The sequence below is a fragment of the Eptesicus fuscus genome, chromosome 7 (genome assembly GCF_027574615.1).
Source record: "Eptesicus fuscus isolate TK198812 chromosome 7, DD_ASM_mEF_20220401, whole genome shotgun sequence".
NCBI lineage: Eukaryota > Metazoa > Chordata > Mammalia > Chiroptera > Vespertilionidae > Eptesicus > Eptesicus fuscus.
Window position 1 is genome coordinate 57,362,226 of NC_072479.1, and position 65,380 is coordinate 57,427,605.

At 51.1% G+C, this 65,380-nt stretch overlaps 4 protein-coding genes across 5 annotated transcripts; 2 read left to right on the plus strand and 2 right to left on the minus strand.

Annotated features, from left to right (window-relative positions):
- Nucleotides 1-3,052: 3,052 nt before the first annotated feature.
- Nucleotides 3,053-9,514, plus strand: LOC129146997 (keratin, type II cuticular Hb5). Of its 2 annotated transcripts, none has more exons than XM_054718450.1 (9): nucleotides 3,053-3,475; nucleotides 5,214-5,422; nucleotides 5,991-6,051; nucleotides 6,197-6,292; nucleotides 7,005-7,169; nucleotides 7,434-7,559; nucleotides 7,939-8,159; nucleotides 8,894-8,929; nucleotides 9,328-9,514. In XM_054718450.1, the coding sequence occupies exons 1-9, from the start codon at nucleotides 3,053-3,055 to the stop codon at nucleotides 9,512-9,514; spliced, it is 1,524 nt and encodes a 507-aa protein (XP_054574425.1). The 2 variants fall into 2 exon arrangements, with proteins under 2 accessions (XP_054574425.1, XP_008138928.2); XM_008140706.3 differs by having other exon boundaries at nucleotides 8,894-8,925; nucleotides 9,321-9,514.
- Nucleotides 9,515-15,820: 6,306 nt separating this feature from the next.
- LOC103285548 (keratin, type II cuticular Hb5-like) lies at nucleotides 15,821-28,657 on the minus strand. Its single transcript, XM_028144424.2, has 9 exons — nucleotides 28,235-28,657; nucleotides 24,413-24,621; nucleotides 22,932-22,992; nucleotides 21,843-21,938; nucleotides 21,031-21,195; nucleotides 20,666-20,791; nucleotides 17,889-18,109; nucleotides 16,684-16,715; nucleotides 15,821-15,972 (listed from the first exon to the last, which is right to left on the minus strand). Exons 1-9 carry the CDS (start codon nucleotides 28,655-28,657, stop codon nucleotides 15,821-15,823), a joined length of 1,485 nt encoding a protein of 494 aa, XP_028000225.2.
- Nucleotides 28,658-37,543: 8,886 nt separating this feature from the next.
- LOC103285312 (keratin, type II microfibrillar, component 7C) lies at nucleotides 37,544-44,282 on the plus strand. Its single transcript, XM_008140705.3, has 9 exons — nucleotides 37,544-37,927; nucleotides 39,715-39,923; nucleotides 40,969-41,029; nucleotides 41,159-41,254; nucleotides 41,878-42,042; nucleotides 42,308-42,433; nucleotides 42,711-42,931; nucleotides 43,599-43,630; nucleotides 44,095-44,282. Exons 1-9 carry the CDS (start codon nucleotides 37,544-37,546, stop codon nucleotides 44,280-44,282), a joined length of 1,482 nt encoding a protein of 493 aa, XP_008138927.1.
- Nucleotides 44,283-49,283: 5,001 nt separating this feature from the next.
- LOC114231286 (keratin, type II cuticular Hb6) lies at nucleotides 49,284-56,827 on the minus strand. Its single transcript, XM_054719057.1, has 9 exons — nucleotides 56,459-56,827; nucleotides 55,101-55,309; nucleotides 54,084-54,144; nucleotides 53,244-53,339; nucleotides 52,886-53,050; nucleotides 52,506-52,631; nucleotides 52,030-52,250; nucleotides 49,566-49,597; nucleotides 49,284-49,438 (listed from the first exon to the last, which is right to left on the minus strand). The coding sequence occupies exons 1-9, from the start codon at nucleotides 56,825-56,827 to the stop codon at nucleotides 49,284-49,286; spliced, it is 1,434 nt and encodes a 477-aa protein (XP_054575032.1).
- Between the last annotated feature and the right edge of the window lie 8,553 nt (nucleotides 56,828-65,380).

A 65,380-nucleotide genomic window follows, 5' to 3' on the forward strand; every position in this document is an offset into this window, starting at 1 on the left:
GGCAGAGAGAGGCATGGAGCTATGGGTTTTATATACTTCCCTTGGGTAGAACCATGTGGCAAAGGCCTATCTGCCATGGGTCCAGGGCAGCGGTGTCAGACTGGTCTGACCTGTGAGTTTCTCACTTGCCCTGAATGACCTGGTAACAGCCCAGCCCCTCCAATCCAAAGTGCCTTCCAGACAGCCATCCTGGGAAGCCCTACCCCCGGCCTGGCCTCAGCTGCCATTTGCAGTGACACGAACTTTACCTAGTGCCCATGAGCGCATCCCTGTGCCGGACTGGGCTGCCCTCACCCCAGACCTACCCAGGTGCCCATTGTTCTGGATAGTTCTGCTGGTCCTGGATGGGCAAACTTATTTCTGAAAGCAGTGGGGCTTCCCTGGGTCTCCTGGGTCCCCTAGCTCCCCTTTCCCGTCCTCAGTGCCCACGTCCAATTCAGGGTGGAGGTTTGGGAGGGATGTCTGTGTGTGTATGTGCGGGGGCATAGGGGAGCAGCTGATACATGAGCCACCCTTTAGGAAAAAACCTTTACTCCCTTCCGCCCCCAGGAAGCAGCAGAAATGGGTCTGCTTCCGTCCTCTTCAATAAGCTGAAGGAAGCAGAGGCTCACAGGTGGGAGAAGAGGGTGAGGTTTTATGGGCTCTTGAGGCTGCTGAGTAGAGGGCTCACCCCTCCTCTCCCTCCCACACTCAGCCACCACCCTCCTCCCCACTTTCAAAGGGCCGAATCCCTCTTGGCCCACACATCAGCTCCAGGTCCACACAACTGTCAGTCCGTGAGCTCACTGTCCAAGGCACCAAAATACACCCTTGGACCCAGGCCAGCTCAGCCCCCGCTGAGGGGTGGAGGTTGGGAAACCATCCCCTGTGCTCCTCAATATAGCTTCCTGTCTCCGCCCCCAGACTCCACCCCAAATTTTTATACTAATGAAATCAGGTTAAAGAAAACATGAAAGGCAGCCTTGGAACCGTAAAGAAGTCATAAACACACAGAGGAGGTGAAGGCTGTGGGTGGGGCAAGGAACAGGCCCAGTCTCTGCTGAGGGAGGGGTGTAGGGGGTTGTGAGGGGGGCCTTCTGATAGGAAGCAAGAGTCCCTTTCATTTATGCAGAATGTTCTGGTCCCCAAAGCACATTCGTGTGTTATTATCTACTTAATCCTCCCAACAACCCTGGGAGGTAAGGATGAATTCCACATTACGACCAAAACAAATAGAAGCTCAGAGAGGTTAAGAATTTCCTCAAAGCCACACAACTAGAAAGAGTCCAAATTTCAACCAGGTTTTCCAACTTCGATTCCGTCACCCAGGTGGCTAAGTCCAAGCAGCTTTCCCAAGGGTGACTCTGCTTTGAAAATCACCTGGGGCCATCATGAGGCTGCCTGCTCCCGCACCCACTGCCCAAGGCCCTTCTCTTCTACTCGGAAGAACAGGTGTGGAATGTGGAGACAGAAACCAATCAGCCTGGTCCTCAGCGAAGACCTGCGCCGGGCCCAGCCATAGAGACGAGGGCAGACCCGGTACTGGACATCGTGCATTTGAGGGAAGATTCGGGGAAAGGTGGCAGAGTGGCAGTGTCTGGTTCTGGGAGCTGTCGCCCTCAAAGGAATTTCATCAGCTCTCACATCAGCTCCTAGCACCTCGGATGTCTAGCTAACCTCCCTAGGAGCAGGGACCACATCCCCCAGGTCTGTGCTCACTAAACTTGAAAAGAATAGCAACCGTGTTTCCAATAAGGGTCCCCAACACACACAGGGAGTCAGGGAAGTTAGAAGGAGCCAGGATCCCAGAGCTCCCAGGAGCCAGAAGCAGTCCTTACACAAGAAGAGCCACCTTCCCACCCAGCAGTCTCTAAACGTTCCTCTAGGGGTGACAGTTCTGGGACTGCCCAGCAGGATGAGTACCTCCTCTGGCTGGTGGTCTTGGGAGAGACTCAAAGGACCTGTTTCTTCTTAAATAGTCAAGGGAAGGGGCCCAGAGCACGTTCACAGCAGCCAGGCTATCCCAGGTTAGGGTTCTCCATCCCTAGCCAAGCAGGAGAAAGTGGCTAAAGGGGAGGCTCCCCATTACCCACAAGTGGCTGTTACTGAGGCCACTGAAAGTTACGTGGTTTGCAGGTTTGCTGGGTGAGAAATGAAGGCTTTGAAGCAGCGTCTTCTGGACTGGAATCCAGAAGGATCTAAGAGGCTGTGCTCCCCGTCCTGCAGGGAGCATGGTCAGAATGGCCCCTCTGTCCTGACCCACCTCCCAGGCAATGCTGCCGGGTGGGTCTGGGTTCGCCTAACCCCGTGGTCGGCAAACTGCGGCTCACGAGCCACATGCGGCTCTTTGGCCCCTTGAGTGTGGCTCTTCCACAAAATACCACGGCCTGGGCGAGTCTATTTTGAAGAAGTGGCGTTAGAAGAAGTTTAAGTTTAAAAAATTTGGCTCTCAAAAGTAATTTCAATCGTTGTACTGTTGATATTCGGCTCTGTTGATGAATGAGTTTGCCAACCACTGGTCTAACCTATCACCCCCTGAAACTCAATGATTTATTTGACTGGGGACACTTCGTGGAGCCAGGAGGAAAGAGGTGATAACATCTCGTGGTCTCACCCAATCTGGGCCCCTAGCACTTCCCCCTGAGACAGGGCCCCTGCCTCTCCCCCAAACCAGCCACGGAGACTGTTGTGGAGTTCTTATCCGTCTCCAGGTGTGGGTTGAGGCCATCTCACAGGGAGAGTATGAGAAAATTAATTACTTAATGTATGTGAACGAGCTTTGAAGATGAAAAGTGCAAACGCACAGTGTTCCTAATAACATCTTCAATACTTTTACGCAGTCCCAGAGTCGCCGCTGAGCTCACCTTTAAGACGAGTCTTTGGGGAGTTGCTGGCAAACTCCCCAAGCCAATAAACAACATAAAATGCCTTTTCACTACTTTTATGCCGCCAACCCTCGCTCTCCCCTCCAATAAAAGGGCCAGGAAGGACCAGAGAGGCCAGAGGAACCTGAGCAGCGCACCCACAGCCCTGGAAGAGGCCCGCTGGCTCAGGCTCTGCTCAGACCCACACGATGTCCTGCCGCTCCTACCGGATCAACTCGGGATGTGGGGTCACCAGGACCTTCAGCTCCTGCTCGGCTGTGGCCCCCAAAACCGGCAGCCGCTGCTGCATCACCGCCGCCCCTTATAGGGGGGTGTCCTGCTACCGGGGGCTGACCGGGGGCTTCGGGAGCCGCAGCCTCTCTCACCTGGGTGCCTGTGGGCCCCGCATGGCGGTGGGCGGCTTCCGCTCCGGCTCCTGCGGACGCAGCTTCGGATACCGCTCAGGCGGCGTGTGCGGGCCCAGCCCGCCCTGCATCACCACCGTGTCCGTCAATGAGAGCCTCCTCACGCCCCTCAACCTGGAGATCGACCCCGATGCGCAATGCGTGAAGCATGAGGAGAAGGAGCAGATCAAGTGTCTCAACAATAGGTTCGCTGCCTTCATCGACAAGGTCAGTGAGGCCCAGGAGGGTCCAGAGGAGGCTCCAGCCCTGCCCTCCCTTGGGAAGGTCCTGGTCTGTTGGGGATGCGGCTTGGCAGCCAGGTGTGAGGCAGCAGAGGGAGAGAAAGGCCACCGTTGTAGGCAGGAGGATTGATTTTCACTGTTTAATTCCAGCAAAGTGTATGGAGGGCCCAGAGTGGTCCAGAAATCAAGTCTGCGGTCTAAAGTGCTTGTGTGCTTCCGGAGATAACAGGAATATCAGAGCTGCCCCTGAAAAACTGGACTGGGCGCTGGGTGCTGAAAGAATGGGCGCGAATGGGGAGAACAAAAGGCCTGTGGCTCATGGCCCAGGCAGCACAGGAAGCGGCTGGGGCATGGCTGGGAGCCCCGTGCCTCCCCGATCCTTGCTCTGCCCCTCTGCAGTTTGAGACCTCAGACAAATGGTGGTTGTGGGGATTTATGGGTTCATGCATGAAAAATGTGGGCACATAGTAAGCGTTAGCTGTTATCATTATTTTCCAAGGATAGTAGTGAGCAAGGAGGTGCGACAGCTATCCAAGCAGGCTCAGCAGCCCCTTTCATGGATGCCAGGCTGGGACTGTGGAAGGGAAGGCAGCAGGCTGGTGAGAGGAGGCCCACTGGCACCGTGAGATAAATGCCACCCATAAAGGCCACCTCTGCACCTCCCTTCATACTGGCTCCTCCGGTGTCCATGATGCCTCACTCTGGTGGCGTACATAAAACCAGGCTCTGAGGTCTGGGATCCGGGGCTCTGGGGGTGACAGGGTGGCCTTCTGTTATCACTTTCTTGGTAGTGATCGAAATTAATCCTCAAACTGACCCAATGGGGTACATTATTATCTCTATTTTTTCAATAACAAATTGAAGCTGAGAGAGTTTAGATGAGTTATTTAGATACACTGTGGTGGGCAGGTGAAGTGGACTCAAAGGACAGCAGATCCTGGCTCCATCAATGTGTAGCAATAAGCTAGTGATTTCACACCAAGTACGGTTTCCCCATCTGTATGTGGATGGAAATAACATCTCCCCACCCAAAGGACTGTAAGGATTGAATGAAATAGATGGAGAAAGAATATAGATATAGATATAGATATAGATATAGATATAGATATAGATATAGATATAGATATAGATATAGATATAGATATAGATATAGATATAGATATATATGTAGATATAGATATGTAATATAGTTGATATAGATATAGATGTTATGGATATAGATGGATATGTGTGTGAGTGTGTGTGTATCCTAGCATAGTCCCTGGTACCACATAGTAAATATTCAATAAGTGTTTCATAAATGAATAAATGAATTATAATAATTGTTAATTATAGTGATTTCAGTAATAGTTAAGCTAGTGAAGCACTTACTATGTGCCAGGGATTAACTGGTTCAGTTTTCACTACTTTAAGGAAAGTACTATCATCATCTCTGTTTTAGAAATGAGAAAACCAAGCACCAAGAGGTTAGACAACTTTCCCACTTAGAGTGGCAGACCTGGGGCTTGAACCAGACTTTTGGTGTCTAGCCTGAGCGCTTTCCCTCACACCCACTCAGCCTGCCTGCGGGGGGAGCCAGGGCCCTTGAGTTGCAGACACTCAACCCCATGGCTCAGCACTTGGCTGGACCTGGCTGTTCAGGGAACATCCGGGCAGAGGGAGCTCTGTGGACCATGCACCTCCTAGACTCCCTACCGAGTCTCTTCCCACACCCCGAATGGCAGGTGCGCTTCCTGGAGCAGCAGAACAAGCTGCTGGAGACCAAGTGGCAGTTCTACCAGAACCAGCGCTGCTGCGAGAGCAACCTGGAGCCGCTGTTCAATGGCTACATCGAGACGCTGAGGCGGGAGGCCGAGTGTGTGGAGGCCGACAGCGGGAGGCTGGCCTCCGAGCTCAACCACGTGCAGGAGGTGCTGGAGGGCTACAAGAAGAAGTGAGTGCAGCACAACCAGGGGGGACATAGGGGGAAGGGGAAGGCTCCGCCCACAACCTTCTAGAAGCAGCTTCTCTAAGATTCCTGCCATCAACAGGAGCTACCTGGATCCCCAGGCAATGTCCAGGGGAGACCTAGGTTTCTTCGGATTCTTTGGCTTCACCTCCACTGCTGGGAGGTCCTGTGGGTCTCAGAGCTGGTTTCAGAGGAGTGAGGAAAGGAATCCCAGTGGGTTCTGCAGCTATCTTTGTTTCTGCCCCTCCCAGCTCACCTGTATGACGTGGGCTCTGTGCTCGCCCTGCCCAGGGCACTAACTCTCTCTGGATCTAGACTTGGGGTGTAGAGCGCGATTCCCTAATCTCATCCCACAAGCAGACCTGGGGTGGAACAAGCTAGGCTGGCACAAGCGCTAGCTCATGAATAACACACAAAAGAGACCATGAGATGAACAAGATAGCATTTGCAGGGAGTTCATCCCTTTTGACCCCCGGAAGAGCTTGCCTGGGAACTGGGCTGGTATCTTAAGCGCCAGCCCCTCAGCTCTGGCCCCTCTGTCCCCCACACTCAGGTATGAAGAGGAGGTGGCTCTGAGAGCCACGGCAGAGAACGAGTTCGTGGTTCTAAAAAAGGTGAGGGGACTGGTCACAGGGCAGGCAGGGAGGGGCACCCAGCTGTGAAACCTCCACCGGGGTGCGCGGTCACCACACTGAACACAGGGGCACCTTCCTTCACTGGGCCTCCCACACACACCCTTCCTCCTCTCTCCACCACCAGGACGTGGATTGCGCATACCTGCGGAAATCAGACCTGGAGGCTAACGTGGAGGCCCTGGTGGAGGAGTCCAGCTTCCTGAAGCGCCTCTATGACGAGGTGAGGGGGCCCCTGCCAACCAGCCAGGGCAGTGGAGGGGAGATGTGGAGACCGGGGGGAGAGGGGCGAAGCTGTGTTGTGTGCATGTGTTTGCATGTGTATGTGTGATGTAAGCATGAAAAGAGCATGTACACACAGCAAAAAGGACATGGTGTGTAGCTGTCACAGACACCTGTATGTATGTGGAGTTGAGAGTCTGGCATACGTGTATGAGGACTGTGGATTGTGTGGGGTCGGGCCTCACTATGTCTGAGCACTTCTGCGTGTTGTAGTGTGTATTGTGTGCCTGTGTGTGGTCTGTGCACATGTCAGTCTACACATGGATATGAAAGTACATATGTGAGGGTGAGGATCAGGGTGGGTTTCTAGTTAGACAGGCATCTTAATTAATGGGAAAATCACTAGTCCTGGCATTGAAACCCCAGTTCCCCTGGCGGGTGACTTTGAGTTAGGCCTTTTTCATATGCTGGGCCTCAGTTTTCCCATTTGTTAAATCAGAGGCTGTCCCCAGCTGACCTCTAGGGCCCCTTCCAGCTTTGTTGCTTTATGATGTGACTGTGTGTGAATGAAAGCAGGTGGGAACATGGGGAGCAGCAGTCATGTAGCATTTATGACCAATGTCCCCTCCGGAGAGTGGGCACTGCCCCCAGGGGTGGAGCACATGGCCCAGACCAGGCATCAGAATCAAATGCATTGGCTGTTGATCCCCCAGGAGCTCCAGGTTCTCCACGCCCACATCTCAGACACCTCGGTCATCGTCAAGATGGACAACAGCCGGGACCTGAACATGGACTGCGTCGTGGCTGAGATCAAGGCCCAGTACGATGACGTCGCCAGCCGCAGCCGGGCCGAGGCCGAGTCCTGGTACCGCAGCAAGGTGAGTGGCACAGGACACCTACCACCTAGACATGGCAGTGGGAGGGATGTGAGGCGTATATTAGAAAAGGCTGCTTTTATCTAGGATTTCTGATCCTAGGGATGGTAACAGAGGCCAGGCAGCTCTCAGGTTGAGGGGGCAGGGCAGGGCTGCCATGAGTGATTGCACAGGCTGAGCACTGTACAGCCTGCACTAACATCCATGGTGTCCTGAATGGGGGGATGTCTCATCCTGAGCCTCAGGAGCATCTCTGCTTCCCCCCAGTGCGAGGAGATGAAGGCCACCGTGATCCGACACGGGGAGACCCTGCGCCGCACCAAGGAGGAGATCAACGAGCTGAACCGCATGGTCCAGAGGCTGACCGCCGAGATTGAGAACGCCAAGTGCCAGGTAAGGGTGTGGGGAGCACTCAGATACCGAGCACAGGCAGACGGCAGCACCAAGCCCTTTGCCCTCTGCCCCCAAGCAGGCCTCACAGTGTGCACGTGACCCAGAGAGTGGGCAGGGGCTCTACCACATCACACACTTGAGCTGGGATGAGCTGTATTACTGATGACCCTCTTCTTGGCCACCCTGTGACCACCACCAAAGAGAGATGGTGAAAAGCTTACCCATCTCCTTCATGTGTACATCCCATTAACTACCTGGTCTTAGGGAGTTAACCTGCCTTTTCTCTGGGATCTTCCACTCCCTGCCCTAATCTATCAGCTTGGGCGAACTAAGCTGTGCCTTCTCTCTCATCCTTGTCTTCACTTCTCCTTCCCCATAGCGGGCCAAGCTGGAGGCTGCCGTGGCCGAGGCAGAGCAACAGGGCGAAGCGGCCATCAGCGATGCCCGCTGCAAGTTAGCTGAGCTGGAGGCCGCCCTGCAGAAGGCCAAGCAGGACATGGCCTGCCTGCTCAAGGAGTACCAGGAGGTGATGAACTCCAAGCTGGGCCTGGACATCGAGATCGCCACCTACAGGCGCCTGCTGGAGGGCGAGGAGCACAGGTGGGGCTAAGAAAGACCTTGTGGAGTACAGGAGTTCCTGGGGCATTAAATTTCCTTAAGCCCAAGTGTGAGCTACATCTCCACCCACCACTAGTACAGGTCAAGCTTCAATAACAATTATCAAATGCCTATTACGTGCTCAGCGTGTGCTAAGTGCTCACAATCTGATGAGGTAGGAATCGTTTTTCCCATCCAAAGATAAGGAGTAAGATTCAGTGTTTGGTAACTTTCTCTGGCCACACAGTTAATAAGTGCAGTGGTCAGGACCTGCACCCAAGTCATGTGCCTCTGAAGTCCATGGTCTTTGAGCAGCTTCCTACAAGAGGCTGCAGGCAGGCTTGCTCATTTTAAGGACAATGCATTCTATACGTATGCACACATACATGCGCGTGATAGCTCTTCATTGACCACAAAGCCCTTTCACACACACTGGTGCATGTGATTTGACTGCTTTCTGTGAGCCCAATCATACTACCCAGTGCGGGTCTGGTCTCCCAAATTGGAAGCAATGGTAGAGTTCATAATCTCACCTACCTCTGCTGAAAATCAGAAGACCTTGTCTCTGTGGTCAGAAAACAGTTAAAGAAAGTGAGCCTTTAATGCAGACTTTGGGGAGCCCTTCCCACTTCTGGGGGTAGGATCTGTACTCAGGACGGCCCTCTCTGTGCCCAAGCAACCATCATCTCAATGAATCCAGCTCAGTGTCCAAAGTTAACTGTTTTCTTTCTCTACAGGCTGTGCGAAGGTGTGGGCGCCGTGAATGTTTGTAAGTATCTGCTGGAAATCCCCTAGAAAATGGCTTTGTTGATGGGCAAGGTTGAACCCTACAGCCTAGCCCCCTGAACCTGGAAAGTTCCTTTCATCCTCCCCTGGAGTCTCACTGGGGACACGAAGAGTTGAGCGCCCTCCCTGGTGGAGAAGTGAACTGCAGGCCATGGAAATGGGGCTAAGCAGCTTCGCCCCTCTGGGTCCCCAGGGTCCCCTGGTCCTTCTTGCCCCAGTCCCCTAGAAGGGCTGAGAGGCTGAGGGGAGCTGGGCATGCGTTATTAACCACTTTGAGGAGGAGAAAGCGCCTGCCATGTGGAAGCCAATTGGCATCCGTCAAGGGGTTGGTGAGATCATGGCAGGCCCCTCACCCCAAGGTGTCCCCTCTTCCCACAGGCGTCAGCAGCTCCCGCGGCGGTGTCACCTGTGGGGGCCTCACATGTAGCACCACCCCGGGGCGCCAGATTGTCTCCGGCCCCATGGCCACGGGGGGCAGCATCACGGTGATGGCGCCTGACTCCTGCGCCCCCTGCCAGCCGCGCCCCTCCAGCTTCAGTTGCGGGAGCAGCCGGTCTGTCCGCTTTGCATAGAGTCTGGGGCCACCTGCGTCCGTATGTGCACAGATGGTGTGTGAATGGAAATGTGGGCTTGCTTCTGGAATTTTCCACATGTTCCTATAGAGGGACAGACCCTGGGGCCGCTCCGCCACCTTCTCTTTTTAGGGAGTTGTTTCCTGTCTCCCATTGGCTTCCGTTAGAGAGTCATTCCCAGCCTTTCACTGAAGCCCAATTTAACTCAGAAATACCCGTGGCCAATTTGCACTGTTCACCAAGCTTTCTGGGACATTACCAGTCACTCGGGTGGCTGGACATCATGGGAACTTGGCCTTCCCCTGGAACAAGAAACGAGCCTAACCATCCTCAGGTCTCCAACAACATGAGAATCAGAGAGGAAGTTCCCCTACCGCCCTCCCGCCCCCCCACTCCCCCACTCCCCCACCCCCAACACACCCTGCAGCTCCCTCTACTGGTTGGGAAGATTTCTGCAGGGAGCACCTGCCCCATGGTCATTTTTGTGTGTTATGCTAGTCTCTCCGACTGACTGCCTTCCTCTGAGTTAACCTGTTCCAGCCAGACTCCTCACGTGACCTCCCATTGAGAGGCCCATTAAGGGGAGGGAAATCCTTTAGACTTTGGACAGGTATTGCTATTGAATGCACTTTATACATTTCAAAGAAAACTCCACAGTTGCTCCAGATCTCCCTCTGCCCGTGCAGGAGGGGTCTGTCCAACACGCAGCAGGTGGGATGTAGAAGGTTAGGCCACTTCCTGGGTCTCTGGCTTGTTACGACTGTCTGTGGGTGGCTTGCCTTCTGGGTTATCTCAATCGGTGTTTCAATAAATGCTGCTGCGATGCAAGGATATGTGATCTTATGAACACAGTGTGCGCCCCCTCCAGCATTCTGAATCTTAACTCCCTCTTGCCCCATCTCCCGCTGGCCAAGCCTTTCCAGCCCCACCCCCACCCATGCAGTGTTTCCCCAATTCCCCAATGATTCTGCCTGTTCCTGTCCACTCCATAGCCTGATTCCAACTCAGTACTCCTCGGTCCACTCAGGCCTGGACCACAGCTCCAGCTCCCCCCATGACCTCTTCCTTCTTGACCATACCCCACATACCTGCAGCAGCCAGAGTCCCATCCCAAACTCATCACTCTCACCCCCTCCCGCCTGGTTCAAACAAGTTCCCAGCCTATGTGTGGGCTCCTTATGCCAAGCACAGGCTCTCTCCATCTCCTCTTTTTCCACCTGCTCCTCAGCCCACCCAGTGCTGATCTTCCTAGATGAGGGCTCCACCTAATGGAGAGAGGTCTACCCTCTGAGGCCACCAAGGACTGTCCCACATGGACACATAGGCCATCCCACACACACACACCCTCCCATTTGCCTTTGCTCATTGCTCTCTGTACTTTCCCTCCCCACCCTCCCTTTCATATCACACATCCCCCTCCCCCTAAACCACAGTGTCCAAAACCCTGAGGATCTCTGGTTTTTGTCTTTGTGGCTTGGGTCCAGGGATGTCATTGGGTGTGCCTGGAGTCTGAATCAAGCTGGAAGTTCCTTGAGGGCAGGAAGTGTCTCCTCCTGGCTCTGACACCCAACTAGTCCTAAGATGTGGTTCGGGCCATGTCAGGCCTGAGGTGGTTGGATAAACGCAGGCAGCTGGTAGAGCAGGAGTTGTAGACATCAACCCTCTTGGACTCACCTCCATTTATCCATAGGAGGTGAGTCCAATACACTATTCCACACAGATGTTCACCTGCCAGCCCCCCTCTGCTGCCCCATCCCCCAGCCTTTCCCTGGGAGAAGTTAAGTCATTCTTATGAATCCTCACTTCAGGCCCAAAGGGTTGCAACTTCACGGGAGGCAGTGGCCTCTTCCGAGTGCTCAGCTGACACCTGTTCCCCTCCTTTCTCCCACCTGTCTGGGCCTTAAGGTTATGGTCATAGTCACAAGAGGCCAACGTTCCATTTGTGGCACCTCATTCATCCACAGGAAAGGGTAAATCTCAGGGGCTGAGAAGTCCGGAGATCAAAATTTGAGCATTAACTCTGCCATGTCTGAGGGACACCTTTGGCAAGAAGTGGCCTCCATGCTCTGGCCGTCAGCCTGCAGACCTGGGGATCCTTTCCAGCCCTGCCACCTTCTGTGGTCCTGGGGTGCTGGAGTAAGTCTGTGCTTGGGAAAAACACCTTGATGTTACCATGGGTCTGGGCCAAGCATAACTAAAATGCCAAATACACACCCCCAAATATGGCACCATGTTTTAAAAAGCTGAACAGCCAGGAACCTAGAGATATTAATAAGCTTTTAATAAGTTCCCATGCTTGGTGTTTAAAGACCAGTCCACCGATCAGTCAGCCAGAGGCACCGTGGTTTTGAAGATGGAAGTTCTCCCGCAGCCCTCCTTGCAGCCAACAGCAAAATGCCGAGCAAACTCCTCTGGTTCAAGGATTCCGGGGCTCCCACAGCCTCTCCTGATAAAAGAACTATTCCCAATGGAAAGCAAAAGGTGCAATTCAAGGGTAACTACAAACTAAAGTTTTATTAGAAGAAAACAAATTTAAAGGAGAGGCCGAGTGGTCTGGAATCAAGAGTTTAGGGAAGTCAGAAGAGCAGGTGGCCCAAATGATAAAGTTGGCCCATGTGGGTGATTCCAGCACTCTTTCCTGGGCTCCCCTTTCCTGTGAAACTCCACAGACCAAGCTAAGACCTCCATCAGAGAAAATCAGACCTTCTGTCTGTTTTCTACTCTATTTCAACTATTCAGTTTCCCCCCAAAAGTACACAGGGTCCTCAAAGGATGAAGAAGTATGCAGTACAGTCCTTTCATGTTTTTTGTTTGTTTGTTTTTATTTTTTTAAAATATATTTTATTGATTTTTTTTTTTTTTTTTTACAGAGAGGAAGAGAGAGGGATAGAGAGTTAGAAACATCGATGAGAAAGAAACATCGATCAGCTGCCTCTTGCACACCCCCTACTGGGGATGTGCCCGCAACCAAGGTACATGCCCTTGACTGGAATTGAACCTGGGACCCTTGAGTTCAAAGGCCAATGCTCTATCCACTGAGCCAAACCGGTTTCGGCTGCAGTACAGTCCTTTCAAAAACTTGGGGAGGCTTGGGCTTTGGAGTCTTCTTTTCCCTCTGAGGCAACCAGCACTCCTAGCCAAGTCTCAAGTCACCTCCACTTTGGACCATTGTCACCAACACCCACTCCCAACTGGCTCTGGCTCCCAGCCCCAGTGCCTCCAACTGCTGGAGGCTAAAACCAACAGTAGTTAGCATATTCATGCCAAAAGACCCATGGGAAGGCCAATGGACTTTGATATTCAGCAGGGCTGAAAATCAGCATAATATTGCCCTGCTGTGGGCTCAGTGGCTGAAGGCAATTCCCTAACCTGATAATCCTTTTACTTTTTACCAAACTTTACCTTTGATATGCCTGTATGCATTGCTAAGGGAAAATGTGTATTCAAGTAAATAAAAAGCAGATGGCCAGAAGTCAGTGAGCTTCTCCTCTAGAGAGAGATTTCCACTTGGCCCCCATGCCTTCTAAATTCATATTTCTTGTCTAGTGTTTTCATTTGTGCGCAGCCCCTTCTTCAGATCCTGAACCCTAGCAGTGCTGGATGTGGCATCCAACTGTCCCCTGCTTCAATCTTTGGGATCTCAGGAAGCACGGATTGGTGTCATTACTCACCGGAGCCAAGCATAGTGACAAACTCGAATTAACCACATGATCAAGGAAATCGCTCTGCAATGCACATGGACACAGGAAATAACCAGCTGGAAATTCCCCGTGTCATACCGAGGCCACTCTCAGGAATGCGGACATTAAGAGGAGACAGAATTGAGTGTTCTATTCACTGAAAATTAGAGCAATGAAAACACCGGCACCAAGTTCTGCCTCTTTGTGTTGGAGGACCTGCAGTGGGAGAGGGTTAGTCCACAACTGCCTCACACCACTTTCCTGCCCCCTGGAAATCCCCGCCCATTTCTGCTTTGTTCTAAAACAAAGGGAACCCCCCCCCCAACATGCCCGCCCTTGTTCCCTTGGTGCTATTGCACAATGGTGGTGAGAGGTGAGTAGCCAGAGGATGGAGAGAGGTGGAGGCAGCACTCAGAGGATGAGCTTTCGCATTAAAAACTGGAGAAAACACCAGAGGCACACGTATGTATATATACACATCCTGCACCGGCACCATCAAAAGAAAAGGCAACCCCTCCCCTATGCTTCCCCACAATTCCTCCATGGGTCAGCAGGTGCCTGGTGGGATGCCTTTCCCTCTTCACAGAAGACCTGAAAGCCCTTTGAACCTGGTTTTACCTCTTGGTGGGATCCAGACCATGATGTGCCCAGACCCTCAGAGTCCAGGAAGCAGAGACTAGGGGACCACTATCCTAAGAGAAATCTTGGTCCTCCCAAGTCCAAGAGGACCAATGTGCTCCCTGGGAACCAATTCTGGAGACATCAGAAGAACTGCATTGCCAGGGAGAACAACTCAAAGGTTTTTCCATGTTTTGAGATCAAATATATATTCTTATGGCAAAATATCTTCTACACATTCAGGTCTTTTTTTTAATCTTGTTTTTTAATCCCAAATCAAATAAGCTGGGAGAAGTAGAATTTTTCCTATAAAACAAGTGAAATAAACTTGCCCATCAGAAACCCCTCTCTCCACCTCATCACATCTGGGGGGACACCCTTGCATCAGAGGGGACTCTAAACAGACTTTTCCAGGTGGTACCTCTTGGGGACTGTCAGTTCAGGAATGGGTCAGAGACCGAGTTTCCCCAATCAATGCCCCCATTCAGGCCATTGGGGGAAATGCCCTCCGACCAGAGGTCTGAGTTTTAATTCTGGATTCCCTTAATATAGGAGGCCTGTATTAAGTATCCCATAATAAGATCTGTCCAAGATTCTTGGAGAGCAGAGGCTATGGGGAGATGTTTCTACAAATGCTTCCTTTATGTCATTTTCCATCTTTTATCTCTTCAATGTCAGATTAGTGAGGCAGGATCCGTTAGAACCTCCTGCCCAGGAGCATTCTGACGTGCCAAGAGGTTAGCCTGGAGGAAAAATTAGGGTAAGACAATGGAAAGTCTTGGGGAATTTTGGCATTCTCTAGACCTCTGCTTGCATCCTGGCCTACCTGTGTGACCTTAGTAAAGTTACTTAACTTCTCTGGGCCTTAATTTTCTTATCTGTAAAATGAAAATAATAATACGGCTGCTGTGACAACGATTGAATTACATACATGAGGTATTTAGCAGCTGCTGTGAACAAGCTCCCATCTCTCCCCTTTTCTACCTTTGTCTCCACCACACCCAGCCTGGTGTCCTAGACTGGCCGGCAGAAGAGAAATGCAGAGATGAACCTGACCCTTGAGAATCTGGAGGAAAGTCACCTCCACAGTCAGAGTGACCTGACCTCTATTCCCTCGGCCCACATGAACCAGCAGTTCCCAACTTTGGTTCTTACAGGAGTCACCTGGGAACATGTTTAATTCAGAGTTCTGGGCTCATCTCTGCCTCCCCCCTCCTCCTCAGAACCTGATATAGGTTGTGGTCTGAGGACCACATTTGAAGAAACACGAAAACAATCTGGAATGTGGGGAGGGGAGGAGAGTAAGAAGAAAGATATTAACGTGGTTACTAGGAGAAAGCCTTTAGCCTTCCACATTTAATCACACACATTAAAAGACAGAAGGAACCATAACATGAATCACCCAAATACAATAAAATCCAAACCACCAACAATAAAAATCTCAGCCAATTAGCCTCAGCCCGTCTTTCCATCCTGACATATGAAGAGTTGGAGGACGCTCTAGGAACGTACAATCTCTCAGATCAAGTGAGGGCCTCCCGGAGCCCCAGTTGCTCTCCCCCATGGGCCCCTCAACACTGAGGAGATATGCACAGTCCCTTATCAAGGGCAAAGCCCAGAGGCTGCCCACACACTGCCATCCCTCTACCTGGCTCCCTTCCCAGAGGGCCTGGCACATGGTCAGTACTTGGGAAATGTCTGCTAACCTGAAGTTAGTTGTGGGGAAAGTGACTAAGCAGTTTATATCAAAAAGCCTATAGGTCCCTTCCTGGACCACCAGGGAGGAAGGAATCAATGGAAGTGGCCATAATGCCAAACCCAGGATTTGCACTCAAAGTAAATCTCAACTCTGATAGGAAGGAAACTGGAGAGTTAGTCTGGGTTCCCAGTAAGGGGAAATTACCAAACTGACATTTGGGCCAGAGAGAAAAAAAGATTTCCCCCTCCTGCTCCCCACCCTTGCCCCTATCAGACCTAGTCCATCCAGAGTCCTAGCCCCCACCCCCGACTATGCAAACCGCACAGATCTGGCGCTGGAACATGCCCCTGCTACAGAGCTGGGGCAGAGGGCACTGCTGCTGAGGGCCACGCCCCCCAGGCCTTGAGGGAGGTTGGAACTGAGGTCTCCGCAGACCACACCGCCCTGAGAACGGCTCACACCTGTGAATGGAGATACCAGGTTAGAATTCTCTTATCCCAGACATGGTGTGACCCCAAATTTTTTTGGAACCAACAATTAACTCTCTTCACACTCCAAGGGACCAACAATAGGAATCTTTTAAATCCACTGCCATTTGCTTCTTGAAGGAACTTGGTTAGCAAATTGGACACCTAACTACTTGAACCAGACTAATGTTGAGATGTGTTTATTCAATTTTTGAGCAAAATCTGATAGATTCCAGTGGAAGAATCATCTAGAAATATGGTTGTTGGGAAGATGAGGAGAACAGACAGACACCTAGACTAGGTTCTGTGTACACACTGGATTATTCAACAGAAAGATTTGAGAATTGCCTGCAGGGGCTCCAAATGATCAGAATAGACATCTAGTGTTTCTTCTTATTAAAACATTGTACCACTTGAAGAGTATTCTGTGTTTAATTGAAAGACTTAGGCTATTTTTGTAGAACCAAATGGGGCGGCGGGGAGGACTTGCCACATTCATTAGCCTAGGCTCCATGGATGTTCCAGATGGACCCATGTAGGGTTCAAATATTTTGGACCATCAATTTGTCCAGATCCCAGAGACCTCAGCTACTACCACCTTTCCCTGTGCCCCACAGACAGAGGTTCAGTCACTATTTAGATGCAACCTAATATTAAGACTATTGACACCCAAAAGAACCATGCCCACACACAACCCCAACTTACAGATGTTGACTGAGCTCATGCCTTCACACAGCCTGCAGGGGAGAGGAGAGAGTGGGCATTAGAACTAAGCTCCCTGCCCTTGCAGCAGACCTATTATCCATCCTGAAACAGGGGAGAGGAGAGGAGAGGAGAGGAGGGACTGGGGGCATGCTGCCCACCCACTGCAGACAGCACCGGTGTTGGCACTGCTCCCTGGGATCCCTAAAGGACAGGTCTACTAAAAGGCCAATGGCCTCAATGTGCAAAGTAGAATACACTAAACCACCTTTTAAAATCTTGTGTGTTGGGGACATCACATTATTCATAACATGACTGAGTTATTAACACCTAATACATTAATGATTATTATCATAATGAACGTGTCACTCTGCTAATGCCAAGTGCTTCACAGAATGCTGGTGAATGGGTTGTGTTAACGGTGCAAAGGAGGAGATAGCTCTAGTGGCTTCACCCAAAGTCCCGAGGAAATAAACAGAAAAGTTTAGCTGCTGGGGTCAAGCACGGTGCAAATCCAGCAGCGTGGCCAGCTGCCTTGGGTGCCACTCATGTCAGATTTCTAACACTAACCATGTTAATAAGGAGCCTCTCTGTGGGTGCAGCCCTGCCTGGCTACCCTGATAGAGATACTCTCATTCTAATAACCAGCACTACTTGTGCTTACTATGTTCCATTAACTCACTTAATCCATGCTAACAGCCTTCAGTGGTGGTTCTTATGATTACCTGTTTTACAGATGAGGCATGGGGATTCATAGCTAGTAAGTGTTAGAGCTGGGGTTTGAGCCCAGGAGATCTGGCTCACAGCCTGTGATCTTAACCTTGTATACTCTACTCCCCAGTGCAGCCTGTTCCCCCCTCCAGTGGACCCAGCTAGGAGGCAGTAATGATGTGACCACCTCAAGGCTAGAGGCCTATGCACCATCCCAGATGTAAAGCCACATTGCTCCCTCCCATGCAGACTTCACCTGCCCCCAATTCTTGGTTCAAAGTCAGCACAGCCTGGTACCATTTTAGCTTAACCACTAAGTAGCTGTGGTCTTGGACCAGCCCTTTCCCCTCTTTGGGCCTCAGCTTCTCTATCTTAAAAATGGGGAAGTGTCTGGACCCCATGATCTCTAGAGTATTTCCCTGTTTGAGCGGCCTGGAGGATTGTAGTCCAGCACTCTCCCAGCCTGAGATGTGAAGTGACCCCGAGTCTCTCCTTACCGGCTCTCCTCGCCCTCCAGCAGTTTGCGGTAAGTGGCAATCTCCACGTCCAGGCCCAGCTTGGAGTTCATCACCTCCTGGTACTCCTTAAGCAGGCAGGCCATGTCCTGCTTGGCCTTCTGCAGGGCGGCCTCCAGCTCGGCCAGCTTGCAGCGGGCATCACTGATGGCCGCCTCACCCTGCTGCTCCGATTGGGTCACAGCGGCCTCCAGCTTTCGACGCTGGGGGAAGGAGAGGAGGGAAGGAGTTTGAGAAGGGTGCAGGCTATGGGGACCCTGGTGGGTCTCCCACACCTTGGTCATCCTATTTCACCTCCATTCAAAATGGACAAATTTTTAATTAACCAGGAAGGGAAATAATAGCCATTTGGAGCTTTCTTCCTTTATTTTTGTGCCACTTTACTGTAAAACTCAAATCCATGAAGAGCCATTAGAGGGAGGAAATGTTAGCACTGAAATAGGACTGATAATTAGTGATATTATCTTATATTTGTTTATTGTCATTAGTTTACAAGGCACTTTCACAGTTGTTATCTTATTTGACCTTTAGTTTACTCTGTCAGCTTGTCAGAGTAGGCCTTACTATTCCATTATGCAGAAACTCATTATAAGACTCAGAGAGGCTGTGACTTGCCCTAAGCTACCCAATTAGTTAGTGCCAACCCCAGGTTTTCAGAGACCACTGTGCGGGTCTCCTTATTTAAGATCAGCATGCTGAACGAAGTTCCCATTTACAATGCCCAGCACACCTAACTACAGCTTCTCCCTCGACCCCACCTAAAAAAGCAGAAGGAACTCATCACTCCAAAAAAAAAAAAAAAATCAACCTAATAACCCGGTTGTAAAAATGGGTTAAGGACCCAAATAGTCATTTCTCCAAAGAAAACACAAATGGCCATCAGGTATATAAAAAAAAAAAAAAAAAAAAACAAACAAAAAAAATCCCAGTTATCATCATAGAAGTGCAAATCAAAACTATAATGAGGATCACCTCACACCTGTCAGGATGGCTATTATTAAAAAAATAAGGCAAGTGTTAGTGAGGATGTGGAGAAATTGCAACCCCTTGCACATCATTAGTGGGAATGCAAAATGTTGCAGTTGCTATAAAAATAGTATGGAGGCTCCTCAAGAAATTAAAAATAGAACTACCCTATGATCCAGCAATTCCACTTCTGGGTATCTACCCAAAAGAATTAAAATCAGGATCTCGAAGAGATATTAGCACTCCCGTGTTCATCACAGCACTATTCACAATAGCCAAGATGAAAAGACAACCCACATGTCCATGGGGAGATGAATGGATAAAGAATTTTAAGGTACGTACATAAAATGGATACCGTTCAGCCTTTATAAAAAAGGAAATCCTGGAATATGCAGCAAGATGGATGAAACTTGAGGACATTGTGCTAAGTGTAACAAGCCAGACACAGGAAGACAAACACTGCGTGGTTCCACTTACTAGTATATGAAGTATCTAAAATAGTCAAATTCAGAATCAAAGAGTGAATGGTGGTTGCCAGGGGCTGAGGAGGGGTGGGGGAATGAGGAGTTACTAATGCTAGGACATAAAATTTCAGTTAAGCAGGATGAATAAGCTCTGGAGATCCGCTGTACAACATCCTACCTTAGTCAACAACAGTATGTTGTACACTTACACATTTGTTAAAAAGGGTCAATCTCATGCTGTGTTAGTACCACAATAAAATAAATATTTTAAAAGCACATCAGAATGCAAGTAATCTTCTCTAATTTCACTTCTGAAAAGTAAACCATTCCCATATTTTATTACCTCAGCTATTAAGAGTAACAAATTACTTGTGATACATCTTACACAGAGGATGAGAACAGCCTACAGAAGGGTGAGGACTGGAACTGAGCCAGGTATGGCCACGTCGTCATACTGAGCCAGGAACTCAGCATTATGATAGAGGTGGTAGCACAAGCCCGTGGGCAAAGAATAGATTACATGATATAGTTTCTTGCTACAGTGTATGTAGATGATTTTAATTAAAAACCTACTTCCTGTATATGCAAAAAATAAAGTCCAGATGGATTAAAGGCCTAAATGTGAGGGGTAAAACTATACAACTAGTAGAGGACAAAATGTAAGAGGATACATCTATGACCTCAAACTTTCATAAGTATAACCCATTAAGGTAAGAGGTGATGGATTTGGTCACATCCAAGTTAAAGATTTTTCTTCAGTAAAGGACACCAGAACAAAGCAAACAGACAAGTGACAGATTGAGAGAAGATTAATTGCAGCATGTGTAACTGATTAAGGGCTACAATCTAGAGAGAATGGGCAAAAGAATAATGCAAATCACCAAAAAGACAGAAGTTTCCATAGAGAAATGGGTAGATGATATGAATAGGCAATTCTTAGCAGGAGAAATACAAATGATTAGTAAGTGTATGAGGAGACATTCAATGTCACTAGTTAATCAGAGAAGTGAACATTTAAATTCCAATTAGCAGGGATTGAGGGCTGGATCCCCAGTGGGAGGTATGCAGGAGGCAGCTGATTAATGATTCTCTCCCATCATTGATGTTTCTATCTCTCTCCCTCTCCCTTCCTCTCTGAAGTCAATAAAAATATTTTTTTAAATAGATAGAACAATCCTCTTCCTGCAATGTTTTGTGCACTGTGAGTCCTTCAGATGCAGGTGGTTAAAATACAAGCCTCTCCAAAGATAGCAGGAGCCCCTCAAGGTAGAAGGAAAGCAGAAAGCAGACCAGAAATGGCAGGTGTGCTGAGTTCTCAGTGTCCCCCACCTGCTGCTTGGCATTCTCCACCTCTGCTGTCAGCCTCTGGATCATGCGGTTCAGGTCGTTGAGCTCATCCTTGGTTCTGCGGAGGTTCTCTCCCTGCTGGGTCACTGTGGCCTTCATCTCCTCACACTGCGGGTCAGGAGACAAACACGTGGAAACTACCAATCACCAGGTGGCTAGAGGGTGTGCTGGGAGGTCACTGACCCCACCCAGCCCAGATTAGCTAGCCTAGTCTTCTGCAACAGCCCCACCTCCTTCCCAAGCTCTGAACCTGGAACCGCAGCTACAGCCCCTCTGAGTGCCTGGGTGCATTTCCCAGGGAAGCTCCAGGGTCATGGTTTGTAGGGCAGTCCAGTCCTCCAGTTTACCTTGCTTTGGTACCAGGACTCGGCCTCGGCCCGGCTGCGGCTGGCCACGTCGTCATACTGAGCCTTGATCTCGGCCACAACTGAGTCCATGTTGAGTTCCCGACTGTTGTTCATCTTGACCACCACTGAAGTGTCAGAGATTTGTGACTGAAGTACATAGATTTCCTGTAGGAGACAATAGACAGGGCCCTCGGCTCCAAATCCCCTTTCCATTCCTGTCTCTGCAGGTAATCAAAAGCACAGTCCCAACTTGGAAATTTTAGAAATAAATTAGAAAACTTCTGACAAGTCAGAAAAATTTTAAATATAGTTTTAAGAGGAAAAGGCTGGAGTCTGGACCATAGCCTCAAGGCAATGAGTAAGGTGGAATTCCATTAATGCTGGGATCAATAGAGGCAGATTTCTAAGGTCAGGAATAAACTGAATTACTATGTCTGAAGCCTAAGCTCTCCAGATCAGTGGTAGCTTTATGTATAAATCCAGCCAACCGGATAATGGCCAGATTTAGAGTCCTAAGTTTCTATAATAATAATTATTATATCTATAGAGCTCTATTATCAAATCTCTACTTCATGTTGTGCTGTGTGGGCAGGCAATGAATTATATAGTCTTTCTAATCATTTTAAAGGAAGGCCATCACCCATTGTCATTTTGAAAGGAGGTCTCAGTCACAAAAGGAAAGGATGTTGAGATCCTAGATGAGTAAGGAATGGACAACTTTCCCTAGAACCAAGGAACCAGGACAGGCCACACCCCAGGGAAACCCTCCTGTCTCTTCTCTCAATTGCTCTTCCGGAGATGGGGAGACTCACCTCTTCATAGAGAGCCTTCAGGAAGTGCATCTCCTCCTTCAGCGCCTCCACATTGGCCTCCAGGTCCGCCTTGCGCAGATAGGCGCTGTCTATGTCCTGGTGGAGAAGACAGGAGAGAGTGGGCATGAGTCATTCAGTGCCCTTGGACACTGCACTCTACAGTGGGCCCTGACACCACCTCCTGGCCCACCCCCTGCCCCTGCTCATCCAGCCTGCAATTACAAGTCACTTTCAGGGCCCCACTAGTGGGAGCAGTGCCTTTGTTATCTGCCACTGCCTTTACCTCCCTTCACATAAACATCAGTGAGACCATAAGGGATAGGAAGTGAAGAGAAGTCTGACCCCTACAGACTTTTCATTTCCTCCAGAATTGGGGGTTTTGATTAAGCAAATAGCCTAAGATCAAAACCCCAAACCACAGGCTACTGCCACTGAGCCAAACTGGCCCTGGAGCATGACCCTAAGGTGGCCACAGAGCCATGGGTGCACCTCCCCAGTAGGTCCTCCTTGGCACCTAGGTCAGGCAACACCCAACCCCCAAGTAGTTGACCTTCCTGCCTGAAACCAAGGTCACGCCTCCATGGCAGATTTTTACCAGCCTTCTCTCTATTCTGTGATTACTCACAGATAAGGTGGCTGGTGAGCACGTTATTTGTGAAACTACGTAAGTGTACACTTCAACTCACCAACTTAAAGTCAAAGGGAAATCATTGGCAGTTTTTCTTCTGTTATGTCATCATCTGCCATTGCCACAGCTCACAAAATCCCTAGCAAGCTGAAAACCCACTGGGAGGCAATGTCTACATGAGAGTGAAATGGATTTAAAAGTGACCATTTCAGCTAATCAGGGAGTTTACAAAAAGTCAGACAGCAGTATGATGAGGTTTTCTTTTTAAGAAGCCTGGTCAATACAGTCTGGGTTCCTGCATGGGGGCCAAGAAACTCCCAAAGCCAGACCAGCCTCCATTGGCCAGGGGACTTGAGTGCCCCGCCACCCCAATGGGATTGACATGACCTTGGCAAGATGCCCGGTCTCATAGATTCACCATCCAAGAGTTAGCTGCTCGCCGTGTGGAAATAGTCACTCACCTTCTTCAGCACCACAAACTCATTCTCAGCCGTGGCCCTGAGGACCACCTCTTCTTCATACCTGAGGGGAGAGAGCACAGCTGAGGGCTGTGGCCGGCTAGTGAACCCTAGGTTTTCAAGGCTCCCTGTTCTGCCCTTGACTTTCTGTGTGCCTTGGGAGAAGAGGCTAGCCTCTCTGGACTTCCATTTCCCAACCACAAAGAACCCACCAAAGGACACTGAACATGGAGTCCAAGTCCCTAGTTTCTGGCCCAAGCTTGGAAGTGAGGTCCCTGCAAAACCTCAGGCAAGCCATTTACTCTGCCTGCAACTTGGGTTCATTTGCCTGGTGGGCAGTAAGGCACTCAGTAAGTTTGTGGGATAAATGAATGACAGTTGCTCCCAGGAGCCCTACAACCCTAAAATTATACAAAACATAAAGCTCCATGAAGCCATTCCCATGACATTCTTTTCCCCCTCCCCCAACATCCAAGGACTTGAAATACTGGAAGCAACCTGCTCTGCCCAGACTGCTGGGGCATTTCCACAGTCCTCCTCCACCAGCCTGTGGTTCTTTCTTGCCCGTGAGGACTTATCCCTGGAGCAGCCCTGCCCCAGCCAACAAGGGAGACCAGAGTTCCCAGAGCACGATTTTCACAACTTTGTAATTACGGCAATTAAGGCTGCTATAAACTCTGAGCTCTGTGATTACTGGCCCACACACTCCTAGAGTAGGAGACAGACTTTGGCACCTGCAAACAGAATTGTGTCTGCATTTGCATCCCCCCAAGGGAAGTGAAGACCCATTGCTGGGTCCATCTGTTGGTAAAACCTGACCTTCCAAGGCCAGAATTCCAATTAGAATTACCAGAGCTGATTATGTCAAAATCACCTTTCAGCGTGTTCGTGTCTACCAGATGAAGTGGGGCAAGGTAAGTGATCCAGCAAGTAAAACTAGATAATGGCCAAACTAAACAAGTCAGGTTAAAATAAAAGATGTACCTGGACCTTTGAATTGTAGAGCCTTGCATAACAAAAGCCTAATGATTTATCTGCAGCCTAAATAAAAGAAGTATCCAATTTCATCAGATATCTTTAATGGCATAGGCCTGATCATTTTCAAGAATTCTCTTCCAGGATCTTTCCTTTCCACCCATCCTGGTGCGGACTGCTGCTCCCATGTTCTGCTTTCCAGCCCTACTAACCATGGTCCTCCTGCTTCATTTGCTCTCTCTCCATCTCTAGGTCAGTCTGTGCCCTGGGCATGTGCCCCATCCCTCCCAGCTGGGAGCACCCCTTCTCTCCAGATTGTTGCTAGGTCCCCAAGATAAGCTGCAGGAGCTGGGAGCCCAGACAAGACGGAGCAGACTGATAATGCAAACCACCTGATTGGTAGCCTGAAAGGACCCTGAACTTCAATCATGTCTGCCTCCAAGACCTACCCAAGACCCAGCCAAGACCTACCCCACTCCTATAACCACCCCTGGCCCTGTCATGCTTACCTCTTCTTGTAGCCCTCCAGCACCTCCTGCACGTGGTTGAGCTCTGAGGCCAGCCTCCCGCTGTCGGCCTGCACACACTCAGCCTCCCGCCTCAGCGTCTCCATGTAGCCACTGAACAGCGGCTCCAGGTTGCTCTCGCAGCACTTGCGGTTCTGGTAGAACTGCCACTTGGTCTCCAGCAGCTTGTTCTGCTGCTCCAGGAAGCGCACCTGTCGCCAAGGATGAAGAAAAGAGACTCAGTGGGAAGTCTCGGGAGGTTTCTGGTCCCCCAGAACTCTCTCTGCCCTTTGGGATGGCCCCTGGCCTGTAGCAGCAACTGTGACCTTCCCCCAAAGACCAAATCATTTACAAAGTCCGAAAGAACAGTTCACCATTGTTCCCCAAATAACTTCCCCTCCCCCACCTCCCAGAAAGAGCTCACAATTTATTTGTGATTTGTTTATTCTGCACAGAATAAAATAACACCTGATCCTGAAAAAATACCACAAACCACATGTAGTAGGTAAAAAATGGCCCCTCAAAGATGGCCACGCCCTAATCCTAGAACCTGTAAATATGTTGCATTACATGGTGAGAGGGGTCCTGCAGATGCAATTAAGGTTACGAACCGAAGATCAGGAGATTATCCTAAATTATCCAGGTGGCTCCCACAGTAGTTGCCTTTCAAAGTGGAAGAGGAAGGCAGAAGGATGAGAGAGATGCCCAGAAGAAGGTGGTAGAAGAGAGAGTTCAAACAGGAAAAGTGAGAAGCACGCAACCACTATCGCCAGCTTTAAAGATGGAGAAAGGGCTATGAGTCTAGGAATACGGACAGCCCCTAGAGACTGAGAACACCTGCCTGTCAATCAGCCAGCAAGGGAACAGGGACCTCAGTCTGATCACCACACGGAACTCAGTTCTGCCAGAAACCTGGATGTCCCTGGAAAAGGGCCTCCAGAAAGAAATGCAGCCCTCCTGACGGCTTGGCCTCATGAGATAAATGTATGTTGTATTAAGATGCTAAGTTTGTGGGCATTTTTATGGCAGTGATTTTTATTTTTTTAATACTTTATTGTTTAAAGTATTACATATAGTATTACACATGTCTCCTTTTTCCCCCATTGACCTCTCCCCGGCCACCCCCACTCCCCAGCACGTGCCTTTACCCCCCTAGTGTCTGTGTCCACTGGTTATGCTAATATGCATGCATACAAGTCCTTTGGTTGATCGCTTACCTCCCCCACCCCTTCCCCTGTCTTCCCTCTGAGGTTTGATAGTCTGTTTGATGCTTTTCTGTCTCTGGATCTATTTTTGTTCATCAGTTTATGTTGTTCATTATATTTCACAAATGAGTGATATCATGAGATATTTATCTTTCTCTGACTGGCTTATTTTCTTAGCATAATGTTCTCCAGTTCCATCCATGCTGTTGCAAATGGTAAGAATTCCTTCTTTTTTATAGCAGCATAGTATTCCATTGTGTAGATGTACCACTGTTTTTTAATCCACTCATCTGCTGATGGGCACTTAGGCTGTTTCCAAATCTTAGCTATGGTAAATTGTGCCACTATGAACATAGGGGTGCATATGTCCTTTCTAATTGGTGTTTCTGATTTATTGGGATACATTCCTAGAAGTTGGGATCACTGGATCAAATGGGAGTTCCATTTTTAGTTTATTGCGGAAACTCCATACTGTTCTCCACAGTGACTGCACCAGACTGCATTCCCACCAGCAGTGCACGAGGGTTCCTTTTTCTTATGGCAGTGATGTTTAAATGCACTCACCATGACCCTCCCTCACTCTGACTCTGGAGTGCAGGAGCCAGGAGGGGGAACCCTGGACCAGAAGTTAGGAGATCTCTCGCTGCCTAACTTGGCCGCCAACCGAGCCACCGTGCCTCCTTCTCTCTGAGCCTCAAGGTAAACTGAGGCAATGAGAACACATCAGCAATTTACACGGGCAGCCCTCAGGCCCTATCTGGCCCACAGGCATGTGTTATTTGGCTGCACGCTGTTTTACAAAAATCTGATTAGCTGCCAACATTTAATAATTGAGTGACTTCAGGCAAGTATCTGGATTTCCCTGACCTTGACAAACCGGATGCTTGGGCAATGCTGGGCCTGTGTTTGGAGTGAGAGGCAGCAGCTGCCCCTGTAGGTGGCACGCCTCTCAGCTTGGCTTCATTCACCAGGCACCATGCAGCTGCCAGCCCTAAACTAGGTTCTCCTCTCAAGTCCTAAACTTCTGGGAGAACAAGCTGGTGTGAAGCAACTCTCAATGGCCCATTTTTGTGGGAAAAGGAACCCAAACCCTGACTATCCAAAACGCATCTGCCTTGGGTCTCCACGTGCAGGCCCAGGTCATGAGGGCAGCTCTCTGGCCTGCCTGCTCTACAGGCTTAAACCCACCACAGCGATGAACTTCGCACACCAGGAATTCATCCTGGAGGAAGAACACTGGAAGGAGGTAAGTGGCTGTCAGCAACCCCAGGGGAGGGATTGACCCTTCCCAGAGCGGTATACCTGGGTGACGCCCAAAAGGCCACATGCAAAGATCCCTTTCAAGTCTGCGTGTTCAGGGTCCTGTTCAGGGTCCTCGCTGTGCTTCTGAGCAAATTAGGAAAGGGTGCCCCTCCAGGCAGATGCAGCCCCTCCCAGGGCACACAGCCTGGTGAACAGAGCAAGGGCTGGATTTCAGCCTCCCCCTCCCCCATCTTGGTGGATGTCCCTATGCAGTGAACAACCTGCATGGTCCCAGGGTGAGCTTCTGCTTGCTGAGGGGAGGGAAGAGTGGTTTGGACAGCCAAGAGCGTGCTGAGAATGGATGCATAGCACCTTCCCTTGCAGATACGCCCATTTCTGATGGTGTTTGTCAGAGAGCAAAGCTCCCACCCACAGCAGCCGATGTGCACCTTCTAGTGTAGGGTGTGCACACCACTCCACCCTGGAAGGTGAGCCTTTCCCCCCTGGGACTCCAGGGGCTGTTCTCCCCCAAAGATCAGATTTCAGGCTCCCAGAAGGGGCGTCACTGGGTCAAAGGAACCCGGAGCTGTGTATCCAGCCACAAGGAGAGCTCTGAAACTGCAACGTCGGAAAAGTGCAATTCAGCAGCCCCTCCTGGACCGCCCTGAAGTTTCTCAACTCACCGTCTCTCATCGATGGAAGTGCTGGGACGGGGAGGGCACCTAGGGCAGAAGTCCCAGGAACTCCCAGCCTTCGGAACATGTCCCTGCAGGAAAGGAGCTTCCGGCCCCTTTCTGTCCTGGCCCCCTCTCCCTGCTGGGGATGGGTCAGACATTAGCCTAAGCAGAGGTGCCCACCCCATCCACCCCTCACTGTGTGATGGCCGAGATCCAGAGGATGGGGCCCCAGACACACATTCACTCTTGCTGAGCAGGGTAAGTAGCAGCAATACACCTTCCTGTTCTGGCCAGTGGTTTTGCATCCATTGTTGCAATTTTGACTCTGAAGACAACATTTGAAAACTGAGATCCTGATTCAGCCACATTCTCGAGGCTACGTGCTCATCAGTAGCAGGGGTGGGACCCGAAGAATTTGAGCCCAGCCAGTCATTGGGTTCCAAGTCTCTTGCCCCTTCCTAAGCCATTGCCCAGGGCAGTGGTCGGCAAACTCATTAGTCAACAGAGCCAAATATCAACAGTACAACGATTTAAATTTCTTTTGAGATTTAAACTTCTTCTAACGCCACTTCTTCAAAATAGACTCGCCCCAGGCCATGGTATTTTGTGGAAGAGCCACACTCAAGGGGCCAAAGAGCTGCATGTGGCTCTCGAGCCGCAGTTTGCCGACCACTGGCCCAGGAGACAACCCACAGACCCACCTTGTCGATGAAGGCAGCGAACTTGTTGTTGAGACACTTGATCTGCTCCTTCTCCTCATGCTTCACGCACTGCGCGTTGGGGTCGATCTCCAGGTTGAGGGGCGTGAGGAGGCTCTCGTTGACTGTTACGGTGGTGATACAGGGTGGGCTGGGCCCGCAAAGGCCCCCTGCTCTGTAGCCGAAGTTTCCCCCACTGCGTAGGGGGCGTGCACAACTCACTGCGATCCGCGGGGACCCCACTGCACACAGACTCCGGCTGCCAAAGCCCCCGAGGCGCCTGTAGCCGGGGCCCCCAGGACTGCCCCCTCGGTAGGCCATGGCACTGGCACAGCTATGAGCCCCCGGCTTGGGCATGATAGCAGAGCAGGAGCTAAAATTCCTGACCCCGTAGCCAGAGCTGATGCGGTAGGACCGGCTCGCCATGCCTCTGCTCTGTGGGCAGTGCCAGAGGGACTGAAGGACACCAGATCTCACCCCAGAGACCTGTTAGTGCTCCTGCCTTTTATAGGGCAGACGACAGGCCTCCCGACAGCATGAAAGGCAGGAGAAAGTTATTAATTCCATTTATGAGCGTGGGAATCACCCCCAGGGGCAAGTTGAGAAGGAAAGCTGAAACTTGCCACCTTTAATTCAGGAGACCCTGAACCCCAATAAGCCTGTCCCTGGCCTGCTCCACCCCACAGGCCTAGACATATCTTTTCAGCACTAATTCCCCTCCAGCCCTGTGAGTAGGCCTCAGGTCATTATCCCACAGAGGCAAGTGGAGGCCTGGGCCAGCACATTCCTGAGACTTGAAGGGTCCCATGTCCCACCAAGGTCCCACCAAGGTCCCACGCAGATCCCACGTCCCTTCTAAGGCTGCAAGGACGCCTGGCTCATCCTCCCAGGGTGAGCACATACGGAGTGAGCCTCTTCAAGCCTCTTCCTGTTATTGCTCTGAACCGCATTCCATCTTATAGTAGAGTTATTGCCATTGGTACTGCCCCTTCAATTCAGAAATCAAGTCTTATCTGCGCTTATATCCAACATAGCAACCAGCATATATCAGGTCCTCGGGAAGCATTGCTTGAATTGAATAGACTAGACACAAGAGGGAGTGGCCAATAGCTGGAGAGGTTCTCCATCTAGTCTACAAATATTGGCCAGGTGCAGGAGCAGCCCGGAGGAGGTGCCTTCATTCACGGCAAGTGCTAAAGTCCCAGCAGGACAAGAACAAGGCACTAATTTAGATGCTGAGGAAAATCAAGCTGGGTGGGCAGAGTTTGCCCTTGAAAAAGCTGGGTCTCAGGGGGAGACCAGACGGGAGCAGGAAAGATCCATGGCAAGAAGGAAAGGTGACTGACCAGGCAGAGGCGTGCTCTTGGTTTCTGAGGCCACTCATGGCAGTGGAGGGTCAGGAAGGAGGGAGACCTAGGCAGGTCCTAGAGGATGGGAAGAGTTGGCAGAGAGGCCCGGGGCAGGGGTGCCAACCAGAGAAATCACCCAGCTCTTGGAATCCCTTGCAAAGCCCAGGTCCTCCACTGGGGCTGCTCACCCCCCGGCCTCCCACCTTCATCTTACAGGTGCCTCCTTGTCACACACAGGAAGAGCGGGTGGAAATGCAGCCCAATGGGGAGAGCACCTGCTTTGTGAAAGCTACAGTTATGCCAGAGGCCCAGCTCCCCAGGCCCTTGAGTGAAGCACTCGCTGCAGAGAACCTCTGTGCACCAAGACAAGAACAAGAAAGAATCTTCCAGAATGCCCCTCTACAGGAAACGGGCTGGGGGAGTAGAGGGGGAGGATCTCAGCTTGAATCTCCTGATGTGCTCTGCTTCCGGAGGGAAGTTGGCAGTTCCTGGCCAGACTCCTCAGCTAGAAAACCACCGAGGCTGGAGCGTGGGAGGCCCTGTCAACAGACATCACAGCTGCCAGTGAACCCTGTTCGGACCCTGCCGAGGCCGCCCTGCCCAGCATGCCTTTTTGGCAGCAAGCCTTTCCCAAGCACCTGAATGTATCTGGCAAGGGTATTATGGCCACACAAGCTGGTGCTCTGTGGCTTAGGGAAGCATGGTGGCCACTGAATACCCATTCTCCTTCCTCGTTCTCTGTCTTTAAGGGGCTCACAGCCTACTGGTCAAGATGGAGAAATCAAACATCTACAGCAGCGATTTTCAACCGGTGAGTCGCAAGAATTTTAAAACATGCAACACCTGACTAGTCAGGGGCAGGGACATCTTTTCCCTTAAATTGTCAAATTAAAGAAATGACAACAGCCAACACAACAATAGCTGTCTGGTGTGAATGCCTTGTCTTGAACTATAAATATAAAGGTCATGTAATAGAGTTGCATCTTCTTAGTCACATCACATAAAGAGGTTGTGTCTGATGGGTTAATTCTTGGTACCAGAAATCCTTATATACAAGTATAGGCATCTGATTTTTTTTAAAAAGTCACTTTGGAGCAAAAAGGGTAGGTAATCACTATTGTGACCTTTTTTGTAAAACCAATCAAAGTTATACCTATTTTTGTCAGATCAGGGGGAAAAAATATGTACTTTTTGGTGTGCCACAGACTTTTAGTAATTCATTTATGTGTGCCATGAGATGAAAAGGGTTGAAATCGCTGATCTGCAGTGTGGTAATAGACACATACCCAACTCTGTTGAAAGGAAACAGGCCCTGAGCCCAGTCTTGAGTTCCCAGACCCAGGGGATAGAGTGCATAAAGGTGTGGAGACATGAGCAAGAGTGCCCTTCTCGGGTCGGAGCAGCGAGCAGAGCATGGCAGGAGCACAGGGTACTTCCTGAAAAGTGAGGACAAGTGAGGTTGGAAGCATAGGCAGGGCCAAGACAGGAGCACTGTGTGCCCCTTCCAGGAGTATGGCCTTTGTCCCATCAGCAGTACAGGATTTTCCTCTGATGGTTACATACAGAGGCGGGTGGGTTGGGGTGGATGGATGGATGGGTGGGTGGAAGGAAAGTGACTGGATGTATGACCAAATCAACTAAGTAGTGGAGTGAAGAACAGATTGTGGGAACATAATAAAAGGCAGAAAATCCAGTTAGCAAGCTATCACATGAAATGAAATGTGAAATGACATGGGCCTGAGCTAAGACAGCGTTGGAGAAATGGAGAAGAAATGGAATCAGCCACGAGGTATGAGAAGGGCCTGTCAGTTTACTAGATGTGGGAGGAGGAAAGGAGTCAAGATGATGATTCTCAGGTTGGCAGCCAGTCTCCCCAAGTTCTGAGAGAGCTACACGTTGGACCTGGCCACCTCTCCTCGCGGTCACAGGCCCCAAAGATGGTCTGGGAGGAAAGCTGAGCTGGAAGGGTCGCAGTCTGGCAAGTGTCCAGCAGCATGGGGAGATGGGGGTGGGGGTGGGAAGGGGGGACACGACGCCCAAGATATGGCCAAACGTTGCAAGGCAGCACAGGCTGGGGGACTTTATGGGAATCAACCCTGGAACGTCGGACTTGTGGTGCCACCACCCAACTTTAGAGGTAGACACAGAGCTGCTGCCCCCACCAGCTGCCACTTAGGCAGAGCCTGATTGACAACACCTCCCCTGATGCAACAGGGGTTGAAAAATCTCAAAAAAGAAGGAGGTGGGAGTTTGTGATGAAAGACCCCACCCCACTGAGCTGAGCATTAGAACCAGAAACAGGCTAGCCGGCCAGCCGTGGGGAGGTGGCTTAAGGGTGGGGAGAGAGAAAAGGTTTGAGCAGAGCTCAAAACTGAAATTTTACAACGAGGCTAGGACTTTTAAACTCTGGAATGAGATGATTCTAATAATCAAGAGTGGTTGCAAATGATGGAATCCAGCCAGGAGCTAACTTGGCTGTGTAATAAACCACCCAAAACTTAGCAGCTTTAAAAACCAACAGTTGTGTAGTCTAGGCAGTGCTCAGCAGGACTAGCTCGTTTTTCTCTCTCAAGGAGCTCCTGCTCTCTTAGGCAGCACTCAGCCATGCAGTGTCCAGAGCAGTGGCCACCCTTGCCCTCTGCTGCTCAGGCCACACAGGAGGGAAGGAGGGAGAATGACCGGCCTGAGCCTTCTCACTGCTTCTGGAGGGTCACTGCTAGCCAAGACAGCACCCAGTGGGGAGGCCCTGAGGCCCAGCCCTGTGAGGAGTCCTGAAGGAGAGGAGGTTTGGTATCTGTCTTGGGTGGGAGGGAGGGGGGCAGAGAGAGGGGATGTGTACCCACAGGTACTAAGTGAGGCAGCTGGGGACAGGTGCCCAAAGACATGGAGGACAGCCAGTGGGCTGAAGTTACAGGGACTCAGCTTTGGGGTCTACTTAAGGAACATATCCAGGACTGTCAACCTGGCCCATGAGACAGGAGGCAGCTAGCTGTCTGGAGGGTGCCGTGGGAGACAGTGCCCTTCAGAGTTCCCCAACTCCAGCAGCTCAGCAGCTTGCCAGAGAAGGAGGAACTTCAGGAGACAAACAGGAAGAAAACTTGACCCCAAAACACTGATAATTATCCCTTTCCTGTCTTATTCCAGGAGCTCCTCCAATTGCAGCTCAGCCACATGATGTGCAACCCATTTTACAGACCAAAACCCTAACCTCTGTAGCTCACTCAGAGAAGTCCCTGGGGCTGTGTGAGTCACTGCTCTGCTGCAGAGGTGCCTTAGAAAAGCCTCTCCTGGACTCCCACACTGTTCCCACCAGAGGGCACTCTAGCCTGGCTGCAGAAGGCACCCAATGCCATCATAGGGGAAAGGCCTCTTCCTCCAGGAAGCCTTCCCAGGTTGATCAACACAAGGTGTGGCTTCCCTGTCTCTTCCCAGCCTGGGTTTTTCATTCTCCCAGCAGCTTCCTTTCAAATGCTCAGCAGCCCCAGGGTGTATCCTCCCTGGAGGGGGGGCCGGGGGGGGCCGCAGCCACCACATGTTAACCTAATAGATCTGTGTACCAGGCTTCCCTCCTCTGCTCCATCCCATGACTTGACAGTTTCGCCTCCCTAAAAATCTGCTTCCAAAACACATCTACCCAGGCACCAAATGCTCAACAGAAGATGACTGAGGCTCCTCAGCCAGTCCTCAAGCTGGCCCCAACAAAGCCCTCTTAGGTCATCTCCTCGTCCTTCCTATTTTACTTTATGTTTGGTTTTGCTTTGGGGCCTCCTAAGCAGAAAGCTGAGCCCATTAGTCTCCAGTCCTTAGCACAGTATCCTCATCGGCCCACAGAAGCCCTTCTGTGGTTCATTCATCTGTTCCCTTCGTTTCCCATCTCTCCTCTCACTCTCCTCACCAAAGGCACCCACTGTAGCACATGTGATGTCATCCCAAATATGTGCTCATTACTGGGCAGTAAGTAGCAGTGCTTTCAGTTTGTGTATGTTTTAATTAGATAAATGGTATGGTTTTGACATTTTTTAACCCAACACTATGTTGTCTGTACGTACATCGACTTTGTTGTGTTTAGCTTCCATAATATGCATTTATCATCTTTTATCTCTGTCCAATCTCGGGTCATCTAGGTTGCCTCCAACTTCCTTCTGCTATAGATAATGCCACGATGACTTGTCTTGTCCTTGCAGGAGAACTGCTCTCCGATGTGGGGCTGGACCTCTCTCAGGAGCGGGTTGCTGGGTCACTTCATTGCATGGCGTCCCCACAGACATTTCACTTCTGCAGCCAGTGATTCTACCTCCAGGAGTTATTAGGTGTTTTTTTAAGAAGCTAATGGAGATGTATATGAACATATATTGATGAACGTTCATCACAGAGTTGTTTGTCATAAATCCATTAGGAAGGGACAAAAAGTTAAAAGGCCTATGGATAGTAAAGCAAGAAGAAAAGACAAAAGTCAGAGCATCAGTGGGTCAGAAGCCAGGCAGGCACACAGACAGGAGGCCATCAGAAGAACACAGTTATGAATAGGTCAGGTGGTGCTCACAATTCCAGGGAAGAAGGCAGGCCTCTGAGGACCAGAACAGCAGGGTGAGCAGTCATTCCTGCAAGCAGGAGTGAGTCAGCCCTAAAGGCCGACTCAGGCGGGTTGGGTGAAGGCTGACACAAGGCATAGGCCTTGGCAACTGAACCAGACTGGGGCTCGGCCAGAGCCTTTACAGCCTATGGTGAGGAAGGGAACTCATCGCAGCCAGTTGCTCAGGTGGAAGGAAGCAGCCTGGCAGGCTGCTGCTGTCCCTTTGTCAGCTTCCTGTCTAAGTCGGTTTTCAAGGGGCTCGCCAGGTCTGTCATTCTCTTTGTTCTGGGCCATTTACAAATAGGTGCTTTAATTAAGGCTTTCTGAGGTGGCCATGATTGCCTTGTAAAAGCTTCTGGGCTGCTTGAGCTCACGCAGGGATGGCACCTCACAGCCCATGCACACTATCCCTTTGCAAGGCCCTGCCGGCTGCATGTAACCAAGACCAGTCGCCTTGTTAGAAGTGAGAGGGTTGGAGGGGGCGCCTCCTACCACCAGGCATTGGATTACCACTTCCAACACCCAGCAAGTATCGGGTTGCCATTCATATTTCACAGGTAACAAAACTAGAGAAACGTAAGTTGTCCCAGGTCCCAAAACTAGTAAGTGACAGAGCTGGGCTCAAAACCCAGCTTTTTATCTCCATTGTCCATGCTTCCATCATCTCCAATCAGGACAGGGGCCTGGGCACACTCACGGTTCCCCCGGGAACCAAGGAGGTGGATGTGTCTACACAGAGACCCTCAGTGAAGGGTACCACCCCATAATCCAGCTCACTGGGTTGAGAAGTGAGTGGGGTCAGAGGATGGGGCACAATTGCCGATGCAGCGACAAAGAAATTTTTGTGAAGAATTCACCGCCTTGCATCCCCTAGCATTTTACCAAGAAATAAATCCTTAGGCATGGATTGAGAACCTTCCAGGTGCTTACTGTAGGAAGCGGTTATAGGGTTAAGCCTCGGACTGACCTGCTGGCAAAGTCGCAAACAAGTCCCAGCTTGGAGGGCACAGTCCTCTTAGCATAATTAAGCTTGATCTTGTGACTGCTCCCTAGATCTTTCTTGGGTAGCTAGTGGGCTGTGGGAGGCGCAGCAAGTGCTGCCAAAACAAGTGAAACTTACAACAACATTGTAGATTACCTTGTTTGTCCCTGATTATAAATAAAGCACCAGCTTTGCAGTCTGGATCTGTTCTGTGGCCTCAGCAAGGCACAGAAAGATCCACCCAGCTCCCAGCTTCATGAATCTATTTCTGCGTCTTGTTTTCTTTATTTCTAATATTTCTCAATCCCTGGCAGCCTCCATTTAGAACCGGTTCGTTCATCTCTCTTTCCGCGCGGGACACGGAAAAGGGAGATCCCCGCCATGTCTGGCCCCCGCCGCATTCAGGCCCCCGCACTTACTAGTTCCAATGTGGATTGAGCCAAGTGGAGAGAAAGACTTGGTTCTTTCTTGAATGTCTGGCAGACATTTGACCCAGAAAAAGGCTTAACATGAAAGTACCCACCAGCCACACCTCCCACAGAAGTGCTCCGAAAATCCCACCAACCTTCAGCTGGAATCAGCCACCCCCAGGCCCCAGGCCTTGCCTCCTTGTATGTCTCTCACACCAGAAGCCCCTAGCCCAAAGCCCACACCCCACACCCACAGAGTTCCCACCCCAGAAACAAGAGTCTGTGCACATCTATCCACAGGGCCCAAGAGGAAGACTGGGAGTGTCCTTCCTTTAGAATGCATGCAGAAGTTGCCCAGCTCCCTGACAGATTTCCATGGCACCATCACCTGTCCTCCCAGAACACAGGGGTCCTCCCTCACTCTGGGGTATAACAGGCCACTCGCCCTGAGAGGGACGAGGGAGGCCCTGGTGAGGCCCTGAGGGGATGCATAAAGGGCTATTTTTAGGCCAGACTGGGTCAGCGTTTGGTCACGGCTGGTCAGGAAACAGGCCCATTGGAGGAGTCATCCTTAGGTTCAAAGGCGGTCAAGACACGTGTGCTTGGAAGGGTTTATGGGCTTAGATATTTGGGTTCAGGGAACCTCCTGGCTTGGTGCCACTGTCCACTCATCACAGTCTAAGCCCAAACAGAAGAATGGAGTTTGGCTGAGGGACAGCCACATGATCCCCCACCTCCTCTCACCCAATGGGTCCTGTGAGGGGAGGAAGTGATGCCATTTTAGGACCCTGGTGACCTCCCCCACCCCATCATAGCACCTTTCACCCTTCCTGATGAGTGTGTGCATACCAGTCAATATTCATTGCTCAACTTCCCTGCTGGGAACTCAAGGACTCTCATACCCCATATCATACCCCAATTCAGCCTTGCACCCCATATTTGTGCCACCCTTTTCTACCTCCAAACACCTCAGGTCTCTGCTGGATTCCAGAAACCCAGCAAGTGTCTCCTGATAGTTGGAACTCAATAAGAATTTACTGAATGAATAAGGAATGACTGATTACACAGTCTAGTCTCCAAATCAGAACTGGACTCCTTTCTTGTCTCCTCCCAATCCTATCCCCATCCCACCCCAGTCCTCCTTAAAGCCACCTCCAAGAAGCCTTCCCTGATTACACCCTGTCACTCTAGGGTATTCCACACTCCCACTCCTAAACCTATCCCACCAGCAATGATGCCCAGAACTCTGAAGAATGGCCCTGGTTTCCTTCTGAACTCTGACTCAGTGTCTCCCATATCCCAGCTGGTGTCCATGGCTTCTGTCTTCCTAGGAATTCCTCCAAGTACAGAGGCCACACTCCCTCCCAAACCTCTACCCCGATCCTCCTCCCTGACTGTGCTCTAGAAAGGAACAGATTAGGAGAGGCTGATATTGTCACTGATGAAAGGGATATTCTTAGAGCAAGAGGGAAGGCTAAGAGCCCAGAACAAGAGGTTGTTTGGGACAAGGCCCCTCCTTGGGACAGACCAGCTGCTCCACCTGAGGCCAGGTCAGAGGGCCAGGGCCCATAGCACAGCTGAGCCCCCTCCAGGAAAGGATTTGGGGAGCAGGCTCCCCCCAGGTCACTGCACACATTCCCTGCATGGGAGCGTGGAACCCAACTGCTGCTTCCAGGAGCCCTTCTCCCTTCTCCACTTCTCCACATCCTCATGGGCGGGGAGAGGCCCTGAGGAAGCTTGTAAAGGGCTTTGAAGATGAAACAGGCCTGTGGCTGGGGATTGTTGACACAGCTACACTGAGGAGGCAAGCGGGGTTGGCTCTTAAGAGCCCGGGATGATGCCAAGCCAATAAAACGCAGCTATTGTCTCTTTGCTGTCCCTTTTAATGCCAGCTGCCCCTGGTGCATAAAAGGGCCTGCCACAGCCCAGGGAGCACAGGCCTTTGGCTCCATTCCCTGCCAGCTTCTCTATTCTTCAGATAACCTCCCTATCTCCAGCATGACCTGTGGGTTCGGCTCCGTGGGCTGTGGATTTGGCCCCAGGAACTTCAGCTGCGCCTCCGCCTGCGGGCCCCGGCCCGGCCGCTGCTGCATCAGCGCCGCCCCCTACCGCGGGGTCTCCTGCTACCGCGGCCTCACAGGGGGCTTTGGCAGCCAGAGCGTCTGCGGCGCCTTCCGCTCCGGCTCCTGCGGACGCAGCTTCGGGTACCGCTCAGGCGGCGTGTGCGGGCCCAGCCCGCCCTGCATCACCACCGTGTCCGTCAATGAGAGCCTCCTCACGCCCCTCAACCTGGAGATCGACCCCAACGCGCAGTGCGTGAAGCATGAGGAGAAGGAGCAGATCAAGTGTCTCAACAGCAGGTTCGCTGCCTTCATCGACAAGGTGGGTGTCCTGGACCAGCCCTTTCCTGGACCTTCAGGCGCTGGGCTGGGCACTGAAGCGGAGTCAGGGGCAGGAGGGATGTGGCCCAGGTGAGCTCCCAGTCTGATGGAGGAGATGGACCGCATCCAGGGCACAGACACTGACAGAGAGCTGTGTATTGGGCAGGGGCTCCTGATTTGATTCCAACGTTATTGTATACAACCTCTGTCCAGGCAGGCAGGGTGCCCACAGAGAAGGTGGGTGTCCTTGATCACACCCTTCCTAAACTCCATCCATGTGCAGGACTCAGGCTGGGCACTGAGGGGGAAGCCAGAGGCAGGCTTACCCAGAGAGGCTCCAAGTCCCAAGGGAGAGGCAGTTATACCTCTAGGACACAGACAGAAAGACAGGAATAGGATCAAGAGCTGCCAGTCTGATGCTCAGGACAAACTGAAAACACGTGAGCAGAACTAGGGACAGAACGTGTAGGCCTGAGAGGTAACATCTTGTGAGCAAAGGGTTGCCATGTGGGTGTTCAATGTGCTTGACGCCAAGTAGCCGCCTACATGGCGAGGAGATGCTCCCTGTGTCCACGGCAAGGCTAGTGAGTGTGGTGCTGGAAGACTGCCTGGCAGGAATCTCATGGACCACACAGAGCTGTTTCCATACCAGGGGTTACTTAGACACTGAGCAGGGGCCAACTTGGTTTGTCCAAGCCGCCATGCAATAGGCACGGCTCCCACTCTCCCAGGCCCTATGGGGAGGTGGGCACAGTGGAAGCCATCTGCAGATGTCAGCGTCCAGCTCAGGCCTGAAGCTGTCTCCTCCACTGCATCGCACCCTGTGTGGCGGTGGTGCGTGGGTCTGGGGAAGAAGTCTCCAATGAGGAAGCAGTTCTGGGGCCAAGGAAGGCACTCAGAGCCAACCTCGGAGAAGCCATGTTAGAGAGATACCCACCAGGAAAGACCCCGAAAATCTGAAACTCCTAACAACATGAGAGACCAAGGATAGCATAAGAAAGGACTGACCAGGGGTGTGGCAGTTATTAGACAAAGGGATGTAAATGGGGTGGTGGGTCAACCTCCTGGCAGGGAGATGGATGTGAGATTTTCCTTGGGCCCAACAGTCAATAATTACTATAGTGAGAGAAGCGCATGCACACACACACACACACACACACACTGCAAGAAGGCAGCAGATCAGAGTTTGAGTTCTTCCTCTGCCATTGTGAGATCTCAGGCAGGGGATCACTTGGATCCCTCATCTGTAAAATGAGGGGGTTGGAGCACAGAGCATCCCAGGTGACTAATTGCACTGTTGTTGTAGGGGTTCAGTAATTGGCACCTATTTTATTTTTCAACTTTTACAGTCTGCCTTTCTAAAAGGGCTGAACTGCTCATGTGCACACTGACCATCACACCTGACTTGGTGTAGCAGCTGTTCAGCGTGCGGGTGCCTTCTGGTACGAGGGCTTGCTAAACCCTCATAGCGAGGCCATCAGTCTGCAGAGGGGTTAAGTGCGGTGCCCGAGGACACATTATTAACAAGCAGCAGCAGAGTCTGGACTCAGCGTGGTTTGGCGCTTTTCGGGTCACTAGGTAAATTGCCGTAAAGACACTAAAGTTAGCTCACAAGGACTTCCAGGTGGTGAGCTGGTTAAGCCCTGGTGTGACTTTGAGAAACGACAAACCCCCATCAGGGAGGACTCTGGGTCGGAGAGTTGGGGCCTGCAGGTCCTGGTGCTGGGACCTCCTCTTGCCCTGTGATCCTGCAAGAAGAGATTCTCAGGCTCTGCCTCTGGGCGGCAGGTGCGCTTCCTGGAGCAGCAGAACAAGCTGCTGGAGACCAAGTGGCAGTACTACCAGAACCGCAAGTGCTGCGAGAGCAACCTGGAGCCGCTGTTTGAGGGCTACATCGAGACGCTGAGGCGGGAGGCCGAGTGTGTGGAGGCCGACAGCGGGAGGCTGGCCTCCGAGCTCAACCACGTGCAGGAGGTGCTGGAGGGCTACAAGAAGAAGTAAGTGCAGGCAGGGCTGGCTCAGGAAAGGGCTTGAAGGGAGCTCCCAGCAAAGGAATGTGTCCCGGTCTGTGGCTGGGTCTCTGCGTGAGATCGGGGGAGAACCTGCACTCTGTCTTTCCTGGCCCCCCAGGGGTGGAGCTCCCCAGAGCTTCCTGCCAGCAGCTCAGGGAAATGATGTTCTCTTCCTGCCTCCATCCACCAGACCTTGCTCTTAAGACCCCAGAAAAATTAACATTCCTGGACCCTTTGCGCCTAGCCCTCAAAGCCATGGACATTCTTCTTAGGTTTACTCCTTCACTCAACACTTTCTGAGCGCCTACCAGGTGCCAGCCAGATGCCAAACTGGGTTCAGATACCCCTGCCCAGGGGCAACCAGGAGACACAGTCCCTTTCCTTGTGGACTTACAGTCTGCTGGGAGGCAGGGTGGCACGGGCACAGCCAGACCTTCAGTTACCATGTGTGATACAAGCTATGACGGGTACACACCGGGGACTCTGAAGGAATCGGGTTTCGAGGGGTGGCCAGCTGCCTTCAGTAAGGCTCTCGCCGTGGACTTCCCAGTCCGCCACACCTCCTGCCTCTGGCTCCAAGCCAGCCTGCCCACAGAGCAGGAGGAAGTGGCGGGCTTGACTCCTCTTGGCTGAGCCCAGGAAGAGAACGGGAGGGGATCCCAAAGCCAGGGGCAAGAGGAAGGGTCAGAGGAAAGGTAAAAGGAGCCCTGGGTGGGAAAAACATCCATCTCCCTTGACCGAATCTCCCCCCCCCACACACACACACACACATGCACACACAGCTTCCAGATACTGCCCTCCCACCCCCACTGAGAGCTCAGAGGTGATGTGAGAGTGGATGCTTCGGTCCTCCAATGCATCCCAGCAGGCCTGGACCAGCAGCCTGATTTCTTCCTTGTGCCACCTCATTTCTTTTGGAGGCAGGGGCACAAGCCAGAGGAGATCTAGGAATCAGGCATGTTTGCATGCCTGCTTCAAGGCCATGTTAAGAGCTGCTCAGACGGGATCCTGTTCTCCTTGCCCACCTCAGGTATGAAGAAGAAGTCACACTTCGGGCCACAGCGGAGAATGAGTTTGTAGTTCTAAAGAAGGTGAGTACCTGAAACCAAGCCCCACCCTGAGTTCCCGGCCACCCTGTCCTCTCTGCCCTGCCACATGGCAGCCAACCTTCAGAGCATCCCGAGGAACCCTGACTTCATGGCCTCTTGAACCCCACACAGGACGTGGACTGCGCCTACCTCCGCAAGTCAGACCTGGAGGCCAATGCGGAGGCCCTGACCGAGGAGATTGACTTCCTGCGGCGACTGTATGAGGAGGTGAGGGACTCTCTCAGCCATGGCGGGCACCCCGACCCCTGCCCAGACCCTACAGGCCAACTGATGTGGGAACCCAACTTGAGATTGGAGTGTTGGAGGGGAGCAGGAAAAGGGAGGAAAGGAGACAGAGAAATGTAAAACCAAGAGGGACAGAAGTAGTAGGGGCAAGAGTGTGTGGTCTCTAGGACAGACAGCGTGTCTTGGGAACCCAAAGCAGAGGCCACATGAATCATCACGCAGCCTCAATCCGTTCTCCAGATTTTCTCGGGCAGCCCATGGCCTTCCTCAGTGTGGTCAGTCCAGGGGAATGTGATGTGGCCCCTCCGCAGGGTCTGCTCCCAAGGAAGACCCACAGCATGCTGGCTGGCAGGAAGCCGCCCAGGTGCACATGGGCCTGAACAATTCCAGAAGCAAGCCTTTGAGAACTAGACGCATTTTCTTCTAAGAGGGTTTTTTTTTTTAATCTGGACAAAAAGTTATGTGATCTCATCAGGGAGTTTCTCTCCAAACAAGAGACTTTGGCTCCAAATGGGCCAAAGAGATGATAGGCATCAGCCTCAGCAGGTGAGGAAAAGTTCAGATAACTTGGTTATTCTTCCTCTTCCCTCACTCCCGCCCCACAGGAGATCCGTGTCCTCCACGCCCACATCTCAGACACCTCGGTCGTCGTTAAGATGGACAACAGCCGGGACCTGAACATGGACTGTGTCATTGCCGAAATCAAGGCTCAGTATGATGACATCGCCAGCCGCAGCCGGGCCGAGGCCGAGTCCTGGTACCGCAGCAAGGTGAGTGGCACAGGACACCTGCCACCTAGACATGGCAGTGGGAGGGATGTGAGGTATATATCAGAAAAGGCTGCTTTTGTCTGGGGATTCTGATCCTAGGCATGGTAACAGAGGCCAGACAGCTCTCAGGTTGAGGGGGCAGGGCAGGGCTGCCATGAGTGATTGCACAGGCTGAGCACTGTACAGCCTGCACTAACATCCATGGTGTCCTGAATGGGGGGGATGTCTCATCCTGAGCCTCAGGAGCATCTCTGCTTCCCCCCAGTGCGAGGAGATGAAGGCCACAGTGATCCGTCACGGGGAGACCCTGCGCCGCACCAAGGAGGAGATCAACGAGCTGAACCGCATGATCCAGAGGCTGACCGCCGAGGTTGAGAACGCCAAGTGCCAGGTACGGGGCATCTGCACCCTAGACCACCAGAGAGGCTGGGGGCCTGGCCATGGTCTCACAGGCCATGTCTGTCCAATCTAAATCTCACCATTCATTCTCTAGCCCATTTGCATAACTAGAATTATAAGTTGTGGTCACTTAGGGAGACCCAGGTGATGAAGGCGAGAGGCTTGTTCCTGGGATGTTCACAGCTGGCTGGGAGAGACTGGACACATCCAGGAAATTGACAGAGAGACCCCGAAATCATACCCCACCTTGTTCTCTTCTGGGTCCCCAGAACACCAAGCTGGAGGCCGCAGTGACCCAATCGGAGCAGCAGGGTGAGACAGCTATCAACGATGCCCGCTGCAAGCTGGCCGAGCTGGAGGCCGCCCTGCAGAAGGCCAAGCAGGACATGGCCTGCCTGCTCAAGGAGTACCAGGAGGTGATGAACTCCAAGCTGGGCCTGGACATCGAGATCGCCACCTACAGGCGCCTGCTGGAGGGCGAGGAGCAGAGGTGAGACTCAACCCAGTTGCCCAGTTGCCCCAAGAACTCCACATGCATGGATCGGCCCACCTTTGATTCCTCCGTATCTCAGTCTCAGTCCCAAGAACTGGCCTCAAGCTAGATTGTGGGATCTTTGAATCCTTGATTTCTAAGGACTGGAACTTGGACATGGCATACAGAGGAAAAACAAAAGCCAGTGCCACTGTGATGTCTAGAATCCCAAACAGCACCCGGCCTTGCTAGGATTAGAACCCAGACACCCTTCCTATCAGTTCAGAAGATTATTGAGTTATTCTACCCTCAACTCTTCCAAAATCCACTCCCTCCCTTGTTTCTGGAAGGTCACCTTGTCCTAAGGCGAAGTTGCTGGCCAAACCTGGCCCTGGCCTCATGTCACTGCCCAAGAGAACCCTCCCCTTCCTAAAACCAAACCCATGCACACAGGCCAGGGACGGTTGTTCAGGCTGTGCACAGCACAAAGGAGTAAGTGAAAGCTGAATCCAGCCTGTACTCTGCTTGCCAGATAGTATGCCCTGGCATTGCTGCAGCTGCCAGAAAGGCACTCTTCAAAGTTTCACAAAGACGTGACTATCGCCCATCCCATAACCTAAGGGAACCCTGAGGACCTCATTCTGATCTCTTTTCTCTTCCCCTCTCTTACCTTTCCCCCACTTAGGCTGTGTGAAGGCGTTGGATCTGTGAATGTCTGTAAGTATCATGAGTCCTAAAAAGGAAAATTCTTGGACAAAAAGAATTTCCTGGATGAATGTATAGACACTGGGGAGAGTTTTTCCAATACTTCCTTCAGTGAATAGGAGTAGGTTGGTCATGCAGCAGGAAAGACTGAGCTTAGCTTACAAGCAGAACCTCACAGCATGAATGGGGTTGGGGAGGGGAAGAATAGTAATATGTCACTGCAGGAAGGGACCTTAGATATCGCTCAGTCTGACCCCACCCCTTGTATAGGTGTGGAAACGCAGAAAGAGTAAGGGGCTTATCCAAGGTCACAAAGGACAACCAGAGCCAGAAAGACCCCAGGCTCAGGTTCCTTCCATGCCTTCAGAATTAGAACTGAAGGTCCTTTGAGTCCTTCCCTGGTGGGCTGGACAGATCACAGAGGCCAAAAGGGAGGCGGCTGGTGGCGACGTCTGACCCAGCCCTTGTTCTCACAGGTGTCAGCAGCTCCCGGGGCGGAGTCGTCTGTGGGGACCTCTGTGTGTCTGGCTCCAGACCAGTAGTAGGCAGCGCCTGCAATGCCCCCTGTGGTGGGAACCTGGCAGTGCCCACCGGAATGTGCGCGCCCTGCTGCCAGCTCAACACCACCTGTGGAGGGGGCTCCAGCGGCCTAGGGAGGTGTTAGGCTGCCCCAAGAGAGAGCCAAAGAAGCCCCTACTGCCTGCCAGACGTGCCACTGCCCCCACCCCCAGCTGAGAACAGCGGCACCCCGGTAGCTGTTCCCCATGTGTTCTGAGAATACACCACAAGGCTTGTTCCCATCAGCCTCTCCTCTGCTCATCTTGTCCTACCAGAAAGGGCTGCTGCTTGGAATGGACCCTTCTCTTCCGCGTCTTCTTTGGCTCCTCCCAGGCAGGAGGGCTCTCCTTCCCTGGAAGGAGCTCTGCTGGACTTCCCCCCTTCCCTCTCTGGCCCCTTGTCCTCTGTTTTTCCAATAAACTGGGGGACCTGCTTTCTGTGCTATGATGTCTTGCTTGCTCAGACTGAGCCCATGTCCACCGACTAATGAGAACCCCAACCCAGTGAGATGACCTGAGGACTGGGGTCATTCTGGCCTGTCCTCAACCTGGATACCCACAGAACAGCCTATCCCCAATAGTTCCATCCTCCCCTGGCCAGGCAATGCTGACTGTGCTCACAGCACCTTCCCCTAAGTCACACCTGTCAGAGGTAGTCTGAGACTTGAGACTTAAGACTTGTTCCTCTGGCTGAAGGGAACCAGAAGCCATGGAATCTTCTGAAGGCAGGTGTGTGTGTGTGTGTGTGTGTGTGTGTGTGTGTGTGTGTGTGTGTGGCTTTAATCCCCTTCCCACACACACACCTCCACCAACACCATGCACACATGCACCACAGCAGCAACCTCCTGTTGGAAGTGCCAACAGCCACCTCGGATAGCCACCCCATATCAGTCTGGACCCCAAACCACCCATTCCCACTATTGTCCATCAAACAATGGAGATGAGACCCTTGACACCACCCCTTGCCCACCCCCCTCTCCCCCGACCCACACACACACCTCTTCAGCACCCAGGACAGCCTCCTAAAAAACTCTTAACTTCCTAAGAGGAGCTACTTCCCCCCACCATCTACTTGCTTTCTTAACTGCCCCACTGACTACCCTCATTCCCAGATCCCTCAGAGTTTTAATCCCAAGGCCAAGGTAGCTCCTCTGCCCCTGCATGGCCTGACTGCTCCTGTCCTCTGCTCAGAAAGAGGCCGGGAGCTCCAGGGGGAAGCTGTTGCGAAGCCCCTAGCCCCGCTCCGGAAGAACCAGGCATGGAATAGCCCTCCCTGGGCCCCAGCCACGCTCCTGTGGAGTGAATTTCCTCCTCACTGGCCCTCTTTTCCCTCTCTTTGCCCAGCCCTACCTCAGCCCCAGTGCTGACCAACCTTCCTTCAGGCCCTTACCTTTCTGTCCATGTCACCATGCTGTCCTAGGAGGACCCACCACCTTCCCTCCCTCCCTCCTGGAATCTCTAGGGCCCTCTTGACTCCTCGCCTGTCACCCTCTCTCCCTCCCAGAGTCTCAGGCCTTTCACTTCCTTGTTTGGCAGGCCAGGCTCTGAGCTCCTCCCAAGCAGCTCTCTTTCAGCTACCACCATCATTGGTGTCCGCCCCAGTTAAAATCATCCGACTGTGCTTCAGAGTCATGGGGACTCTCCTGCTGCCCTGACCTCGCTCCTCAGCCTCAGACCCATGCCCCCAGTTTGTACAGGGAAGCTCCGCTTGCCAGTCCTAGAGACCCTTCCACTGAACAGACCTCCAAGCTCAACTCACTATTTCTCACCTTCTCCACCCGTCTTCTCCTACCTCCCCTGTCAAGATCCTCAACATAGCTGCCCACATCTAAACCTATGATCTATGCCTATATCCTCACTCTCAAAACTAACTCCCAAGTGCTTTCTTTCTCTACCTCTTAAGTATCCTTCTAATCCATCTCTTTCCTCTCTCCCTGCTGCTACCACCCGTGGTCCAGCCACCACCATTTTGGTTGAGTCCTGCTCTCCTCCCCTTCCAATCCACCTACACAGCAACCAGAGATTTCTACAAAACCCAAGTCTCACCTGCCAGGGGGTCTCCATTACCCTCAGGATGAAGTCTGGGCCTTTGAACATAGCACATCAGTCCTGCGTACCTGGCTCTGACTTACGTCTCAGTGCCTCTCACCACTTCCCATTGACCGCACCTTCTTCCCCTGCTCTGGCTCAGGGGGCCCTGAACACCTGTCAAGTGAATACTGGGCCAGAGCCTTTGAAAGGCTCTTTTTAGTTCTGACTTTCTTAGGCAATGGCTCTGAGTTCTGCTCTGGGGTTGTAACACTGCCTTCCCAGGGACTTAGGGAGGACACCGTAAGCACTGCCAGCCTTGGGAGGTCATCCAGATGCCACCTGGGAGAGCCCAGGGAGGCTCCATGCCTCAGGAGTGATGCACCTCCCTCCAGCCCCACGAGCTCAAGGGACCGGGCAAGACTGATGTTGCAGACTCTCCATCTGTTAGAGCCTCCGTTCCTGAGTACCTGAGCCTCACTTCCTCTGCCACCTCTTCATCAAGGAAAGGTGTCGTTTCAAAGAGGCCTAGGGCCTTGGTCTCAGGAGGAAAGGGACGCACATTTGGAAGATTATTAACCAGAGAAAGCTGGCTACCTCCTGAAGGAAGTAATATTGAAGCTGAAGCCTAAAGGAAGACCGGGAGTTCATTTATTCAATCAGCAAATGATCACTCCGTGCTTAATATGGACCAAGGACTGTTATACAAACTTGGTTCATGTAAGTGAAGAAAATAGTCAAAGACGCCTATCCTCCATGAAGCTTACATTTTACAGCAAAAAGTATAAGGAGTTAGCTGGGAAGAAGAGATGTGCCCTAGACATGGTGGAATGCGTATGAAGAGGTGGGGTTGGAGCATGGAAACATCAGGGACTCTAATAAGTCTCTGAGGCTTCTGGGGGAGGACGGGGACTGCTCACCAGTGCCCTCTAGAAGCTTAAAGTGAGCCTCTCATTTCTACACTCTTCTCCACTGCCCCTCCTACCCCAGCCTCAACTCCATCCCACCAAATCTTTCTTCATCCAAGGTCATTTCTCATTCCTACTTCCTTCCAGGCACTTTTCCCATCATCTTGAAGAGGTAGATGGTATGGGCCAATCAGTGAGGCCTTCCACCCGTCACAGAGAGACAACTGCCTCTTCTCTGGAATGTTCCTGCTGATACCTAAGGAATATGAGCTATTTAGACATCAGGTCCGCTGTGCTGACAGCTGAGCTAGTGGTGGTAGTGACAGCATGCAGTCCTTCAGCATCTGCCCTTCCTTGATGTGCTTGCTCTTTTCATAGGCCAGTTGTCAACCCAAAATGTGGATAAACTAACTGAGGTTCAAAAGCCTGAAGAGGCCTGGCCACATACTCCTGGTGATCAAACCAGGACATGAAGCTAAGAGTCCAGACTTCTAGCCCCTATATTTCTTTACCATCCCATTCTGCCTCCTGCTATTCAGAACCTCGGAAATCTGTGCTGTTGTGATATCATAGTAATAGTAACAACAATAATAAATAGCAATTTTTGAGTATCAATTGCATGCCATGCTATACTCTAAATTTTTGTTTGTATTGTCTCATTTATCCTCCTGTGATTGTTATCTTTAGAAATGGCTCCAAGTCTCCTCTCTCTGTCTATGTCGCTCCTCATTTCACAGGTAGAGTCTATGTCCCCTCCCCAGGAATCTGGGCTGACTCTATAATAGCTTTGACCAATAGACTGTGGTGAGGGTGACATTCTTGGGCTCCTTCCTGAGTATGCTCTCTCGGGTCTAAGGGTAGGGAATGCTCCTTATATCTGCAGCTCCTATACTTACAGAATTTACTCCCACAATTATAGAAAGGATAAATGGCTGAACCAGCATTCAAACATTTTTTTTATTATTAACAAAATGCTTTTAAATGCATAATCTCACTTAAGGAGCCAGAAGGGACCTTAGGAATATGACCCAACCTCCTTCATTCTGCAGACAAGGAAACGGAAGCTCGGAAGGTGGAAGCAATTTGCCCAAAGTCACACATTTGGGAAATGGCAGAGTCAGGACTGTGTATTGGAAGCACAGCTCTCCTGATTCTCCCCCACGCTCTTGTCTCACATGCCTTCCTTCCATTCTTACCTCCACATGTTTCCTCATGGACTTCCCCCCTCCAGGAATGCCCCTGGGGCACAATCCCCTTGTTGAGGACCCCTTGGGCACATTTGACCATACCTAGAGGCATCTTGGCACCAGGCGGGTGAAGGCCAGGGATACTGCTCAACCTCCTTATGGTGCACAGGACAGCCCCGCCGCACAGAATTCTCCAGCCCAAGATGTCAATAGGGTTGGCGTTGAGAAAGCTTGGTCTAAAGAAACCATGACTGCATAGATCCCTGCCTCCTTCAGGCTTCTCCTGCTTTCCCAAGGCTTGGGTTGCTCAAGCCAGAAGGGCAGCGTGTACTGCCATCATTTCCAACTGCTGAAGAAACACCTGAGTGGATGGAGAGGCCCTGAGGAAGTCCCTGGCAGGGAGCACCTCTCACAGGAGGGCCCTGGCGGTTTTCAACACTCTGAGGAACCAGGTTTGATTCGCTACAATAAGTTTATTGGAAACACAGAGTGAAACAAGGACAAACAAAGTTGCTGGCAGTTGAGTCATTGGCTTTTTAGAAGCTCCTGCAGGCAGCCCTCACAGAGTCCTGGGGAAACCACCACCAGTGTTCCCTATCTCTGTTCTGCAGGTCCAAGCACAGGGAGATTCTGGGGCCTGCCGGCTCCTCCAAGCTTGGGTGAAGGGGTCAAGCAGGACCAATGAATCCAGCAAAAATCAGAAAGCGGAAGAAAGGAGGAATCCTCAGGAAAACAAACTGACTACTGAGAAAGGCGACAGAAAGAGACCAAGGTGCTGCCCCAGCCTCCCCGGGCTCAGGGCGCTCGGGAGTGGCACACAGAGGGAGCGGGTAGGGAGGACATGCAGCGTGTGCACATCTGGTGACTGGTTCTTGGGGGGCCAACTCTGGCGATGCGTGAGGCAGCGGGAGGGGCGATCCAGGTTCTCGAGGTCCAGGCTGGGCAGAGGGTGCCGGTGGTGCGCGCTGGCAGAGGCTGCAGCCTCCTAGCACCTGTTGCAGCCCGCGCTGCAGGAGTTGGCGGTGCCCACCACCACGTTGCCGCAGCAGGGGGCGTTACACACGCTGGTGGTGACAGCAGGGGCAGTACCGCGTGCGCAGAGATCGCCACAGACGACGCCACCGCGGGAGCTGCTGACGCCTGGATGAGGGGAGAACTCTATCAGGCACTGCCACAGACAGGCAGCTTTGGGGCAAGCGAAAACGCCCCCTCCCCAAAGGCCTTGGACCACCCCAGCGGGAGAAGGGTAAGGGCTTGAGCTACTTACAGACATTCACGGAGCCGACGCCCTCACACAGCCTATTGGGAAAAGAAAAGAGAGAGGTCAGTGCCGTGGCAAAGCCGCCTGGCGGATGCAGCCAGCGTGAAAGGTGAGGCCCGTGGCCCTCCTTCTGGGGCTAATCCAGAAGCCGGGTTGGGGGCGAGGTGGGGGGGGGGTGGCGCTTCACCAGCATGTGGCTTCTGGAGACAGATGCCTAGTGTGCCTGGCTCTCCACCCACCGTTAGCTGAGCAACCTCCGATTTACCCTCCCTCCGCCTACCTCCTCATGGAGACCATCTACTCCTAAGTCTGTAGTGAGGATGAAATCAAGTGACACATGTGAGTGCTCAGTGCCTGCCACACAGCCAGCACTTCAGAAATATTCACTGCTACCATTTCTATTGGTTCTGGTTGGCTTGTAAATGCATTTGAGGCCTAGCCGGTTTGGCTCAGTGGTTGGAGCGTTGGCCCGTGGACTAAAGGGTAGGGAGGGTTGGTTCCTGTCAAGGGTGCATACATCAGTTGCAGGCTTGATCCCTGGCCCCCAGTCGGGGAGCATGTGGGGGACAACCAATCGATGTGTCTCTCTCACATCGATGTTTCTCTCCCTCCCTCCTTTGCTTCCACTCTCTCTTTAAAAAAAAAATCAATGGAAAAAATATCCTCAGGTGAGGATAAATAAATAAATAAATAAATAAATGCATTTGAGGAGCCGCAGGTGTAACGTCTTAAATCTGGTCAAATTGGTATCACTAGAATGCAGCTTCAGGAGGGCAGAAGTTTTTTGGGTTTTTTGTTTTGTTTTGTTTTGCTTGTTTTTTAAATATTTTTATTGTTTTCAGAAAGGAAGGGAGAGGGAGAGAGATAGAAACATCAATGAAGAGAGAGAATCATTGATTGGCTGCCTTCCGCACGCCCCCTGCTCGGGATCAAGCCTGCAAACTGGGCATGTACCCTTGACCTGAATCGAACCTGGGACCCTTCAGTCTACAGGTTGACACTCTATCCACCGAGCCAAACCAGTTGGGCAGGGGCAGAAGTTTCTGTCTGTTCTTTTCCCCATTGCAGAACCAACAGTGCCTAAAACAATGCCTAGCTCAATAAAGAACTGTTGCATTGCATGAATAAATGGGATTTTAGAACCCACTTGGAACAGGCTCAGAGACCATCTACACCAAATCGCTCATTTGACATATAGAGAAACTGAGGCCCAGAGACAGAAAATAACCAATGACAAAGGCAGGGCTATAACTTGGGCCATCTAACTCAGCCTGCTGTCTCCTGAAGGGGGACACATGGGAGTCCCTGTGAGAGCACAGTGGCAAAGGGTTGTCAAAATTAGCTTGAGGCATGAGGAGAATCAAAAGTAATTCACTGTCTAATCACCCATCCCCAGGTTTCCTAGGGAACACACATCAGAGCTTCTGCTTCTCTCCCAGAGACCCATGGGCCAGAGAGGTGGGCCACTCCATTTCCAGGGCCATGTCCACAGGTCTCTCCAACTTCCAAACTCAGTCTTGGAAAACTCTCCCTCCCAGAATTCTTCATGAATGAAACTCCCCAGGCCCAGCAAGCCCTGGTGCCTCTGAGCTCTCCAGTGCAATTCCGTGAGCACATTGTGAGTCTCTCCAAGTGATCAGCTACCAAACTTGTGTCCCCATCGCCCCAGTACACAGGGTGCCCCTAGATGCTCTTCTGCATCCTCATACTCCCCTGTCGTCTGCCCAGGGCCTGGGGCCCGGCTGTATACAACAAGAAGAGAGCTCAGGGTGTGAGCACCTGACCAACCTGGGCAAGAACCTAAGGGCCACATTCTGGGAAGCGTCTCATCATAACTGCCCTCCGGCCATCAGAAGGCTAAATGACCAGTGAGTCTGCTCTCACCCGCACCTGGTCCCCAAAGCAATCCAGAAGCAAAAATGTCCAGAGTGGGACACAGCTGCCTCAAGGGACAGATCCTGCTGCCAAGTCCCACCTGCTGTGATGGAGGACCACTTAGGGGTACTTGCTAATGTTAGAATATCTCAGTGTGAGTTAGTAAAATCCCCGACTGAAGTTGCCCTCTGGGATAAATATGAACTCCCAGGCCTGAGGCCTTCGCTGGGCTTGAAAAGAGAGCTGGAATCCTGAGTGGCATGTGCAGGGCCCAAGGGGACAGAAGCACTATAAAGGGAAGTTAACCCCAAACCCAGGCTGGGCTTCTCAGGAACAGCAATTGCAACCGCCAGACCTGACCTGACCTGACTGAGGAGCAGATTTGTAAAAGGAACCACTTCCAGATCAGCACCAGGTGGTCATGAGAAACTCAAACGGGGCTAGAAGCATATCCAAAGAACTTATTCAAATTACCTGTCCAGTTGCATGATCAGGATATTTGGAAACAAGAGAGGACTGATGCCACGCCTGTGAGGGACTGGGCGAGCTGAGAACCCAGGCAAGGCTGGGAGAGAAGATTGGTTAGGATACCCACCTCTGCTCCTCGCCCTCCAGCAGGCGCCTGTAGGTGGCGATCTCGATGTCCAGGCCCAGCTTGGAGTTCATCACCTCCTGGTACTCCTTGAGCAGGCAGGCCATGTCCTGCTTGGCCTTCTGCAGGGCGGCCTCCAGCTCGGCCAGCTTGCAGCGGGCATCGCTGACGGCCGTCTCGCCCTGCTCCTCCGACTGCTTCACGGCAGTCTCCAGCTTGGTGTTCTGGGGGCCACAAGAGGACAAGGCAGGTTATGGACCCAGGTCTCTCTGTCCATTTCCTGCGTGTGTCCAGTCACTCACACCCAGCTGGGAACACTCCCAAAATAGGCCCCTCACCTTTGTGACCTGGGTCTCCCTGGTAATCACACCCAGGACTCTAGTCATGCAAATGGGCTGGGGAATGAGTGATGGAGTCCACATGGAAGCCAGGCCAGGCCCTCAGCCTCTCTGGTGGTCTAGGGTGCAGATGCCCCGTACCTGGCACTTAGCATTCTCAACCTCGGCGGTCAGCCTCTGGATCATGCGGTTCAGCTCATTGATCTCCTCCTTGGTGCGGCGCAGGGTCTCCCCGTGACGGATCACGGTGGCCTTCATCTCCTCGCACTGGGGGGAAGCAGAGATTCAGGATGGGACCTGCCACCCATTCAGGCCACCACAGATGAGAGTGCAGGCTGTACAGTGCTCAGCCCGAGCAACCACCCATGGCAGCCCTGCCCTGCCCCCTCACCCTGAGAGCTGTCTGGCCTCTGTTACCATCCCTAGGATCAGAATCCCCAGACAAAAGCAGCCTTTTCTGATATACACCTCACATCCCTCCCACTGCCATGTCTAGGTGGCAGGTGTCCTGTGCCACTCACCTTGCTGCGGTACCAGGACTCGGCCTCGGCCCGGCTGCGGCTGGCGATGTCGTCATACTGAGCCTTGATCTCGGCAATGACGCAGTCCATGTTCAGGTCCCGGCTGTTGTCCATCTTGACAACGACTGAGGTGTCTGAGATGTGGGCTTGGAGGACACGGATCTCCTGTGGGTATGGGAAGAGGAAGGATCTTGTTAATGCCACAGCCTCACCCACCATGGCATCTACCCAATCTTCTCAGCCCTCCCTGGTCTCCAGCCCCCCCCCTCCCCCCCGCCCTCCGCTCATGGATTGCAGACTGATGCCCAAATCCCTCAAGGCGGGCGGCCAGTTTCTTGCCTGGACCACGAGCCCTCACCTCCTCATACAGTCGCCGCAGGAAGTCAATCTCCTCGGTCAGGGCCTCTGCATTGGCTTCCAGGTCCGACTTGCGGAGGTAGGCGCAGTCCACATCCTGGAAAGGTGGGCAGTCTTTGAGCTCAGAACCCTGGTGATTGTCACCCCAATGCCCTCTTCTCACCCATTCATGGAGGCCGGGTGGCGGGGAAGGATTCCCAGGGTTCCTATTCCCATCCCATCTCCATACTTTCTGAACTTCCTGGGATGGGCCTCACAACCTCCTCCCCTTCTGAGAACAAACCCCTTTCTGTCTTGGAGATTAGCCACCATCCTTTCCCCCTCCCACCTGAGGCAGCTTACCCTCCCATTTCTCCTCTTTTACTCACCCTGTTCCAGGACCCTGCCCAGACTCACTCCCCACTCAGACATCTTGGCCCCTCCCTGTCACCCAGCACTCCTCCCAGACTCCACCTGGCCACTCCTGGTTCTGTTCCATCTTTCCCCTCCTTTTATTCAGACATCCCACAGCTCTAGACAGGACATTGTCCCTCAACAGAGACTGAAGATGCCAGGTTTCTATGTGACCCAAGCCCCAGACCACACCTCCGAAGCCGAGCAGGACATCCAGAGGTCAACCCGGCCATCCCCGTGCCCCAGGACACAGTGGATATTCCAAGGGTATTGACCTTTGTCAAAGCTCTGGATGTGCCTTCCATGACCCGATCTCTGGGAATTACCCATGTGATTTGACAAGGTCACTGCACCCCACACTGAGGTTGAGACCCTCGGGGTCTCCCCAGGAAGAGTCTGTCATTCTAGGATCCCTCATGTCTGTGCTCCCCAATACCACATGACTCACCTTCTTCAGAACCACAAACTCATTCTCAGCTGTTGCTCTCAGAGAAACTTCCTCCTCATACCTGAGGCAGAAGAGGCAGAGAGGGAGGTCATGGAAGGGCAGGTCTTTCATGAACCCCTCCCACTTCACACCAGGGCAGGGGCCAATGTTAGGAACCTCCCACCACAGCTGGACCTCTGGCAGCCATGTTAGGTCCTTTTGGTTGGATTTGGGATATCTCCACCTTGAATTGAGGGGTCCCTGGGGCTAATCTTCTGGGACCTTATAGCAGCTCTGAGGTCACCTCAAGAGGCAAATAAGGCCTCAGCACCAGCCCCATGCTGGCAGTGGCCAGCATCCCCTCTGGGGCTCAGCAGCCAGCACCCCCTCAGCTGAGGGTGCCTCCTCACCCAGGTGTGGGTCTAATGCGCCCAGAGGCCATCAGCACTCAGAGCCCTGAGCTGTGGGACAACCAGAGCCCAGGACATGTAGGGCTCATATCGCATCCATGGGCCATGTGCTATAGGTGGGAGGTCAGGAGGAGAAGGCCTGGAAGATGCCAGAAGCCTTCTCCCCACAGAGCACAGGCAGCAGCTGCTGGGTGGTCAGACTCCAAGAAAAGAAGGCTAAAGCAGTGGAGAGATGTCCTGGGACAGTGGTCGGCAAACTAATTAGACAACAGAGCCAAATATCAACGATTGAAATTTCTTTTGAGAGCCAAATTTTTAAACTTAAACTTCTCCTAATGCCACTACCCGTCCAGGCCTTGGTATTTTGTGGAAGAGCCACACTCAAGGGGCCAAAGAGCCACATGTGGCTCGCGAGCCGCAGTTTGCCAACCACGGTTCTGGGGGAATCACGGCCCTACTCTTAGGCAGGCATCCGGGCAACAATTGCACAGGTGAAAAGATCCTACTACATTCTGCCACCCTGCCTGCATGGCTGCTCACCCTGCTTGGAAATTCTTCTCATGTCTAATCCAATGGCCTTTAACCTACGTCCTTCCCCGTGTCCCACGTCAAACCCAGCCACACTCACTTCTTCTTGTAGCCCTCCATCACCTCCTGCACGTGGTTGAGCTCTGAGGCCAGCCTCCCGCTGTCGGCCTCCACACACTCGGCCTCCCGCCTCAGCGTCTCGATGTAGCCCTCAAACAGCGGCTCCAGGTTGCTCTCGCAGCACTTGCGGTTCTGGTAGTACTGCCACTTGGTCTCCAGAACCTTGTTCTGCTGCTCCAGGAAGCGCACCTACCATTCAGGGTGGAGAAGACGGGTCAGATGGCTCTTGGTGCCCCAAAGCCCATCTGGAGGGTTGCTTTAAGGTAAACTTCCAAATCTGCAGCTCAGCAGAAATTAGAGGTGGACAGTGGTAGACAAATCAACTCCGGGAGTTCCTGATTATGATCTACTAGAGGCCCAGTGCACAAAATTCGTGCACTGAGGGGGTGTGTCTCTCAGCCCGGCCTGTGCCCTCTCGCAGTCTAGGACCCCTCACTCCTTACCACCTGCCTGCTTGCTGCTCCTTACTGCTCAGCTCACTGCTCCTTAGCACTGCCACAGAGCGGGGAGGGGCTCCCGCCACCACTGCTGCGCTCGCCAGCTGTGAGCCTGACTTCTGCCTGAGCGGCGCTCCCCTTGTGGGAGCACATTGACCACCAGGGGCCGGCTCCTGCGTTGAACATCTGCCTCCTGGTGGTCAGTGCACATCATAGCGACTGGTCATTCTGGTCGATCCGCCATAATGGTCACTTAGGCTTTTATTATATAGATATCTGGATTTTCCAACTTAGGGATGGGAGCAACGGGCTGGGAAAGATCAGTCCCTTCTCAGGTGAACTGAGTTATCCCGACCTGATGAGTCCAAGTAGCATGTCTCCCGGTGAAGGGCTCACCCCCTCACCTTGAAGCTAGAAGAGGTGCCCTCTTGGGCAGAGTTCCAAGATTCAGATCACAGCCTGGGATGTGTGGTGACAGGTAACAGGGAGATGATGTCACCAGCCATCTTAGAGGAGATCTCTGCTACCCTGGCCCCTGGCCCCCTTCACTGGATGGCCAATCCACTTTATGCCTCAGAGGGAGCACAGTCCTCAGATGGGGCCTGAAACCTCTGTAACTTCAGAAGCAGTTGCCATTTTCCTCTTCAATTTCCTGAACTCTAGTTGTGCCTCCGAACAGCCAGGTCACACCTCTCTTCCATAAGCTCTGCCTATTTGAACTCCCAGCTGCGTCTTCTGGGTCTTGTGTCAGTGCCTGTTCTTGTCTGTGTGTCTGCCCCTCTCATCAGAATGGGGAGCTCAGGCCGTCAGAGCTCTTCCTGCCCCTGACTCCCCTCTTGGTGCCCAGACTGAGTCCTGCACATGGGTGGAGTTTAGGAAGGGTGTGTTCAAGGACACCCACCTTGTCGATGAAGGCAGCAAACCTACTGTTGAGACACTTGATCTGCTCCTTCTCCTCATGCTTCACGCACTGCGCGTTGGGGTCGATCTCCAGGTTGAGGGGCGTGAGGAGGCTCTCATTGACGGACACGGTGGTGATGCAGGGCGGGCTGGGTCCGCACACGCCGCCTGAGCGGTACCCGAAGCTGCGTCCGCAGGAGCCGGAGCGGAAGGCGCCGCAGACACTCTGGCTGCCAAAGCCCCTGGAGAGTCCTCGGTAGCAGGAGATGCCGCGGTAGGGGGCGGCGGTGATGCAGCAGCGGCCGGGCCGGGGCCCGCAGGCGGAGGCACAGCTGAAGGTGCCTCCAGCACAGTAAGATCCACAAGTCATGGTGTTTCTTTGGGACACAGGAGGCTGTGAAGAGGGAGAGGTCCTAGTGGAGGGTATAGTGGACAAGGTGTTTACGTCTCGGACATCTTTGGGCCTTTTATATATGTGGTGAGCCTGGTGCGTCCATGGGTTAGGAGCAATTAGCCATCTTTTATGGGCTTGGGTTGCTTAGCTGCTGTGTTCTCCCTTAATGTACTTAATTGGGTTCCAAATGCGGCCAGATGTTTATGGCCTTTTGCCCTAAACTGCACAATTTTTATCATCAAAGAGCCAGCTCACATCTCCCACGCCCACCCCAACCTCCCTCGATACAGTTGTGGAGACTCAGGAACTGGGGGATGAGGGAGCAGTGACTCAGGTTGGAGGGGAGGGGAAAGGCGGGGCTGCTGCTCCTCCAGTGCCCTGCCACCTGATGACGTCAGCGCCGCTGTCCGTGGTGCTGGTGGGACCGGCCCTAAAACACTGGGAGAGTGTGAGATCCACAGGTGATGTGGAACTTGGGGTGCGCTTGGTGATTTCCCTCACACGGATGACCTCGTTCTGCATTGACAAAGCTCCACACTTGCACAATCTCTCAATTATCCGTACATGTATCCAACACTCCCACACTGTTCCCAAATCCTTCATATCTATCAACATATCCCACCCCCTAAACACACACACACACACACACACACACACACACACTATGCACTCACATGCTGGCCTTCCCACCCACAATCTGACACACACTCACATGGTCGTGTGCACTGTCACCTACCCTCTACCCCCCTTACACAGTGACCAGACCCTAAGCCAATTTATTAGACCTTCTTGCAACAGCGGCCGGGCTGGGCCCGCAGGTGGAGGCACAACTGAAGGTGCCTCCAGCACAGTAAGATCCACAAGTCATGGTGTTTCTTTGGGAGTGGCATCCCCTCCCTCAGAGTCTTCCATGAGTCTTAAGGGACACACACTGGCTCTCTGGCCTCAGGAATGTCCAACCATTTCCAACAAACTCTCAAGCAAGGATAGTGTGCCTGGATTTCACCTGGAGCCTCTGTGTTTCCTCCAGGGCTCAGACAGTCTAAGGTGGACACCACTGTTATGAGTCTACATGGCATTTGGCTCAGATATAATTAGATCTAGATAGAGCCATATGAGGAGAGCATCCAGCCCCCTGCCATTCCCCCTGAGTCTGTGCTGCTTTCCATGTTATGATAACCTTGCCACCTCATTCCCTTTACAGCAATTTGTCAGCAACCTTGGAAGAGGTCACAACAAATCCATATTGGTGTGTGCTGCCCATCCAGTGTGGATAGTGTGGGCCTTCAACCCTAAAGAGCTGGGCAGGAACCAAGGCCCTGCCATAATGATCTCTGTGTGATCTGGGGTTAGGCACTCCACTCTTCTGGGAAATGGAGTAAGCCTTTTCCCTCCTAGTGTTGCCTTGAGGAATTACAGAGACGTGCTCATGCTCAGTGAACTCCAGAGCCCAATGCAGATGTTCTTCATTGCAATCATTAAGAAGCAGGAGGTACCCAGGCTGGTATGGCTCAGTTAGTTGGAGCATCATCCTATACACCAAGAGGTGGTATCTTGATCTCTCTCTCTCTCTCCCTCTCTCCCTCTCTCCCTCTTTTTAAAAAAATTATTTTTAAAAAAAAGAAGGAAGAAAAGAAAGAAAGAAAGAAAGAAAGAAAGAAAGAAGCAGTAGGCTCTGGGGCAGCATTTTTCTCAGAGTTCACTCATGGAAGCAACCAGAATTTTAATTAAATTAGAACAAAATCAAGTAGAATGGAATAAAATAGAAAAAATCAGAGTGCATCATATAGAGTAAGAATAACATTTCATGACCTTTTTTGTTTCAATTGTATGTGGTGTGTATATATGTATGTATTTTGTCACTATGTAAAATCATTTCTTAATATGTTGAAACTAAAAAGTTTAAATACCTGGCATATCAGTTAAGAACACAGGCCCAGGTTCAAAAATGCCTACTTTCAAAGTCCAGCTCTGTGACTTTCCAGCAATTACTTAACCTCTCTGTACCTCATTTTATGATTTGTAAAATGGGGATAATAGAATCCACCTCATAAAGTTGTAAGGATTAAAAGAATTAATCCATGTAAAGCACTTAGAACAGAGCCTGACACACTCTAAGAATGTAGTCATATTAGTAGAGGTTGTTGCTGCTGCTGCAGTAGTTATAGTGACAGGTTTGATGAGGAAGTAGAGATATATGTTATTGATGTTATTGTTGCTGCTGTTTGATGGAATATACCTGCTCACATTCCTAACCCACATATGTAAAATTCTCTCTAATGTTGACTATCTTAAAGAACTAGTAGAAGGATTAAATTAAATAATGTATGGACAATGTTTAACCCAGTATCTGGCACACAGCAAGTGCTCAATAATGTTATCTACTGTTACTCTACCATGCGGATCAATCCAAGGGGCAGGGAGGACCTGAGACCTTTGGCCATGGTTACTTGCTTTACCCTGGAAAAGAACCCCAAATCAAATGCCCCTCCTTCAATCCCCCCTATAGCCCAGCTGCCCAGGGAAAGCTCCATGACAATCTCTCTTATTAGGCAAAGGGAATATGTCACCAATCCTTGGACAACCACAATATTGGATGAAAAGAGAATCTTGGACAAACCAAAAAGTCTGTTATATGTGAATAATTTATAAATGTGTATTTCTTATTTGGCCTTAATAGACCATTAAAAATCCTCATGATTTCTAATAATAATATGATAATGCAAGCCATAAATCAATGGCATGCTCGCTCGTCTTGCATTTTACCTAATCCTGAAACATCCTGATTGGTCAGTAGCCCAGGGATACCATGGGCTAAAGGGTGAGAGATATGACATTGATGATCTGTACAAGTGTAATGGATTGCCAAAGAGAGCAAGAGAAGTTAAGATTTCACTGCAGCTGGACAGTTGGAAGTTGAAGTTCAGAAAGAACGTCCCAGAAGGAGGCCAGGTAGTGATGGTTTCCTCAAAGAGCTTCCATTATACCTCCCATTTGGGGATGTTTTATATGAAAGAGAACACTCATTATTCTGGAGTGGTCACCATGCTTGTAGAGATAGGGTGAACCAAAAGACCTTCAGGTCTGGAAATCAGAACCTCCTCTTTTAGCCTAAATGGATATTTTTTCAAGGGATGCCCGGAAAGAAAGGGCAAATTGGGTGGTTTTAATGTTAGGACGTTTTTGTCAGTTCATTCTGTTCCTGTGGAGGATGTTGAGGCCGATCCCCAAGATGGGTGATGGGTTCGACAAGATAACATCTTATTGGGGGATTCTATGGTTCTGTGATTGGTATGTCCCTGCCATAGCCTGGACCCTGCCTTAATTTTGGAGGGAAGAAGGCACTAAGAGAATGAAGGAGACATGGATTCTGGAGCTCCCCATCTGACAGGGAAGACAGACCCTGATTTATGAGAAAGGCCAGAAGTCTGAAGAGGGCTGCTTTTGAGATGTACCATCAGATGCTCAGGAAAGCAACCTACTGACATGTCCATTCTAGGGCAATGTGGAATGCAGCTGGTCTGATAGGAATGGCAAGAACGTCTCCCTGGAAAGAGAACAGGCTTCAGTAAAGAGGCAGGCAAGATAGGTTTACATGGAGGTATTTCAGAGAGGGGGCAGACAGCTGAGACACCTGAGGGCCCTTGCAGGAATGAATCATGAGATGCTGTGATGGTGAAGAGCCAGCTGAGACAGAGACCTAGGAAGTAGGGCCAGTGTCGTCTCTGGGATTCTGCTCTGTGGCTGCAGGCTGGGAGGCAGCCTGTGGGCTCTACATTTGAGGATACCAAAGCATCTTCACACTAGGCTTGTAGGTATCCAAGAGGCCACACCTTCTATAACCTTGTAGCTCATACTTTCTGTTCACAGAAAGAAGGTTCAGGCCAGGTTCCAGGGAGAGAAATTGAGGGGTGCGGGAGTGGGTGTTTACACAGCACCCGAGCTGTTAATGAGAGAATTGACCTCAGGCTCAACCACCAGGAAAGGCGGTTGGGTTGGTGAGTTGAGGAGAAGCCCAAGTCAGAGCCCTGCCTCCTCAGCCAGGACAGCTGGGATAGTGGCCAATTATACATGAGAGAACAGGGGACCAAAGGCCCCCGTGGGGATCCTGGAGGAAATGAAGCTTGACTCAGAAGTTCTGCCCTTGGTGAGGTCTGTCCATTAACCAGGCTAAGCCCCTGAACATTCCCCAGCCCATGTCCCTGCCCTGTGAAGATTCAATGTTATAAAGCTGGAGCTGAGGTTGCCCACCTCTTTAGGTAGACCTACACCTTGCCCTCAGTGCTGTGCCTTTCCCCCATCAACCTCCTCTTCCTCTGCTCTTCCAAACTTGGAATGTCCCCTCTCCATTTCTCCTGGGTTTTTCCCCATTGTACCTGCACTGTCCTCCACTTCCCTCTTCTTCCCTCTCTCTACCCAAATCTCCCCTCCCTCCCATCCTCCTCGTCCCCCAGCCAGTCTTTGTTCTTTGTTCTAGTGGCCCTGGAGAGTAAAGTTAAAACCAAGCATCTCCTCCCTCTTTTTTTTCCTATAAATCTACTTCTCTTTCCTTTCCCAACCCTACCACACTACCCTAAGGCCTTCAGGATTCGTGCCCTCATTGACTGGTTTTCTTTACCACTCTCATCATCACTCAGGGTAAGGCTTTGCTTCATCCCTCCTTCAAGCCCCAGCCAGGAACGTCTCCCCTCCCCACCCTCTACACCAGGAATAACCGCCCTCTGTTCTGCTTCATCTGGTCCCCAGTCCATCCTACCAGAAAGCTTTATACAATTAACCACCAAGCTTTGATGGCTCCATTACTCAGCACTTAACATGCAGCTGGTATTCATTTCATTCATTCAACAAATATTTATTGAGCACCTACTATGTGTCAAGCTCTTGGAATAATATCCATGAACCAAATATTTGTACCCCTTGGTGTGCTGCAGGGTTTGCATTTTTGTTCATGATCTGTATCCAGCTTTTGTCTTAAAAGTGGAAACTCACCAGGAACAAAGATGAGCACTCCTCCATCCTCTGTCCTAAACCCTGAGAACACTCTGAAAGGCCCAGAAGAGGGCAACTGGAGGGAGTGGATTAGTGACTATGTGTGTGATAATGTGTTACATATAAACACCATCTACTGTGTGATACTTTTAATAATGGCGGACGGTGGGTAGGTGGGAGTGCAATGAGATAAACTCATCCTTTCATTGGGATCAAACACACCAGGCTCTGAGTGCCAGCTCTGCCACTAACCACACAGCCTGAGCCAGTCTCTTAACCTCCCTAGGCCTCAGTGCACTTCTCTGTAAAACTAGAATAATAACTCCTGCCTCAGGGGGGTAATTGTGAAAATTAAATGCATGCTGGGCTCTCAGTATAGTATCTAGTATGAAGCAAGGTGAATAACAAGAGATGTTATTTTCTTTTGGGTTTGAAAGGATATTCATAAAATAGTTTCTATACCAAGTATATACTACTTGCATAGTTTAAAAAAAAATAACCGATGCTCTAGAAAGGCTCTTGCACAATCATGCCAGAAGACATGAGAAAGAATGTTCATGGCAGCTCTGTTCATAAGACAAGCTCTGGAAACAACCATGAGGCCATCGGGGTAGAAAGATGAGTAAACTGAGTACAATCCACAGTGAAATGAACACTATGAAGCTACAGGAAGCAACATTGAACAAAAGAAACCAGACACAAAAGAATATACACAATATGATCCCATTTATATGACGTTTAAAAACTGGAAAAATAAGTAATATAAGGTTTAGCACTAAAACTGTAAAGAAACACAAAGGAATGATTTGACACAAAATCCCACAGAGGAACCATCCCTAGGCCAGGAAGGAAGGGGTACAATCAGTGAGGCTCATAGGGAACTCGGAAGTTACGTGTCTGTTCTTGTTCTCCCAATAAGTGCTAAGCACGCCATCTATGCATTCTTTTGTGTGTGTGACATATTTCACAATAAAAACCATTTTAACTTTCAGAAAGCTCACATTGCCAGAGCCAAGGCCATAGAATAGTTTTGCCAACCCTCCCCCCACCCCAATAAAACTTTTTCACTCAAAGAAAGCATACAGGTTAAATGTCCTTTAAGGTCCTCAAAAATTAGCCACAACTAGTAATGCCTGAAGTTTTATGAAATGGTGTCACGTTTGAATTTTTTTCTATCTGGTTTTAAATTGCTTCTTGCTTTTTTTAAATTGCTTAGCACAGGCCAGCCATTAGTAATTAGCCCGTGTTTATGCATGTCGCTTTATAAGGAGTTATACTGGTAGAAAAAGTAAAGTGACTGTGCAGTGCACTCTGACTCACTGTGCTTCTCCTCAGGACACCCGGCCAGCTGGCTTGCTGGGAGCACCACTGCTCAACTGTGGGCAGTGCCCAGGATTGCGGATAAAGGGCCTCAGAAGTGCTGGCCAGCTCCCCAAACACATAAAGTGACAGCAGGTGCCACACCCTCCACTGGGATGACCAGATGGCTGACACAGTCTGTGACCCCATGTCAGTCCTGTCACAAGGTCCCACTCCTGAATGTTTTGCATGGACACCTGGAGCCCTACGCCTGACAAACCCTATTCTCTTCTTTTCTCCTTCTTCCTTCTCTTTTTCCCATCAATGCCCGCCCCCCTTCCTTTCCCATAAGCTACTTTGCCTACCTTTGCCCCAAAGGCACAGCAGCCATAGGGAGCTGCCAGCCAAGTCATTTCACTTCTCTTTTCTTCCCTTCTACTTATACAAACCTCTGTACTTTATGAGTTGATTTTTCTAGACCTGCTCTATTGGAGTGGGGTGCTTCGTGGATAAGTAGAATACACTTCAATCTATTGAGGTTACTTACAATACACTGTAAGTACTAGTATAGGAATGATTAGAACTGTCACTTTCCATCCCCCCCCCTTCAATGATCAGGCATAGGATCCTGCAGATCCAACCCATAGCCCCCAGCCTCACATTGCCCTTGTGCCATACTCACACTCCATTGTCCCCTCCTGTTTGTTTTTGTTGTTGTTGTTATTGTGTTAATCCTCACCCAAGGATATTTTTCCATTGATTTTTAAAGAGAGTGTAAGAGAGAGGGAGAGACAGAGAGAAATATTGATGTGAGAGAAACACATTGATTGGTTGCCTCTTGCACAAGCCCTGACCAGGGCCTGGATGGGGGAAGAGCCTGCAACTGAGGTACGTGCCCTTGACCAGAATCGAACCCAGAACCCTTCAGTCCACAGGCTGATGCTCTATCCACTGAGCCACCCAGCTAGGGCATCCCCTCCTGTTTTTAACCATCCCAATCACCTCTGACTGCCCATCATCCTTAGGCTTTCTTTCCAACTCTAAATCCACAGATATCCCCTCCTAAACAACTCTCTCTACTCTTGATTTTCCAGGGATTAGGCAATCCAGGGGTTGTCATATCTTGTAGGTGAGAAGACATAGTATCTCCTGAGCTCCACTACTTACAAGCCAAAAACTGGGCAAGTTATTTAGCCTCTCTCAGCCTCAATTTTCTCATCTGTAAAATGGGGATAATAGTGCATACTTCATATGATTGTGAGAATTAGAGTTCATTGATAGCATGTAATAATAATAGGTGACTAATTTTTAAAATCCTCTTATCAAAATACGTTTCCTTACAGAGTACTTTCTAATTGTAAAGGGGGAAATGTATTCAAGTGATCTGATTTAACATCATGAATGATAGAACAACCTGACACTTTGTGCTTCATAGTTACATAGCACCATTTATGAAGTATTCTGCCCAAATATGTTTCAATTAAGCCCAATCAAGTCTCTAGACCAGTGCTATCCAATAGATGCTGGTGTGATGGTGGGAATGTTTTATATCTGTACTGTCCAATAAGGTAGCCACTAGTCCTGTGTGACATGTGGCTAGTACAACTGAGAAACTTGATTTTGAATTAAATGTAATGTCAACTAATTTAAATAGCCATATGTGCCCATTGGCTACCATACCGAACAGCCAAGCTCTAGAGTTAACTTCCAGTTGATAGACATGCGTTAAATCACATAAAATCTATTTTTAAAAATTTGGAAGACAATTGGGAAAATGGAATGTGGAATGGATAATGATTTTTTGAATTATTCCTCATTTTCTTGCCATGTAACTGTCAAATAATTGGGCCAATGTGAAAAGAAACATGGCACAAAGCTAACATCTGTCTAATCTTGGAATCTAGGTGGAACACCTCAGGATGTTTGTCATATATTCTCTCAACATTTCTATATGTTTGGAAATTTGAATAATAAAAGCTGAAAAGGACATCATACAAATATCTAATAATGCAGTAGCTGCCGCCGTGGAAGGAAAAATCAGATGTGTTTCAGTAGCCCACTGGCCGACCTAGGGAGGGAACATCCAGATTCGTGTTTCGATGGCAGCTTGCGCACTCCTGGAATGGAAACTTACACCTCAGCCTTTCCTGGGCCTCCTCCCCACTCACTCTCCAACACACACAGGCCCTCCTCCTTGCTTCTCCCAGCATCTGTCCTCCCTTCTCTTCCCCTTCTCCCGGG

Bases quoted from the DNA above. Each gene is read 5' to 3' on its own strand.
- LOC129146997 (XM_008140706.3), top strand. From the start codon at position 3,053: ATGTCCTGCCGCTCCTACCGGATCAACTCGGGATGTGGGGTCACCAGG. The intron at 3,476-5,213 runs GTCAGTGAGGCC...CCCGAATGGCAG, and splicing joins TCGCTGCCTTCATCGACAAG to GTGCGCTTCCTGGAGCAGCA. The intron at 5,423-5,990 runs GTGAGTGCAGCA...CCCCACACTCAG, and splicing joins CTGGAGGGCTACAAGAAGAA to GTATGAAGAGGAGGTGGCTC.
- LOC103285548 (XM_028144424.2), bottom strand. From the start codon at position 28,657: ATGGCGAGCCGGTCCTACCGCATCAGCTCTGGCTACGGGGTCAGGAAT. The intron at 22,993-24,412 runs GTAAGCATGACA...CTCTCCCCTCAG, and splicing joins CTGGAGGGCTACAAGAAGAG to GTATGAAGAAGAGGTGGTCC. The intron at 21,939-22,931 runs GTGAGTGACTAT...CTTCTCCACCAG, and splicing joins AGTTTGTGGTGCTGAAGAAG to GACATAGACAGCGCCTATCT.
- LOC103285312 (XM_008140705.3), top strand. From the start codon at position 37,544: ATGACCTGTGGGTTCGGCTCCGTGGGCTGTGGATTTGGCCCCAGGAAC. The intron at 37,928-39,714 runs GTGGGTGTCCTG...TCTGGGCGGCAG, and splicing joins TCGCTGCCTTCATCGACAAG to GTGCGCTTCCTGGAGCAGCA. The intron at 42,043-42,307 runs GTGAGTGGCACA...GCTTCCCCCCAG, and splicing joins AGTCCTGGTACCGCAGCAAG to TGCGAGGAGATGAAGGCCAC.
- LOC114231286 (XM_054719057.1), bottom strand. From the start codon at position 56,827: ATGACTTGTGGATCTTACTGTGCTGGAGGCACCTTCAGCTGTGCCTCC. The intron at 55,310-56,458 runs GTGGGTGTCCTT...CCTGAATGGTAG, and splicing joins TTGCTGCCTTCATCGACAAG to GTGCGCTTCCTGGAGCAGCA. The intron at 54,145-55,100 runs GTGAGTGTGGCT...CTTCTGCCTCAG, and splicing joins ATGGAGGGCTACAAGAAGAA to GTATGAGGAGGAAGTTTCTC.